Below are 72,089 nucleotides of genomic sequence, written 5' to 3'. Positions count from 1 at the left end.
ATCTTCACACTTACTACTATGTTCCACTTCAACTCTTGAAGGACACAATTCCTCTGCTACCATTAACAATACTCCCCCCCCTCTCTTCATCTTTCTATCCTCTCTGAAAATTCTATATCCTACCATTTCAAGTCCTGACAGCATATCATCCTCAGTCAGCCAAGTTTCACTTATGCCAATTATCTTTGGGCATATTGATTCAATTAATGCTACAAATTCAGCTCCTTTATTTCTGATACTTACTACATTAGCCTACAAGCATAACAATTCTCCACTCCTTGAGGCCATCCCATCAACACAATTGCTCTGTACTCTCTCTCTCTTTCTCTCTTTGTTATAGTACACTTCTCTCTTCATTCTGACCATTCCCATTTCCCTGATCCTGACTGATTTTCATTCATATTCTTATCATCCTCACTGTTTTACACTGCATCACTCTGCTCTGCTATAATCAATTCCTCACCTCTGTATCCATCCTCTTTGTCTTTCGACCACCTGCTTCTCAATCTCTCTCTCTCTTTCTCTTAGTGGTACTATTTCATATAAACCCGGTATACTCTTAGTATACGACAGTTGCTCAAAATGACTAACAAGAAACCCAATCAAATGCATTCCGTCAGCTTTGAATCATTCTAACTTCCCTTTGAATTTATTCTGTATATTCACAAATTGAACATTCTCTGCCAGACACAATTTGGCCATCTTGTCATTCAGTATCATTATTCTCCTTCTCAATTCACTACTGTCATATCTGGGCAACAAACTAACTACTTTTTCAATGATACTATTATTCTTCACCTCCTTCAACAATTCTTTGTCTCGCTATCCAAGTCGTTTGTGCCCACCACTACCACTAATTCTGATGCCTATTCTTTCTTTATATGCAAAGCATCTAGAAAATGTGTCTTATTCACCTTAATTTTTACCATACCTTTAATGATTGAATCACCACATAAAGCACCATATAATACCAAACAATTACAAGATTGTATGCCTGACACACCAACAACCTGAATGATCTATTAATGGTATGAAACCTGTCACTGGCTAAAATACTAGAAGCTGTAACTCATTTAATTGAGCTAAGCTTCAACTCTCATACCAGAATGCCCTAACACAGTGTTTCTCAACCTGTGGTCCATGATGATGGGGCAGGTGGTCTGCAGGCAGACTTAAATTAATTAAATAAATATATATTTTTAATTATCCAAACAAAACAAATTAAAATTGAATAAGTAAGTAAAAATTATTGAAATCAAATGGAGACTTTAAAAAAAAAAAAAATAATGTCAGAATGTCCAAAGGCAGAAGCCATAAAACTATATTGTTGTTCACTTCATCCCTCTTTTATTACTGGCACTACAATAATTTGTAGTGGCAGAATGATGAATAATAAAAGGGGTGAAGTGAACAACAATACAGTTTTATTGCTTCTGCCTTCCCTTGCTGTTCTGTAAGATTTGAAGTGAACATGTCTTATCCACATTTCAACTAAGTGCTTGTTGTTTATTGATTTTTATTACAGAAGGTTTTGTTTTGTTTGAGAGGAAAACAAAGGTTTTGTTTTCCTCCTTCAACCAAGGCTCAGTATATCTTCAGAAGTGCTAAGTGATACTTGGACAAAGTGTATCGTGAGTGAAGCCCAGTATTTATATACTTTTCGGAAACATTTTTTTAATAATGGAAAAATGGCTTAGAACTAGGACTTTGAGAAGAAAAGCAAATGAAACAGGTGATGCTAACCCTAATTGTGATACACGTGTTGTAACGGCGAGTAAATCTGATACTATTAAATTATTATTATTATTATTCCTGATACCTCCAAGGAGTCCGAAGACTCATCGTGTGAGGACATCTACAACTGTCTCTACACCTAACCTCTACTACGAATCATCTCCATCAACGCCATCTACTGCCCAACTCCAACACCACCACAACTAGTAATTTTTGTCTGTAAATTGCGTGTGTTCTGAAGGGCTGATTTGTATGTATGCGGGACGAAAAACCCGAGTTTCCGGGAGAAAAAACCCTGCTACCTCTGTATGAGATCGGCTAACTCACCTTCGATTGAAATTGACCAGATAAAGATTCCTCCCGTCGCGACGAGAATCGAACTTAGGCCTATTCCTAAAGTAGAACAAACAGTTCAAAGAAAAAATACAGTAGGAAATATAACAGTTCATATTTGGAATTCGGGTTTACTTGGTGTTGAGATTAAAGTGAACAGAAACCTCAATGTGTTTTGTGTTATGAAGTGTTGTCGAACGAGTGCATGAAACCTGCAAAACTCTGAGATTTAGAAACTAAACATTGTGATGTGAAAAATAAGCAAATTGGGGAAAAAAGCCAATTTCAGCGACTCTTAGCGACATTAAATCATGGGAAAGATGTAGTTTTGGCCATGGGTTCGATTAATAGCAAGGCACTAGAAGCATCAATCTCTTAATTTTGTGCATAGCAAAAACAGGAAAATCTCATTCTATCGGGGAAAATTTACTACTTCCAGCTATAAAAGATGTGGTAAAAACTATGTTTGGCAACAAGATACTAAAAGATGTTGATTTGACTCCTCTTTCAATGACACTGTCGGTTGCAGAATTAATGATATGACAGATGATGTAGAATCTCAGTTAATCGAAAAATTAAGAGCCCTTATTATTCTTTACAAATAGACGAGACTACTGATGTTACAAATGATGCACAGTTAATATGCTATGTAAGATATGCGCATGATAACAGCATTCATGACGATATTCTGTTTTGTAGAACTTTGTCATCCCGAACAACTGGAGAAGAAATATTTCATACGCTCAATAATTACATAATGCACAAAGTGGAAAAAATGTATGGGCGTATGTTCGGATGGAGCTCATGCCCTTACAGGCTGGCATAGTTGGGGGTTGATTCTATGGTCAAGAAAGTGGCTCCGGATATGAATCGGGTATATTCTTTCATACATAGGGAAAGGTTGGCCTTCAAATGAATGCCACCAGAATTTAAAATTGTGCTATACAACGCTGTGAAGGTAGTTAATTTTATTGAAGCGCGACTGCTAAATAACAGGTTATTTTCAATATTCTGCAATGAAATAGACAGTGAATATATACAACTTTTGCTTCATTCTGAAATTCGCTGGATTTCCAGGGGCAAAGTACTAACAAGCTTATTTTAAATAATGCATGAAGTTTTATTGTTTATAAATGAACGTAATTCTAATTTTGCATCAATTCTTGTTGACAAAGCATGGTTATCTACACTATCCTATCTTTCAGACATTTTGTTTGAAATTAAATGAACTAAATCTCTCCCTTCAGGAAAATTTAACTGTTCTTGATGCCAATGACAAAATAAAGGCATTCGAGGAAAAAAAAAAAAAAAAACTGGTGTTGCGCATTAGTTATGTAAAAGACAGATAATTTGCACCTTTTCCAACATTGGAATCCTTTTTAGTGGAAAATGATTTTTTGTTGATTCTGAGTTTCTGGAAAGGGTTTTGTGACCTCCTCAAAACTCTGAAACAGAATTTTGAAACATATTGTCCGAATAACTTTTATAAGAAATTTCTGTGGGTTTGAGATCTATTTCAGGCTTATAGTCACGAGAACGACCTTTCTTTATCAAAAAAGGAACAGTTAATTGAGCTTTCAAGTGACAGTGGGCTTAAAATGCAATTCCGTGATCTGGTTTGGCTCGATTCTGGATCTCGCCTTCACTGAGAAGGCGATAACATATAAAAACATTTAACATATAAAATATAAAAGTTGCTGTGGATAGATGAATGGGGATTAAAGAAAAACGTCGTTGCAGGCAGATGAATGAAGGTATCATCCGGACGTCGATGACATTCCCCATTCATTTACCCATGGTACGAACGGTGCTAAAAATGTTGTGGAGTGAGCTTAATGAATGTGGGTAGATGAATGGGGATTTCAGCAGGATGGTGCTGAATACCTATTCATTTGCCGACAGCAAATTGGAAACTGATACCTTTATTTGTTTAATAAAAATTAAAACTTTGTTCACTGATGATACACTTTTAATCATTTACGTCCAATTAATTATGTTTCCATATGTATTTGTAAATGTTTATGTATATGTAAAATGTATATGTAAATGTAATATTTAAATATTGTATGTAAATGTTGTATATGCAATATGTAAATGTTGTATGTAAATATGTAAATGTAATATGTATATGTATATGTTATAAATGTATATGTAAATGTTGGTAATCCCCACATACATTTAAAAAAAAAATGACATAACTTTGTGGTCCGTAGAATTGTTTTAGGCATTTTACTGGTCCTTAGGCTTAGAAAGGTTGAGAAACGCTGCCCTAACACATTAAAAACTTTTCTAAAATTTTTTATGAAGCTGTAGTATATTGGTATTGTAGGTGTACAAAGTTTTTTTTTAATATCTTTATTTTGTTGATGTTTTTTATTTATTTATTTTTAAATACTGCAGAAATCTTGCTACATGTATCTTAGATCATGGAACTTTTCAAGCCACTTCAACCTCTAATGAGCAGGTCTCATACCAGACAAAGAAATTAATCTTCCGGCAAAAAGCATTCACCAATAGCCAATGCTTATTGGTGGGATTTGAACTTGTTGGTTGGAGAGGAGCAGATATGCTATCTGCTTGCCTAACTAGGCTAGCAGAAATAAGTGTTAAACACTTATTTCTTCTTTTCTTCTGCACAATAATTAGTCCATGTGTACCCAAACAATATATATCATCAGTAAATATTCCACCTTTTCTTATTATTGTCATCAAGAGACCTTCATGAAGTTCAAGTTGTGATTGGTTTTCATTAACAAACACAGTAATCATTGTGTTTCATTATCAAACACAATAATAATCAAACTGTGCCTTAAACCTGTTCATTGTTTCTGCACTGACCTTACTCAGGCAATGCATGTGCCACTTTCCAAGCAAAACACCTGCTCCCCCCCTGCAATACAGCTTCAGAGATTGCTTCTGTTTCCATCCCTGTCTCCCTCTTCACTATAAAATGCAATGACAGTGAATGCATTTAAGCCATGGTATGATGTGCTGGTTGCATGAGAGTAACTATTGCAATGTCTCTTGACTCAGTACAGGTCAGATGAAAATGATAATAAATCTCTTCCGCATTAAAAACTTTTCCAGCTTGTTTCTCAGTCATATCGCCCTTCCTCCTCTTATCCACCAGGCTCTAATAGATTGAAGGCATTCCTTCTTTCTATCAACATACCTATCATTCTAGGAATTCGTCTCTTCTTCTTATCTCCTTGAAAACTGGGTGACCAAATCTGTGCACATTGATCCAGTTTGATAGTACTCCATATGCAGTTCTAATTATTATCCTTATAGATTGCAGCTATAACTTTTCTACTTCTGTATGTCAATGTCCATCTCATTCTTGTCACAATCCATCATCTTCACAATTTTAACAATGTGGCTCTAAATTTTAGGTTCATGTTTTCTGTCATTCTCCAATCTCATATCGCTTCCAATTCCTTCACTTGGCAGCATTGAATAAGAAGCCCCATTCACTTACCTTACCTAGACAGACAGCAATCAGTCTGTTCAGATCTTCTTCCTGCAGAGCCACAATCAGTTTCACTCCTCTTAATTGTTCCCAACTTTGCAAACAACTGAATATCTCCCATTTAAACCTTTGCCAGTCATTAACATATATGAGTTTAACAAAATTGGTGCTAAAACAGGCTACTATTGCACATTACTAGTAATAAATTTTTCTCTTATGGGTTATTGTTTTTCTCACATACACAACTTTCCAGGAAGTTGTGTATGTGGGAAACATACACATTGCCAAACAACCAGTCTGTTGTCCAACTTGCCAAATCCCACCTGTTGAAATTTAAACACCAACCTGTTATGATGAGTCTGTGAATCTGCAAAATCTAAGTATCTCATTGTATTATGACATTTGTCCTTGTAACATACATCTGTCACTCTATTGTAGTACATAAATTCATTGCTAAAACATTATCTTTCCTTAACACTGATGCTTACTCCAATAGAGAATCATGCTTTTGTAACTCAGTTCTGAATCCTGCTTCACTAACCATTCCAACACTTTAGTCATAATTCAGGTACACAGGCTGATAATTTGAAGCCCTAGTTGGTTATTTCACAAGAAATTATATTCTTGTCTTCATCTATATTTTATCTGGCATAAGCAAACAAAAGTTTGCACATTATTTTCACAGCTAAGATGTTTCTGCAGGAAACAGTTGACATCACATGAAGTTCCCCTTTGTATCCTATATTAATGCAAAACATACCCCCTCCACACAACATGTATGATGCTATACATCATGGAAGAGAATTACTTCCCACAATGGTTTTATCCTTCATTGAGGTCTTTTTGCAAGTTCAAGTCTCCTGTTGTGTAACTGTATATAGAGATGCACCTAGGTCAGCTTAGACAAAGCCGTCATTACTAAAATTGTCACCAGGCTATTCATTTCTGAAACTGCAAAGCCCCCTGCCAAATAAAAAAAAAAACAGGCATATTTCACAACCCAAAAGGAATTAAAATAAATAGAATAAAATATTGTAAGACATTATTTCATAAACGTTAAATGCATATACTCTAAAATAAGGAAAAATAGCAAACTTTGAAAACTGCTGGCTCAGCCTTCAAGGAACTTATAAACATCTTGATGTTGGTCTGCAAATTCTAGGTTTATTCAGGATAGCTTCCTCATACCTTATTGTAAAAACCAAAAGAGGGTTGATAAGCATCAAATAATACATTGAGTATAAATACTCCCTCATGAAAAAGTACTTGAATGAGTTTCTGTAAGAAGAAACTTTTAATATCTCCCTGATGTATTACTCAAACCATGACCATCATCTATTCAGTAATCATTCCTTTCCAAAAAAAAAAAAAAAAAAAGTTCAATTTTTGTACCATGAAAAACCAAATAAATAATTTTAACTCTGTGTGCACTTATAAATGTGGAATTTTAACAAATGTTCTAAAGAACATTAGAGTCTTCTATATTACACTAATTGCAGTGGGCAGTGTTCTTTTCTTAGCTGGAAGTTTCTGTCTTTTTTTTTTTTTTAGCTGGAAATAGTAATTGCTGTAGACAGTGTTATCATAAATGTCAGCATTGGAAATAGAGTATATCACACAGGCTGTTTGATATACTTCCTAACAAAACATTATCTGATTATTATTATTATTAACATCTTACCTCCATAGAGGCAAAGGACTCATTGCAGGAGGTCTATACTCTCTTATGCAAAAAGATCATCGAACCCTGCATTGAACCCATTCACACTTTCTGCACTCACCACCCACACTTTTAGACAATCCATTTCACTCATCAATTACTCTCCATGCAAAGAACTGGCTTCTCACTCTTCCTGCTCTGTCACCCTCTTTATATAGCTTCCAGGGATGGACTCTACCCTTTTGTTTCGACATTGATTGAATAGTTAATAATTGAATTTGTTCGATTAACGCTTTAGATTATGAAACAAATGCATTGCGATCTAACGCAGTGTCGGAATTATCACGTTCGACCAATTGCAGCTAGAATCGCCAATATTCGTTTGCACTTGTCACTGCACGTAACAAGTGAATCCGACACAGTGCCGCTACAGATAAATTGTATGCATGTGCGCATTATTTCTGTGAGATATCAAACTTTTATTATTGGTGTTTGTTCGTGGTGAGGGTGAAATATTTTTAATAAAGCAATTTTTTAATATGTAAATTTATTTATTAATAAATTGGTTACTGATTAGGAGAAAAAGAATTAATATTATTTTTATTTTGTATATGCAGCACCCCCACTTAAAATTTTCACTGGCTGCCACTGGTTGTATTGAAACCCAGTGTAAACTAAAATTTAATTTTATGTTTCTCTGGATTTTCTTGAAGATTGCTCATCATGCTCAAGTTCAGTATGTTGAAAAAGGTGCAGATGGAATCTGCATTTTGTGGACTTCCAAATACAACATGTGCAAACATGCTAGTCTTGTGCCACTTGACATAATAAATATCTTGTGCCACTAGATAATGAAATGCATCTAAAGCCAAGTCATTATATATATTTTTTAAAAAACAGGTGCTAATAACAGGAAAAAAAGGGAAATTTCAACATCCCTTGCACCCTCCCTTAGGTGTAGAAACATGTTGGAATCAGTTTTCACAGAAACAGATGGAGAGGTCTCTGCATAAATGTTCATAATTGTGTATAGATAGCTTTAATGAGGTTTATATATATATATATATATATATATATACATGAGAAATGTATAGATATATATATATATATATAATTTTCCATACATGAGAAATACAAGAACCTATAGCACGTCATTGCTACTGTCTGATGGGAATAATGTAACTGCTCATTTCATATTAATTGCAAGGCATATGGTACTACAGACGAAGAAAAAAAAATGAAGTCTTATCAGAACAGCATAAGGCTGAGAGCTGACAGTAACATTGTTAATGCCCACCATCATTCAAGATCAGTTTTCAAATAAACATGATATAGTCATTAGTAAGTGAAATCATTTTCCTACAGTTCAAGATGTTTAGGTGCCTGCCTTTACTGGGAATGAAAAGTGTATAATTATTAAAAAAAAAAATCTGCTGGGAAACAAGGCAGATGAATGGTTGCACTAATTGCGTCTGTGCACCCAGATATTGTCGGAATAAGTGAGACATGGTTAGATGAGGATGACATCCTGACAGGAATAGAGATGGAAAGGTATGATGTGTTTCGTGAGGATAGAAGGGGTAAAAAGGGAGGGGAGTGCTATTGATGATAGAGAAAGAGTTATGTCCATACAAGGAAGAGATGCAAGAGGGAAATAGGGCCAGTGGTTTTGAGGCAGTATGGTGTGAGATAGAGGTGAATAGAATCAAATACTTGGTGGGATGTTGTTATAGACCTGGTAATGTGGATGGTGGTGATAGTGAAATATATAGTCAAATAAGCCAAGCAAATAAGAAAAGGGTGATCATTATGGGTGATTTTAATTATGGCAATATAGACTGGAATGAAGAGATAGCAACTGGAAGTAAAGAAAATGAGTTTCTTGAGTTTTTGAGGGATAACTACCTCAGACAGTATGTAACAGAGGGCACACGAGGATTAAGGGTCTTGGATTTGGTCATCTCATCGGAGGATGTAATTATCAATGAGGTGTCAAATCATCCACCAATTGGTGAAAGTGACCATGAGGTGATTACCTGGGTGGTTGCCAGCAGTACAAGGACCCCTGTGAAAAAAGGGTATATGTGGAACTACAAGGGGGGGGGGTGATTATGAAGAGCTCAGGAGACAGCTTGCAGGTGTAGCATGGAATGAGGAGTTAGCTGGAAAAGAGATCAATGCAGCTTGGGGGATTTTCAAAAACTATTTAGTAGATGCAATGTCTAAATGTATACCATGGGTGAGAAGGTTAAATAAGGTAGGTGTGAGATGGATGAATAAAGAGATTAAGCATGCAATACAGAGAAAAAGGGCATTGTGGAGGGAGCATAAGAGAAGTGGAAGTAACCAATTTCATGAGGTCTACAAAGACCAGGCAAGAAGGGTGACTTGGTTGGTGAGAGAAGCTAAAGAGAGGTATGAACAGCAGTTAGCTAATGAAGCCAAAAAGAATCCTGGGGAGTTCTTTCGATATGTAGCCAGCAAAAGAAAGAATGATTATGGAAGGATGACATTGATTGGAGGAAATGGTATAAAGACAGCCATTGCAGAATGTGTGGTGGAGATACTTAATGAGTAGTTCATAAAGATCTTTCAATCTTGTGAATGTGACTTCATGGAGAGATTAAGAGCAGTTGATGATGGGGAGGAGAGACTGACTGTAAGTGATCAAGAGGTGTATGGGGAGTTGAGTAAACTAGATGTAAATAAGGCTGTGGGACTTGATAATATATCACCGTGTATTCTGAAGGAATGTGCCAGAGAGTTGACACCTGCCTTGACATATTTTTTTAATACGAGTCTTGCACTTGGTCAAGTTCCTAAGGAGTGGAAGGAGGGCAAGATTGTGCCACTTCATAAAGGAGGTGATCGAACTCAAGCATCACACTATAGGCCTATCTGTGTATCAGGTGTTGTGGTTAAGTTGTTGGAGAATATCCAGGAAAAAGAAAGTCACTAGTGGAGTGCCTCAGGGGTCTGTTTTAGGGCCATTACTATTTAACTTTTATATTAATGATATTGGCGAAGATTTGGATGGAGACATTCAGTTGTTTGCAGATGATGCAAAGTTGGGACGAACCATAAAGAGTAGTGAAGATGTTGTCGCCTTGCAAGAAGACTTGAATAAATTGAGTGATTGGGCAAGCAAATGGGGATGTGAGTTCAATGTTGCAAAATGTAAGGTTTTAAAATTTGGAAAACAAAGATGGGATGCAGAATTTATGCTTGGTGAGAATATATTGTTGGAAGTAGAGGAAATAAGAGATCTGGGGGTGATAGTGGATAAGGATCTAAAATTTAGGGGACACATTGCCAAAATTGTGAAGACAACACAAAGACTTCTGGGAATGATGCGGAGGACACTGACGTGTAGAAGTAGGGAGATTCTTGTTCCATTGTATAAGGCTTTGATTAGGCCACACATGGACTATTGTGCCCAGATTTGGTCACCTGGTTTTCAGAAGGATGAAGAGTTGGAAAGGGTCCAAAGGCGACTGACTAAGGTAGTTTCTGGCCTCTGGAATGCGAGTATGAGGAAAGATTGAAAAGATGTAATTTGCAGAGTCTAGTGGAGAGAAGGAAGAGGGGAGATATGATAGAGACCTACAAGTTGGTAAGGGGTTGTTATAGGATCAGTGGTGGAGAAGTTCTACAGAGAATAGTGTGAGATCAGGGGAGAACCAAAGGTCATCCCTGGAAACTGTATAAAGAGGGTGTGAGTAGGGGAGTGAGAGGCAGGTGTTTTTCGTGCAGAGGAATGCCTTGCCTGAGAGTGTGGTGTCTGCAAGGAGTTTGAATGTGTTTAAGACACGGTATGAGGAGATGTGTGTGAGATAAAAGGACCTCCTAGATGAGTCTTTAACTCCATGAGGTCTTGTTTAATAATAATAATAATAATAATAATAATAAAATCCTGTAGCAAAGAAAGCAATCATTAAAACACGTTTTCCGCAAAGATTGATTAAAGTCAGTTGCAAGCCGTACTGGTTTTCCTTGCCTTAAGTTATTTAATTTTTTAATATTTTCCACACCAGCGAAAGTTTTTCTTTTCTTGTAAACCTATGGTACATTTGTACAGTGGGTGGGCTAAGGTATTTTTCTACTTTATATATATAATTGCTTTAGACACCAAACATGGAACTTTTTCATGTCACTTCAGGCTTCTAATAAGCGGTGATCTTTCATCTAAAGACAGTCACACATATCCTTGCAATTATGGTCTGTGTTTGTGTAATATAAAGGACTAACCAGCAGTCTTAGTTTAAATTTTTCTAAGATTCATAACAGGAGTTTTCTAAGATTCATAAGATCTCGAAACGTAACAAACCAAATTTTCCCTATTTTATTATAGTTTACATCGGTAGATGGCAGCAGTCACTAACGAAGTGAAGTGTTCATACGTGGGATTGCTAAAAAGTTCTGATTTGTTCTAAAAACCTAGAACAAAAATGATATTAAAGCAACTCTTCTTATATATCCTAAAAGAAAAAGAACAAATTATCATATTTTGATGAAACATGGTAGTTAAAGGGTTTTAAGATATGTTCTTTCTTCTGGTTATATCAGTTGCTTTAATATAATTTTCAGTCGAAATCGTAGAGGTGCTGCAACTTTCGAAATATACATACACGCTGTAAGTACAGTGTTTACCTGTTTGTATAAAATATCACAATTATGGTAAAAATTAACAAAAAAAATTAAACATGAATAAATATTGTTTATTATCGATAAAATTATACACTTTGGTATAATTCAAAATTACTTAAATATCAAATATACTCCTCTTGTTTTGTTTCATGAAAAAATATTGTTTATTATCGATAAATTTACACAGTTTAGTATAATCCAAAATTACTTTAAAAAATCCATTATCATTATTATTACGAGCAACTCCAAGGAGTCGACAGACTCATCGAGGGAGGCCCTAACACCATGTCAAGAACAACTATTCGACATTCGTATCTATCATACCTTGCCTTGAACTCATTCACGGTCGTAGCACCCACCACAGACTCTGGCAGCTTATTCCACTCATTCACCACTCTCCAAGTAAAAAACCTAGCTCTAACACCCCTGCTAACCACATTCTTGCCCAGCTTCCATGTATGGCCTCTGATCCTCCCACCACCAGTCCTGTTATCAAAAACATCTTCTGGATGAAACTTATAGAAACCCTTCAGTATTTCAATGTCTCAATCATATCACCCCTTTTCCGCCTATCGACCAGTTTTTGTGCAACCCACAAATCTTCAACCTGTTCTCATAAGGTTCATTCCACAGACCTGCTATCATCTTGGTCACCTGGATCCTTTCCACCTCCTCCCCATCAAGAAGAAACCCTGGCGCCCATATCTGGGTACAGTAGTCTAGATGGGGTCTTATTAAGGCTCGATACAGAGGAACAATAACTTGTTTGCCTGTTCTTGTTAAAGTATTTTTCAGAAGCCAAGTGATTTGATGAGCTGATTTAACCACTTTTGCAATGTGCTCCCTAAACTTCAATTCCCTATCCACCAACACTCCCAAATCCCTGGCCTCATCAATCTCCTGGAGTACTGTTCCACCAATGTGATATACTGCTGCTAATCTTTTCACCCCAAAATGCATAACCTTACACTTTGCCAATTAAATTGACATCCATTTTCCCTAGCCCAGTCCTCCAAACTATCCAAATCATCCTGCAAAATTTTGACATCATGTGCACTCACTATTGCTCTACCCAACTTTGTATCATCAGCAAACAAGTGAACACTTCCTTTCAGATCCTTTCCTTTCCTAAATCACTGATGAACAAATTGAAAAGTAGTGGTCCAAGAACAGAACCCTGCGGCACACCACTAGTCACAAGCCGTCTTTTGGACTCAGCTCCTGAATAAACCACTCTTTGGTATCTCTCCATCAACCAACCATCTCAATCCTCAATCCCAATAATGTTCTAAAATAAAAACTATAACAAATGTTATAGTTTTTATTTTAGATATTTGAAGAGACGGAGTAAACACGATAAGCACTACGAACACTCTACTACTGGGCAAACTGCATATAAACAACAGTAGAACTGCGCGACGGACAGTGCCGCATTACGCTAATAGCTCGCATCTCGCTATGACGTGCATATGCTTGCGCGCGTAGCAATATGACACTCGCCCTCCTAAGTGCTACAAGATGGATTTTTATTATTTTTTATACAAAATAAGAGAATTGTATAGGATTGTTCGATAAAATTAAATATTACAAGCAAATATAAATAAATTAAAATATATATTTATATATCGAGAAAAATTGGGGGTACTGCAGTTCCGCAGTGCCCATGCACGAGCCGCCCCTGATAATTTTTGTTCTAGGTGTTTATCAGACCCTTACAGCCCCCCCCCCCCTCCTTTCGTAAGGTATTGCATTTCTCCGTAATATGCAAGTGCTTCTCAGCTTGCAGAAAAAATTTATTTTTACAGTCACACTGGTAGTTGTTGTTCATTTAACTAATTTATTTTTATTAAAAATAATTATTAAAAAGGATTGAATTCATTATATAATAGTTTGTTTAAAGATTTCGATCGTTTGATATGTTTGGTGCTGTAGATTACCATTAATCACCTAACTTGTGGAATGGAATGCTACGAAGTAATAAACTACGTGACCCCCCCCCCAAGACATTTAACAACAAGCTTGGGTACTGATTGGTTTGCATTTACGAACATTGCAAAGTTAATTTGGGAATCCCAAGTTCATCCGTGATGTAATATTTAAATGAACATTTGTTAAATTACTATGAATTTTAGAAAATAAGAAGCGAATCTCATTGTGCCTGTCCATGTGTAATGTCAGGCTCATAGAGAGAAGTAGAAAATCTTTGATCATCTAAAGAAAAATATCAGTATGCACGCACGGTGAGAGGGATCCAAAATTCTATAGTTATGCTAGAACTTTACACTGAAATAAAAAACGTGTTGTGTTTACTGTACCAAAAAAAATCAACATAAAAATAATTTTTTAAAAAAATTCGTATAATTTGTAATTAAAGCAATTAAAAGTTCGAAGTTGGACAGTAAAAAAAATTTTCTCTAGTCGGCGACTAGAGGAAATTTTTCTAAGCCTTTTTTCTACCGGTTCTTCCCGAGTTAGTCGATCTCTGGCACGGGCAAGCAGGTTTTTCTTCCCGGAAACTCGGGTTTTTCGTCCTGTAAACTCAAGAAAATCGACCGTAGAACCCACATTATTTCAGACATTAAATATATTGTGTTAGGGTTAGGGACCACGAGATGGCGGCACATTTGAGCCGTCTCTCTTCACTGCGTACCGCTTAATTAGTGATAGCTTTGGGCCATCTGTCTCTGATTGGGTACCAGTGGAGATTGAACTGCCCACTCAGTCTCCAAAAGTTAGATAGGGCTAAATGGCCTCGCCTACTCCCGTATACGGGAATAAAAAGGCGTTAGCTGATTTTTTTTTTCTTTTTTAAGTTGGACAGTGAATAGATGAATTAATTGCATGATATGACATATTTGTTGCAGTATTCCTTGCATTCTTATAGTCTAAAACTTAAAAGTGAAATTAAAAATGATAAAGAAGGAGATACTGTGAACATTTTTTTTGTATTGTGTTAAAAAATGTTTGATGTACATAGTATCAAGTGCTTATATTTTAGATATATATTTTATAGCTAGCGTGAACAGAAGACTTTTTACTCTGCCATTAATCTGCAGATCCGATGTACAAAAATCACGTACTTAATATAAAATATAATTATTTAAAATTTAAAAATAATAGTTAATTTTTTATAATGAAAAAAAAAATCAGCTAACGCCTTTTTATTCCCCTATACGGGGAGTAGGCGAGGCCATTTAGCCCTATCTAACTTTTGGAGACTGAGTGGGCAGTTCAATTTTTTATAATATTATATTTAAAAAATACATAATATGTATTTTAAGTAAATTAAAAGATTTTGAAAATATCTACGTATGTCGCCATCTATTGAGAGTTACTTGTACTACGATATAACAAAAAAAAAAAAATCATGTAACGCCATTGATCTTATTTAAGTTAAGTTATTTATTAAGGGATATTGCATCCCATATTGTTTCTTAGCCGAATAAGAGACTCAAAGAGTTTCATGCGGAATATAGAAACTATATAAAGTTTCTATATTCGGCATGAAACTCTTTGAGTCTCTTATTCGGCTAAGAAACAATATGGGATGCATTTAAAAAATACATAAAATTATGTGTTTTAAGTATTAAAACGAGTTGGAAAAATTTACTTTTGCTACCATCTACTGAGAGTGACATTGTACTACGATGATGGTATAACAACGAAATCGTATGATACTATTGATCTTTTCTGTACAACTGTTTGCGGATACCTTCTCTACCCCTTCACACTTTTTAACAAAGGGATCGGAGATCACATGCAGGTTTATCTCACAGCCTTTATGGTTTCGGCTTGGCCTTGAATGGTAACAGATGATTTTATTTATAAAATGCGATATCGTACAGTAAACGAAGTCGTTACTACCCTATATTCGCCCCCCCCGGGTAGTTTTTTTTTATATTTTTTTTTATAAGTGTTACAGTAATGTATATCCTGAGTGAATTTTCCTTTTCTGACATTTATTGTAAGAGCCTGTGTAGCTCAGTGGATGTGGCTGCACTTCGAAAAATTTGGAAAAATCGAATGCATTGAACAAGTCACCAGTAACACCAGGGACAAAGAGTGGACACATGTTCTTTCTAACAAAAGAAAAGTAACCATCATCTTGAACGAAGGCACCAAAACTGAAGAAATACCGTATGTCATAAAAGGTCAAAAAATAACGGAAATAGTAATCATCCCAGGACGCCCCCCTGCATGCTTTCGATGCAGGAAGATTGGTCACTTAAGAAAAGAATGCAATGCTCCAAAATGCGAGCAGTGTAATCGAATAGGCCATAACATGAAAGAATGTACTGGGCAGATACGCATCAATGTTAGCCAAACGAACGGCTGCAGACCAGCCAAGTACACAAAATGAGCTGGAAAAAAGCAGACGATGTTCAAGAGAACAACTTAGAAGACATGCAACTGAAAAAAGTAAACGAAAAAAATACATCCGAAGATATTAGCAACAAAATACTCCCAAATAAGCAGCAAGAAGAGGGAACACCGTGTGTAACCTCTGAAGAAAATATATGTGGAGAGGACATTACAGAAGAAAAAAAAAATGCCGGAAAAGATGAACTGCAAGAAGTGGAAACATCATGCATAACCTCTCAGGAACAAAACTGCAGAGAAGACATTGCAGAAAAAAAAAGAATTTGTCAGGAAGAATGATAAAGAGGAGCTTATTATAAGTCCGGAAAATCTGGGGGGAAATAAAAAAAAGCCCAGGTGCTTTCACCCCAAATAGAAGGAGCAAAATTAAATTTACGCCTAATGTAAAAGCAAAAAGAGAAAAAGATAAAGTAAAAACTCAGAGAGGAAAGATCTGCTGATTTAAAAAATCATGAAGAAACCAATTAATATAGTGAGCATTAATTGCAATGGGCTAAACAGCCAGCAGTCACAGAAATTATTAAGAAACATGATACATCAGAACCACACAGACATTGTAATGCTACAAGACACGAGACTAAACACAGACTCAGAAACAGAAAAAAAAATTTCACAGCAGCCTGCAATGTCATTACTACATCGTTGGCGAGCCTGCACAAGGTAATGGCATTGCAGGATTATCAACACTCATAAGAAAAAAAAGCAACATACAAATGATATCCCACAGCACCATAATAGAACACAGAGCCCTCGAGGTTGAAGTGGTCTGGGGAGATAAAATAGTATCGTTAATCAACATCTACGGCCCTACCAATCACAACAACAAAAAACACTTCTGGAAAACACTTAGAAATAAAATGCTAAACATAAAAAATATCATAGCAGCCGGGGACATGAACTTTACTGAAAACAGCAATATAGACAAGGAAATTAAAAACTCTTCAACAAAGAACAACTTCACACATATAATACAACGATCTAATATAGAGGGCACATTTCGCATACCGTATCCTACATGGAGGGAGTATACATATTTTTTCCTCACCAATGCCTCACGGCTAGACAGAATATACATAAGCCAGCATCTAAAGTCCGCTGTTAAGGAAGTTTGCCATGCACCACTAACTTTTAGTGACCACCACTTGGTCAAGGCTAAACTGTCCCTTGAGACCTTAGACAGCAACACGTATTACTAACAGAAACTACCCGCTATGGAAACTAAATAACAGTATTATTAACACAGATCAATTTACATCGGAAATTAAACAAATACTAGACAATGTTAAAAAAATAGCAAATATATCGGAGGCATGGAACAAATTTAAAATACAAGTAAAAAAAGCCGCCATAAAGATAGGGAAACAAAAAAAAAATACAACACAAACAAAGAAAAAATAAACATAATTAAAGAACTGATGCAGAAATACAACACAGACAGAACACTTCCAGAAAATAAAATAGCCATTAATGCACTCAGAGCAAAACTATAACAAATTGAAATAAAAGAGGCTGAAGGGGCCTGGGTTCGCGCTAAAATAAAAACAATGGAACAAGATGAAGGAAGGACCAAAGCTGCGTGGCTCTTTGAAGAGCAAAAAAAGCAGAAAGCACAATTTCATAAAATAAAACATGAGGGGTTAGAAATCGAGGGAGATGCAAATCTTCTCCGATTCTTCCACTCACAATACACGAATACATTCTCTGAAAACGAAAATGACGAAACAGAAACACAAAACTTCTTGACACAACTACCAAGACTCACAGACAAGGAGGCAGAACACATAGACTCACCAATCACGCCAACAGAATGCAAGAAAATCATAAAATCCCTATCATTACACAAATCCCCAGGACCCGACTGCCTCACTGCGGAGTTTTACAAAGCGTACTACCGCCGAAAGGGATCCCTCTTCAAGGCCCCGCCAGATGTCATTTTTTCCCCCAACCAGAAACACTTTACCACTTAATAATGTACTGTCCTCGCACCTCCCGAATATGGAACACGGTTCAAACATTCATAAATTCATAAAACACAAACAACCCTTTACAGAACACACATTATACTGGTTAAACGAAGGTAACATTAACACAACTAAAGCAATCATTATTATAACAACCATGTACTCGATTTGGACATACAGATGCGACAAAATTTACGGAAGGGAAACAGGACCAGACATACTCAAGAAAATAAACAACATATTAAAAGAAACAATCACAGATACCATAAACAGAAACAAAATAACAAAACACAAATGGCGGCAAATAGGGCTCATCTCAGAATTCGAAGAACAACTGCAAATCATAGAAATAAAGGACCCACCATAAATTAAAAAAAAAGCATAAAACACACATATACATAATAAAATAAATATACCTAAGAGAAAGAAAAGCATACTGTAAACTTTTTCATTAAGCTGTATAACCACTTGTACATTAATTGCTTTATGCTATAATTAGTTGTAGTTCTATGCATAATATTTGTCAATTATAGAGGTTGTAGTTTAGTTTTATGTATCCAAAATGTCAATGATAGTTTATATAGTGGAAGAACTTGATGACATTTTACTGATCCGGTGGGTAACTCAAATCTCTGCCAAAATGTAACCCTCTCCTTCTATGTTAAAACAAATACTACATATGTATATAGACAGCTGCAATCTGAAAGTGATAATAATGAAGCAATAAATCATGTAATGATATGCAAAAAACACGTTTTAGTAATTATATGTTAAGAATATTTATGATATGCATAATGTATAATCCAAACTATATCTGTATAATCCAAACTGTATATGTATAATGTACAATCCAAAATGTTTACAGTCCAAATGTAAAATTGTCAAGTCAAACATAACAAAGGTCTATAAAGAAGTGTCTCCAGAAAGAATAATTATATGTATTATAAGTAAAATAGTATGTGCATAGAACACGTATTACATGTGAAGTAGTAATAGGTATATATGTATATGTGTCAGTGGCGCACCCAGAGGGGGGGGGGGGCAAGGGCCCGGGCACCCCCGAAAGAAAAGGAAAAAACACTAGAAACATTTCCAAAAATCTTTTCCTAATTAAAATTCATTTTTTTAATTTATGTTGTGTGCTACTTATGAATTAGCGATCACTGCAGATGCTCAGTTATAGGTCGTATGCGATGTGTAGTGTGTATTCGCAAAACGTCTACTCAACTCGGCCCCCCCCCCCCCCAAGATTAAATCCTGAGTGCGCCACTGATATGTGTGTATATGTACATGCATGTATAAATATGTACATTTATATATGAATATTGTCAGATTAGCTAATAATATAAAATTCATTGTTATATATTTTAAAACAAACCTTATATAGGTTTAAGGAAATGTGTCCCCTCACAAGAGACAATAATGTAGATCGAACCCTATATGTAATTGGAAATATACCACAAAATTATAGGAATTTCATTATAAAAAGGAAATATGATTTATGGAAATAGAAATGTGACTAGTAACTTAAATTCATAATACAGAATTCCATGGATAGTAAAGTTATGTTACATTAAAAGAAAAATACTGCTCAACTCATATATAAAGGACTAGGAAGAAGCAGACACTGAGCAGATTATGATGTTAAAAATAAGGAAAAATAAATTGTACATAATATATATTATTAAGATATCAAGAAATGTAAATCAAGATGCCAATTAGAATAAGCATTCTATGTACAAATGTATATATATTTATTTGGATTGTACGTAGATGCTTTAGTGTTAATAAAATATACTCAGTGGATGTGGTGTTTGCACACCATGGCGCTTGGCCGCACGAAGGAAGACTTGGTTTCGAGTCTAGTCGGCGACTAGAGGAAATTTTTCTAAGCCTTTTTTCGACCGGTTCCCAAGTTAGTCGATCTCTGGCACGGGCTAGCGGGTTTTTCCTCCCGGAAACTCGGGTTTTTCGTCCCGTAAACTCAAGAAAATCGACCGTAGAACCCACATTATTTCAGACATTAAATATATTGTGTTATGGTTAGGGACCACGAGATGGCGGCACATTTGAGCTGTCTCTCTTCACTGTGTACCGCTTAATTAGTGATAGCCTTGGGCCATCAATCTCTGATTGGTACCAGTGGAGATTGAACTGCCCACTCAGTCTCCAAAAAGTTAGATAGGGCTAAATGGCCTCGCCTACTCCCCATATACGGAATAAAAAGGCGTTAGCTGATTTTTTTGATTTTGACATTTATTGTGCATGTTACACCATAACCTGGGCGGTTCAAGGGTTAAGCAAAAAAGCTTAAAATGATTTTGTTTTAATGTCTGTTCTAGACAAGCTTAGGGTTCCCTCTTCCTCAGTATAGATAACCTGAAATTTACCCAACAGAAGGGGGTGCTCTTAAAAGTTGTAGCGTAGTGGGACCACAACTTTAAATAGGCCCTGCTTGATATTCTATTTGTCTCACTCAGATAGAGTAGAGGAGGGCATCTATCGGGCCCAGATAGATTAATAGACTAGCATGAGCCAAAAGAAGTTTATTAGTTTCTCACTTATTAGAATTTATTTTCTTAAAAAAGAAAAAAAATCTGCTAACTAATGCCCTTTATTTCTCTAAAGGGCCTTTTGAAGACTGAAGGGAAGTCAATCTCTGGCGTTAGCCAGTCAGCGATAGATGGCTTCAACTGTGAATGAGTTTAAAGGATATCCAATGAAGGGAGGATGTTAGGCAAGCAGGGCCGGTGCTACCATTTAGGCAAACTCTGCAACGGCCTAGGGCGCAAGCCATGAAGGGGTGCAAAACTTCAAGCTATGCTTTATTCATACTTAACTAAAATATCAGAATTAAATAGAGATATATGATTTAGGTATCCATTCTTTTTCCTTATCCCTCACGCATCATGCTATTTACATCTTGGTTCTTTTTTGTTCCTCACCTAAATGATTTGAACTTACCGCTGTTTAAAATTCAGTTAAGATAAATATTTTAAAACATTAACATTTTAAAATATTAAATTTCGGTATTTTATAACTTTTTTTGTAAATGAGACAAAGAATTTTCAAATTAATTTTCAATTTAAATTTCCCATAATTTTCAAATTAACAGAGAATTTTCAAATTAATTAAAAAAGAAAATAAAAAGGGCTCTATTAATTTACCTACTAATTTAACCCGAAAGACAATTTTATTTTGTTTAATGCCAATTATTTTGCCTAGGGCACAAAATAACCTGGCACTGACAGTGTAGTCAAGTGCTGCCATTTCGTGGTCATTTACCCCAACACGATATTGTCTGAAATAGTGTAAGTTCCACAGTCTATTTTGTTGAGTTTACAGAATGACAAACTTCAGTTTCTGTGTTAAAAAAAAAAAAAAAACCCGGTTGTCTGTGCTAGACTAACTTGGCAGCTGGTCAAAAAAAAGTTTAGAAAAAGTTCCTCTATTAGCTACTACAATCGAACTTAGAACGGCCTTTCTTCCCGCTGGCTAGCGCTATGGATGCAAACCTATTTCCACAGATATAGGCTTGTTATTTACTTAAATTTAAGACATTTAAAATTACGTGAGGTCAACGATGAACACGCGATAATATCTATAACACCAAGACTTGCAGCGACGATTTTTAAATGAAATTTAAAGTCATGAGTAAAATAAAAATAATTTAAAAAAATGTAAACATTACACACAGATATTCATCGCGTTAGTAAACCGTCTTACCAAAGAGTTCGCAGTAATTATAATGAGAAATACTTAAGATTTCAGGAGGTTTAAAATTTCATTACCAACTGGCATTTGGAGTTAGTAACTTCAAATCCCCAAAAAATATTCCATATTTAAACTTCCATGTTTGTTGTTATTTTATTTTGGTTTAACCAATAAGAATACAATTTTGTCGGCTAAATCCCAAATTGCCAGCCCATCCTCGTTCGTTCAGTATCCAGGGGCAGATGCCCAACAGGGTGCACTACGAGAAAGTGAGGATTGGACATTAGATCAGAAGCCCTGGTCGGTTCTCCGCTTTCCTTTAAAGGCTATGTGGAAGTCTAGGTGGATTGATACGGTACAAAGTGCCTTGATGATAGAAATATAAGATCTGATAATGTTGGAGTCTTGACAAGTAACAGACTGATTTGGAGGAAAATTGTAGATAGGAAGTTAGTAATGATGTAATTTTTTCATGTAGTACTGTCATATCCTGTACACCCCTTGAGGGTACATGGCAGGAATTTGATGATGATGATGATGATGATGATGTTTGTTGTTAATAAATAGATCTTTTGGGTATTAAACTGAAACAGAAGCAAGTAACTTAGACGTGTTAAGTTGTTTCTATTTCTATAGTTGTTACTTGTATCGCTGGTGTACAACTTACGCCAACTTTGCTGAGTTACCTTGGTATTGCACTATTTGAAAGACAAATTCCTAATAAAGAATCTGGTCATTTGGGAAATACAATTTAATTACGATTCAGGTAGTGCAGTGTCAAGGTAGGGTTATTCATTAAGGTGTTTCTTTCCCCCCAAACAATGACGTATTGTACATTTATATGGATTAAGTTGAAAAACTACAAAAATTGAAATACATGTATTCAAAAAGTATGTTTTGATGTACAGTTGTTTTTTCAACAACAAAACAATGCATGGATTCATATGCGTGCTTGAATCAATGCAATGATTCGTTGCTATGGTTTCATTGTTTTGTGATACTGACTTTGCAGTCCCGTAATAGAAATAAGAGAGTTGCTTTGTCTACGATGAGTCCTCGGAAAGGCTTCATCTTCTCCTTTATTTGTTTATTTTTAAATCGCATTTAATCCTTTTAATTTACTTTTAAATAATATATCAAAAGGAATGTGCCTAGGAAAATATTTCCGTATTTTTTCTGCACTTTTTACTTCCGTTAATGGGAATAGAACTGAATTTTATACTTCAATTTTACACAGTTTTAGAGGATTTCTTTGGAAAAATCTATATACTTTATTATTATTAGTTGGATGGTATAGGCTTAGTTAACGGAATCGACAAGAGATGTGCTTCAAATATTTATGCTCTAATTTTTTTTTTGTTAAAATTATAATAATAAAATGAAATCACACTATAAACATGTATTCCTGCGGTGAAAGCATTACAGATGCTTTTTACTATCAATTGAAAAACAGATATTTAAATAAATATATTTTTTAGCAAACCAAAAATATTTATTGAATTTATAAAATTACTGAAAGATAACTTTTCTGCAGTTTATTGTTCTGTCTCTCAGTAGATGGCAACACTTGCTAAGTCAAGGTAATATGCTTGATGTATGCGCCTTGTTGAATAGGTTTGTCTGTTTCTTTTAAAATGGTTTTTTAAAACTAAACTTCTATTTCGGAGAAATTATTTTCTCAATTTATAACTGGATGTAAGAGAGTGTTTTTTTTTTTAACGTAATCAGTATTATACGTGTCCTTTTTTATATTTTTATTGTTAACATGTCTCTTTAGCGACAGTTACTCAGTAGCAGGGGTTGCATTATCCAGACAGACAAACTAAGCAATTATTGCATCATGATGACAATATGTGATCGATCACAAATCTTACTTACGAAATTACACACTTCGAACTATCTGCGGCTGTTTTTGTGTGTGTGTGTGTGTGTGTGTGTGTGTGCGCGTGTGCGTGTGCGTGCGCGCGCGCGCGCGCGCGCACACACACACACACACACACACACACACAAAGCCGCTGAAGAAGCACTTTTTAAGATTAGTATCTTTTCATTCATATTCACGAATTCTTTATTACTGATTGCTGTTGTGAAGATTTCTGGACGGAAATCTGTTTTGATTTCTTAAACAGAAATCTTCACAACAGTTGCTAATGTCTCGAAGCTTTCAGGACATCTGCAGTCAGGCGAGTGTGTTTGTTGCAGCACCTGCAGTTTTAGCATCACACAACAACGGGTATCTTCGTTTACTCTCCCGCCCTAAGTTGATTTCCTCCTGCCTTCACTTGTTCTCATCCACATTCAGTTATGATTGGTTCGTATTATAAGGGGCGCCTTCTCCCCGTTATACACATGCTGGCCACTGAATTAGAAGCCTTTATGCAGATATATTTAAACGTCATTTACGCAGCGTATATGCAAAATACTTGGTCACGTGCGTCACCACGTGTTCTTGAACGCTTGATGGACCTGTGATTTCAGTCAGGATTTCTCCATGACTGCAGGTCGTAAAAAGTCCAGCTATTCCTGTCTTGGGTTTTTCTTCTCCATTTTCTTCCAACTTTCTTAATCATTGGGTCTTCCCACCTTAAGGCTGGTCTTCCAGGTTTCCTTTTGGTATCTCTCCGATACCAGTTTGTAACTCTGACTGCCCATCTGTTGTCTCTCATTTTGGCGAGATGTCCTGTCCATCTTCTTTTGCTGTTGTAGATTGCTTTTATTATGTCCGTGAGTCCACACTTCTTCTTGATTTCTGTGTGTCTTACGTGGTCTATTTTGTTTATATTGCGCATTCTTCTTTCTATTGCACGTTGAGTTGTTATTAAGCTTTGTTCTTCTTTTAAAGTTGTGTTCCATGTTTCACTGCCATAAGTTAATGCTGGTAAGATGTGACTATTGAAAAGATGGGCTCTTATTTCTATATCTAAGTTTTGGTTGGTAATTGTTGATTTTATTTTGTTGTAGGCTATCCAAGCGGCTCCTTTTCTCCTTGCTATTTCATTTGATATATCATTGTTCATTTTTATGGACTGGCCGAGGTAGATGTATTCTTCAACTTTTTCAATGGTGTGAGATTCGAGACCCTTCGATACTTCTGCGCATGTCAACAGAAGGAGAATCCATTCCGATAATAGGGTAATCAATCGGTATTGTGGGATGAGTTGTTTATTATTAGGTCGGAAAATTAACTTCTCTGTTGTGATTATTGTAGTTAACTATGTTGCTTGTATAACGGTTGGAAAATTTTACCTATAAAGCACGTGATTTCGCATGTTGGCGACCATTTCGTACGTCCTTCATTTCTTTCTCCCCTTCAGCATGAATCGACTATTCTTGGCAAGTCTCCAAGCGAAGATCTCTAAAGCGTGGGCATACTTATATAAGAATACTGCTGGTCGGTAATCGTCAGTAGTGTTGATCCCAATGGGAAAAACAAAGAATTCGTCGGAGTTCGATAAAGGGCTTGTTGTGGTTATCCGTCTGGATGTAGCCACGATTTCGAAAACAGCAGAGCTGCCTGGTTTCTCACATGGTGAGATAACCTCCTGGGTGTTTAATCAGTGAAAAAAAAAAAAAAAACTAAAAACAACCTAAATTGCTTGCCTAAGATAGTCCGTCTGGAACGAGATCGCCGTCGTCTGAGAACGCTTGAGCCATTCACCGAAGCATTTAATGAAGGATGTTTTCGATCCATATCTCACCGAAATATGCGTAGGGAATTGAAGAGGATCGGTATTGACAGTCGCATGCCTATACGGAAACTGATTTGTGCGGAGTTTCTGATCGGCATGTGTAACTTCGCTGTTCAAGCATTTTCCTCATTCTGTTTCTCCATGTTACGGGCAGGTCTCCGCACACACGTCACCAACCTCTTGTTAGGGCTCCTGCATTGAATTTCGCTGTGTTTCAAGGCTGGTTTGGTTGGGGAAAAACCGGTAATCCTGGAGAAAAATCTATTAAAAAATAATAAAAAGTTTTGTTCGTTTCAGAGAATTATTTCTCAAGTCCGTCAGGAGATTCGAACCTGTCTTTTCTAAACAAAGGCGTGCGCGTTAGTTCATCCTTCCGACTGCTCAATGTGAACGTCAAGTTTATTATAATGTGAAAGTAAAAGTTCTATTTATCACTCTGTAAATAGAATGGTGGAACTCATAAACATTTTAAATGGCGAAGTGCTCGCATAATTAGTTTGTCAGGTTATTTTTTCTCAGATTAACTATCAGTTTTAATTAAAATATTAAACTGTTTTTGTTAATTTCTGTGTTAAAGTTCCATATTAATTTAATTGAGGAGCAAGAGGGAATTCTTCTCTTGATGTTCATCGAGACAGACAACTCGAGATGAGTTTGAGAATCCCCCCCCCCACTTCTTTGCTTTTGAAAAGCGGTCTCCAACCTTTTGCCTTAAGCAGACCGGTTTATATTGTCTATGGGCTGAAAATCGAAGCATGGTATTATATATTCATAAAAAATATGTCGGCTGTCTATAGACAGCAAGCCCCAGTTCATGGACCACCGTTGGGATAGCACTGCTTTCGATAATGTCCCTCAGGGATCATTTAACAAACAACAACAACACATTAGAAAATCAACATAACATTCTTTTGCACTCTCGCGAACAAATAGCATTTTTTTAATGTTATTTGTTCGCGTGTGTAGAAAATAAGCAGCTGTAGAAAATTCTGATTATGCAGATTTTTTCCACAGTTATTTAAACAGCTGTGTTTAAATAGCTATTGTTAAAACAATTCATTTTTAAATAATAGGAAGTCTGTATGTTTTAATCGAAAGTTTCTGCTTTTATTGAGGTTCGTTGTATATCAGGTTGCCATAGCAGTGATTGTTGAAATATTCATCCAATACGCTACCAGATCGATTGTTTGAAAAAACTGCGTATTATTATAAAATTCTTTCCATGGCATTCGACTTCTTTGAGCATTAGTTTCAAAATGCAGTTGGTTTTCAGAACGTTAATTTTATTTTGCCTGAAAATGTGTTTATTAGCCGTTCTATCTTTTATTTCTTTCATTGGAAAATTAATTTCTTTTAACGTATTATTAAAAAAAAAAAGAATAAATATCCCGTTTGTGAATGCTTGATCGATGCATATATGTTTAAAATAGTTTTAAGTTATGCAAAAGTAAGTCTAAAAGCAATGGAATCAGGTATGGAAAAATAAAGCAACGAGCCTTGACAGAAAGCAGAGAGAACTGGAAACATGCACTCACGAGCGCCCTCTATGGTCGTGAGATATGGGGAACAGTTAAAATTCTGTAATGCGAATACTAGCATTCAAAATAATTTATTTTTTATTTTATTTCTATTTTATTTTATTATTAAAAGGTTTTGTAGTTAAAAATAGGTTATACGTAACCCGTCGCATTTTACTTCTCTTAGAGAATGCGACTTACACAAAGTGGGAAAAATCTGTCGCACGAGATTCCTTGTAAGGTTTTTGCATCTAAAAAAAAATAAATAAATAAATAAAATCAGAAAAGTCAATCTTGGATTTGTCCATAAATTACGTCACACTTTTCGGGAAAGGGAGGTGAATCAATCTTTTGTGACAGTAAGCGGGAGGCCCTTTATATTTTATATGTGGCACTTGTCGGGCTGAGAAATATAAAAATCCGAATAATAGCAATTTATGGACGAAGCCTTCTGGAGAAAAACTAAAACAATCAATCTTCGAGAATGCCTCTGACATCTTGTCCTTACAGGTAACATCCTGAGATTTTTTATGTTATGTTATATTCTTAAACAAAATGTAAACAACAAATTTATTAGTGAACTTGGTTGAACGGAAGGATTCACAAGATAGTTGAATGCTCCTGCGAAAATCACCGCCGTGAAACTTAGAATTTTGTGAATTTATTTTTAAATGATTTCCCTTGCAATAATAGTTGTATTTCGGAATATCTTGTTTGTTGCAGAGTGCGAACTGCCTATGAGGTCTTTAAATATATATTTTATTATTATTGGTTTATTTATTATTATTATTATTATTTATTTATTTATTATTATTTTTTTTTTTGGGTTTAGGTTGGTTTTTATTATAAAAACATACTTAAAAATGGTGAGCCTCCGTAGCTTAGTCGGTATAGACCCGGGTTCGATTCCCTTCCAAGACGTGAGGAACCTTACTCTGGTGCCTTTGTCATCCAGAGGAGAGGTTTTTTACCTGGAAACTCGCGTTTAACCCCAGGACAAAACAACCAATGAAACATTGGTTGTTTTATTCAACAATAGATGGCAGCAGTTACTTACAGCAGTTAGTGGAGTTTAAAATTTGTCAGTAAAATATAAATGAAATGATCCCCAGCGGTTCACGGACAATTCATTGCAGTAAAATTCGCCGTGGAAAAAATTCGCTGAAAACGTTATTCGCTAGAAAATTAAAATGATATTGCATTGATACCGATATGCACCAAATGCAGTACAAGAATAAAATTCACAAAATATAGTTTTTTTATGTATTATTTGTTTAGATTCGAATTAGATTTTCATAATATTTTTATTTTTATACAATGAAAGTAATATATTTATTGATCGGTGAGTTTCCTAATTTCAGTTTCGTTGCAGTTGTTATTCATTTTAACTTGATTCGGAAATCCTGCTCATATTCCAGGACCAAACATGGAAACCACTCAAGCCACTTCAGGCCTCCAATAAGCAGTGATGTAGTCTCACATCAGATGACGAAATTCATCTCTTACCTAAAAACAATTAAACATCCTATCCCATTGCGAGTTTTGAATCTACAGCTCATTGGTGGAAGAGGGTACGCTATCTAGTCGGTTGATTTCTGAGTACAGTTTATTTTTGAACGTTTCACAAGAGAAGTAATTAATTACTTATTTCACTTTGGGAGCATGCATGCATATATATATATATATTTTTTTTTTTTTTCAATAAAGAAGACTAAATATAAAACTTAAAATTTCTTAGTGTCATAAAATACTAGCATTGAAGGAAAAGGTAAAGACTAGTATTGCACCCGCAGATGGCCATTTAGCTTATGCTGCTTTACATAATGATGATAGGATTTACGTAATTTTATTATCATTTTCTTTAACATAATTACTCAAAAGTGCACCTGTGAACTTAAATAGCTCTGTAAACGATAACAGCGTTCAACATGTCTTTCATATGCAGGAAAAAGTGGAGTCAGGCCTGGACGGATGTCTAAATGCGCAGAACATGAAAATAGTGAACGGTTAGATGAATAAATATTCTTGAATATTTTGTTCTCCCTATTAACTATTCTAACTATCAGTGGCGGCCGGTGAAATTTTAATTGGGGGGGGGGGTGCTGCCTATACAAAAAAAAAATCTTTTTTTCCTAATTAGTAACCAATTTATTAATAAATAAATCTGTAGATTCATTTATTAATAAATTGGTTACTAATTAGGAAAAAAAGAATTTTTTTTTAAAATTTTGTATAGGCAGCACTCCCACTTAAAATTTCACCGCCGCTACTGCAACTATAAACAGAATATTTAATAGGAATATGAAATAGTTAACTATAAATATTAGTTGGATATAACTGTTCTCTCTAAATATTCTTAAATATAGTGCTCTTTCTTCCCAACCATCCTATCCCAGTTCTGTAATAACAATCAATATTCCATCTTCAGAGCCTCTAGTAAGAAGGAATATGAATAACTTTATACCGAAAAAAATTTTCAGAAAGCTAAATATAATTGAAATATTACGTAATATATAAATAATTTCTTATTTTTTTTTAATTATTAAATATTTTTAAAAATTTCTTAAAATTTTTTTTTTTTTTAAAAGAAATATTTCTTATTATTTTTTTATTTTCACATACATACATCCGGGACGAATTTTCGTGCGATTAATTTTCCCGCGATGAATTGTCGGGACACAATCCCCAGCATAACTACTAACCAGTATATCTATTAAGCATCTAGCTACTAAACTAATACTTTATAGTCTTAGGTATAATACTAATACTATCAGTTTCTTTAGAAGTTAGGGCTACAGCAGCATTATCTTGGTCGATCCAGTGGTCAATTGTTCGCCTCACAAAATCATTTTAGACTTGAACGAAACATTTCCTGCCTTAAAACATACTTTTGCAGTCTTCAACTGTTTTTGTACGATTTGATGCATCCATCGCATGAAGTGGTCCACTAGACTGTGACCTTGCTATGAGAGGATGCACAGTCACTTTACTGGGTTGTTGGAAATCAAGGAAACCATGACGTTTATTTGTTTACTTATCGTAGCATAATGGGACTTGCGTCGAACATGTACAGCTTGCAGCGGAAACTTTCATTTGTGTTTGTAACATATTATCATAACGCTGGTGATCTGTAGACGATAGCAACAACCTTCGTTTAATGAACCATCCGGTAATTCGTGTGCACACGTGACTAACCATCTTGATCTTCTCTGTAAGCGAACATAATAGTGGGTAGCATCACATAATTTTGTCACAGATGCTTAGAGCCTTTGGTTCTGAGCTGATGCCACAATTGAAGTACTTTGTTTTTTCTTTCATACTTTATGTGCACAGGACTGTACTTACACTTATCCCTAGGTGGGCAGGGTCCGAGGAGCTAGAGTGCTCTGGGCCCCTCCCTCCTTCGTTGTTTTTTTTTGTTTTGTGGGGGCCCTAAAATTGGACCGAATTTTTCTGGTCCACCAGCTAGAGCCTCGTGTACCTGTTCATAATTACGCCCTGTTTGTGCGCCACTATTTCTACGAATATCAGGGATAACAACAAAATTCCATGCACAGAACATTGGTTTTATACAGCTGTAATGACGTTTCAGTAATTACGTAAAGTTGCAGAATGTGATTATGACAATATTCGCGTTCTTTGAAAGCCCAGAAAATATAAGGAAATTTTGTAAAGGACAGAAATGACCTCCTTTGTTCATAAATGTAATATTTACTATTGTTCCCGTCTTTGATGATGTTTCTTTTCTTTGTTTGTGGCACCGAACTCCTTATGTCTTACATATCTCACACTTTCCATTACTGTGTGTCTTGAAGTTATTGTTTCGTCTCTGAATAAAGGGTTGCTAATTACAGGCAAAGGAACTTGGCGCACCCATTACCGACTCCCATAACTTTGGTCCTCTGTTAGTCGGGTAATTAATATCAGGCACCACTAATGCGACATTATGGCCAAACGTCTATCAGTCAGTCAGCCATTGCTCGAATCAGCGCAGTTGTGCTTAATGACACACGCGATTTCATCCCCACACTCTTCCACCCGGTGTCGACACTAGAAGTCATTCGTTCACAATCCGAAGTCATTAGCGAAGAGGACTGTTAAGTGACGTGAAGCACGAGTTTGTTGAACGGCATCTGATGGTCGGGTTTGGGGGAGTCCTCTTCGCAGGTTGTGTAAAAGATCTGTCTGCTGAATTTACCAATGATTTTTGTATGGCTTATTTGTCACTGAACTGTAACGATATTATTAAGTGATCTTTAAACGAATTTTATAATTTTCTGTTCGTTTTTATGTTGCCAATTCTACAAATTTCATTTGCAGGATGACGTCGACAATGTTAGACATTTTTCTTCGTTAAATCTTATATTTCAGTGTTGCGGTTTCTAATATTTTTATACAGTTGCTTGATCGATTAACATCGTTGTATTTCTGGTGTAAAATTCGTTAGATCAACAGGTCTTGCAGCACATGCGTGCTCCTTCAAGTCGACATCATATTCCATCATCTGCATCTGCAAGTTTTATCCTAATCTTCACTTCACTTGTCGTGTTGCCTTCCATCTAGTCGCTGAGAAACCGTTGGAAGGCAGCAGTCAAATATTAACCGACTTTTCATTTTATAAATCTCACCTAGATGGATGAAAATTTACAGAGAAATGATGCTACTCAGCGAATGTTTTCGGAGATATGCATAAGCCGAAGACTGTCCATTCCTCAGGGAGTGTACTTTTGTGGCAATCTCTTGCATACTTCGATGGTTACGCAAGAGCGAGTGGACGCACGATTTTTTTCCGAAGTCTTTTCCAAATCTTTTAGAGCCAGTGATTTAGGATCATGAATCACAAAGGACAGGCTATTATGAGTATCTTTTGATATTCAACATAAACCACTTGCGCGGCCTTTGTTGACGTGTTAGATTCAGTGATCTGTCATGGCCATGAAACTAGCTTCGTATAAATGTAATTAGAATAGAACTGCAGTCAATTCTATTCTCGTAGTTTTCAGTTGCGTGTATTCTCTGGTTCGTGTGCTTGTTTTGTAGTATGAAAAATCAGACTGTCCAAAAGGGAAATTCCTTCCACCTCCCTGTGGGGATTGCCAAACTTACGTACCGCAGAAAGCTCTCAAAAAGGTCGTTGACATCTTAGACTGGATTCAAACCCATATCCTTACACTTCAATGGCTTTATCGTTGTCGACTGAGTTATGGAGACTTTCCCGGGGGTTAAGATATTTTATTTATTTATTTATTTATTTTTGTAGAATTTGATCGGCAACATTCCTGCAACATATTACACCTAATGCAGCCTTTCGGAAGTCGTTCTTTCTTGATATTTGTTCACCTTAGCGTCTCTTTACTTGGTCATTAAGCAGACTAAACATTTTTTTTCCCTACGTATATTATTTTATTATTATGACGTATATTCCAGTTATACAAAATTCTGACCGTTTGTCCAATACATTATCCACGGTGTTGCAGAACATTAAAATATCTTAGAAATGCATCATTAAGCCGTTTTGAAATAAAATATTTCAATCCATTGTGTTTTCTATAGTATCGAGTGATTCTCCTGTTCGCCCCCTTCCTAATTTACGCTTACATGTAGACCGAAAAAGAAGGTTAATCCTTATGTCTGTATGTTGCACGTGTTCTGGTCGGTTTGCCTGTTTTGAGGGACGAAAAACCCCAGTTTCCGAGTGGGATAACTTTATCTCCTCTCTCTTATGGTTAACCTACCTTCATATGAAAAGTCCTCATAACGTTTATTCGCGTCGTAGACGGGAGAAGCCTCCCACAGCCCAGACAGTATCGGAGCTATGGGATGCTTCTCCCATCCTGCCTCGGTTTGCCGGATGAAACGTCACGATTTCCTGCAAACAAACACTCAGCTGTATACGACTTCTTACCATAATCTTTGTTCTATAGAAGCAGTAACCTCTTGCTCGAATAATTCGTCTCCGATCTCCTCTGATTTCGGCGTAGTAACATTAAAAGAGATGAGAAAAGTATTCTATCTTGGGAGATGATGTTTATTTAATCACTAGACGACATCTTGTTATGATCCATTTTGTAAAACAACGTAAATACTACAAGTGACATTTTATTCTTTTTACGGAAAACGTACACGAATAATGACGAGAAATAAGGCTTACAATGTAATTAATACAATAAATAAATAAATAAATTTATTTATATTTATAGAGCCTGCTTAGCTCAATGCTTGACCGCACGACCAAAGACTTGAGTTCGAATCTAGTCGCTGAACTAGAGGAACATTTTTTTAACCCTTTTCTTCTTTTTTTCCTCCCGGAAACTCGGGTTTTTCTTCCTTAAAATCAAGAAAATCGGACGTAGAACTCGCATCATTTTCAGACATTAAACATATTGTGTTAGGGTCAGGGACCACCAGATGGCGGCACTTGCTAGCCGCCTTCTTCACTGCATACCGATTAATTAGTGATAGTCTTGGGCCAGCTATCTCTGATTGGATACCAATGGAGACTGAACTGCTCACTCCAAAATCTAGATAGGGCTAAAACGGCCTCGCTTACTCCGCATACGGGAATAAAAAGGCGTTAGCTGATTTTTTTTAAAAATTTATTTATTTTTCAAACGAAATACTAAGAAAAATTTTTACATAGTACATATACTGGCCACTGAATTAGAAACCTTTATGCAGATGTACGTAAATGCCACTTACTCAGCGTATATGCAAAACACTTCGACCACGTGTTCTGAGCAACTATTTAAGAACGCTTCTGGTAATCGTCAATAGTGTTGATCACAATGAGAAGAACAAAGGATCTTTCGGAGTCCGATAAAGGTAAGATATCCCGTGTGTTTAATCAGTGGAAAAATAACCCAGATTGCTTGTCTAAGAGGTGTAATTGTGGTCCTAACGCAATGTCAAGAATGAGATCGCAGTCGTCTGAGAAGGCCTGTACTGACAAACTGAATTTCCAGAGTGCAACAATTGAACCGAAGCATTTATAATGAAGGCTGTTCCCAATCTATATCTCATCGAACTATGCGCAGGGAATTGAAGTAGATCGATATTGGCAGTCGTATGCCTATACGGAACCACTGATTTCTGCAAAGAACTAGAACATTCGTCTACAGTGGTGTCACGAACAACGTGACTAGATACTGAAAAAAGTCGTGGTCCGATGAGTCACGCTACACCTTTGACTGGAGCTTCATGAAGCAATGAACCCAGTCTGTCTTGTAAACGCATCTCAAGGTTCCGGAAGTGGAATTGGTTCTCTGATATTGCTGGATGGGCGCGTATCCTCCAAGGAATATCTGAACATTGTTGCCGATCAAATCCATCCTGCAATGTTGATTTTTTATCCAGCAGGTGACGGTTGTTTCATGGACGGCAGTGCTACTGTCCATCGCACAAAAATTGTTTAGCAGTGGTTCATGACAGCGACTTCCATCCTCTTTCCTGGCCACCAAAGAACCCGGATCTGAATACCATTAAGGGACATGTTAAAAAAACAGATCCGGGATCAAAGTTCACTTCAGTGAAATCTGTTAAAGACTGTTTGATGAACGTCTAGTAATCTAACACCTTGTGGAATCAATGCCAAACCGCGTATGTGTGGTTTGGCATTGATTCGGGGTAAAAGGGTTCCAAATATTAAATAAAAGTTTCTAATTCAGTGGCCGGTACGTGTGTGTATATCAAGATGTTCCTAATCTGGCCGCAAGGGTGTGTAATATCCATCTTCTGTGTCGAGTGTCCACAACTTGCGTTTTTTTTGTTTTTTTTTCCATAAGTTCTGTTTTAGTGGTTTATTGAGTTCCTTGATTTGAAACTAGTGATGTAAAAGAGGATCACCTCTTTGTTTGAAACTCTGTGAACACTTCAAACATTCTTCACCAGGAAAAGTCCATATTTACACGATCTGGTTGTGTTATCATCACATTTCGTGTCACACAAAGTTGTGTGCGTGTGGAAGTGGATTGACTTCTTGCACAGTTTTCTGTTGTATGCGTAATATTAAACTAAGTAACAATTCTATATTTCAATTTTTACCAGTTCAACAAGTTCACTTCTTCTTGGAAGTCGCCCCTATTTGGAAATGTCGGGTCGGTATTTAGGAAGCTAATTTAATCTGAAAAAAAAAAAAAAGTATTTCGTTTGGATTTTGTTCATTTTATTACTAGACATACTAGATTTAATTTTTCCACAAGCTTCACTTGTGGAAAAAAACTTCTGCTTTCCGACAATGTCATTTAAAAAAAAAAAAAAAAAAAAAATCTTAAATATATCGCAAGTTATACGCGAATTCAACATTTTAGACATTACATTTATTCAATATTTATTAAACAATTGCAGTAGAATTTGAATCATTGCAACAGAAATGTATAGAGAAGAAATGCGCATGATATTTTCAAAGCATTATTGGTCTCCACAATAACACTTCTGGTTTGCGTGCGCGATGCATGCTTCACGTGCTTCACGTGTCTTAATTGTTAGGCTGCTTGGAAATTCCAAAAGCATTATAGAGTTCCATGATGTTTGTAAATTAGTGTTGCAGCTCAATTTAAGTAACTAATGAAATGAAATTTAAATGAAAATTAAAACTAATGATATATCGGTAGAAATTTAGAGGTTGATTTACATACCGTGTGATCCAAAAGTAACAGAAAAAGTAAAAATCCAATAATTCGAAAAGTATAGACAGTAGCACGATGCGGTTTTCACAGAAATGCACAGAAAGACATGGGATTTTTTTTTAATAATGAAAATTTTTATCGCCAGAATAGTTGCATTTGCCACCGACAGGTGGCGCTTCACTCGTGTCAGTAGTTTGTACAGTGGCACAGCACAGTTCGCAACACAGCTAGGATTACAAATGTTCAATGTGACGGGAGTCATTCATGAGGATGGCCGTCAGACGTGGCACGACACTCTGCACAGCATCGAAGAGGGTTTCAGCTATAATTCCCGTCTCATGATGGCGAATAGCTTCTTACATGGCCAATGACGTCGGCCGACCTCTGTACGCCTGTGACTTCAAGTAGCCCCATAACCAAAAGTCACAGGTTGTAAGGTCTGGAGATCTTGGTGGCCATTTGTGCGGGAAAGAGCGACTGAGGTCAAGGACACCAAATGTCGATCGCAGCAGTTGTTGGACAGGACCTGCGATATGCGGAGGTGCTCCATCCTGTATGGATGTTATGCTATGGAGCGCTTGCCTCTCTTGCAAGGAGGGAATGATGCTGTCTCTTGAAAGCGTTGCATAACGCTCCCTTGTGACAGAAACAGTTCGAAATGTACCGCTGTGGACTTCCTCAAAGAAAAAGGGGCCTATAATGGATGATGCAGTGAACCCACACCATGCTGTCACATTTCGCTAATGCAAAGGGGTTTCCACAATCGCGTGTGGGTTCTCTCTCACCCATATGCAGCAGTTGTGTGCATTTACACTTCAATTAAGTGACAAGTGTGCCTCGTCAGTCCACAGGACATTTGACAGGCAGTCCGCATTGTTTTCCATCTGTTGAAAAGCCCGATTTGCAAATTCATGATGTCTCTCGAAATCGGTTGGTTTCAGTTCCTGTACGTGTTGGATTTTGTTAGGATAACTCTTGAGGATGATCCTGAGTGATCGCCACACAGTCCCGTAAGAAATGCCAGTTCGTCTTGAAATTTCACGCGCTGCATTCCACATGTGCGGAAGCTGCCGATTGTGTGTCGGTCTCGTGTTCGACCTCGTGCACAACAACTGCAATAGTTTTTTTTGATCTCCCGCTTCTTGCACGTGCTTCCTAACTGCCAGTGTCCTCAAACCTTTTCATCATAGCTATCACTGAGGAACAAGACATCGGTCCCTTTCCACTTCCAAAACCCCGCATCGAACGATAGGTGCGCAAACCCACACTTGCACATTCGGAGTTCTGAAAATACAGCTGAACTAAAAGTGCTTTATCTCGTAACGATAACAGGCCTCACCTTGGCAGAATGTTTAACTTCAGTATTCACTACATCTGAAATTTACGTACATCACGGTTTAAATAACGACAGGCAGCAGGCTCCGGAACTGCTACAGTGCCACCTGTCGGTGACAAATGTAACTATTCTGGCTATAAAATTTTTCGTTATTAAAATAAATCCCATGTCTCTCTCAGTGCATTTCTGAGAAAACCGCATCGTGCTACTGCCTATACTTTTCGAATTATTGAATTTTTACTCTTTTCTGTTACTTTTGGATCACCCGGTATTTCATAAACGAAACGTAACAGCAACTATTTCATTAAAATTGAATATCCCATTAAGGTCCCCCCCCCCCTTAATCCTGTACGTTCGTTTTCGTTACTGGTAATGTAAATATGTAAATAAATAAATAAATATGTAAATAATGTAAATATGCCTGGATGTTTGTAAAATAATTTCTTTTATGAATATATATATATATATTTATAGTATATAATATATATATAATGCCTTTCTCTGCTTTTTTTTTTCGTTTCTCGGTGGTATATCTATTTTATTTTTATTTATCTATTTATTTTTTACTTTTCTTTTTTGCCTATTGTTTGGTTGATAGAAGATTTATTCAACATCACATGAAATCACGTGAACATAGCGGTGCTTGTTTCTATTTATTAGCGTGCACACGCACAGTCATTTGTCACACACACCAAATGTGCTGTGTTTTTCTGGTGTCTTGTACGTGTCTGTTTGGGTCATTTGTCATGTTTCGTAGCATACAAAACTTGCTTTTATCGAAGATTGGCTTGCTGGAAAAAAAAAAAAAAAAAAAAAAAACGTCATCTACACCTAACAGAAAAAAAACTGCAAGGCAATCTTATCGGAGAGAAACTGTAGGCTTTGAACAAGCTAGACAGACGACATCGCAGATGGGCAGGATGCTCCGATCTTTCTCTCTCTCTGATGCTGCGGCCTGATAAGTCGTTTTCCGCTGTGTGGTTGGAGCTGGTCGATGAGAAAGTGGTGATATGTGGCAGAAAAGGAGCCTGTGGACCATTTGGATACGAGAGAGAAACCCAGGAAGTAGATTCATCTTCAAGAAGAGAAAGAGAGAGAGAGAGAGAGAGAGAGAGAGAGTTGGTTTTTTTCGCCGATAAAAACACAAACTCATATAGTCAGTCAATATTTGTGTAAAAAAAAAAGAATAAATTATGAGGAATGAAAACAATTTCCACATATGTGCAGGATGCTACTGACACTTATTTTGTTTCATTGTAAAAAAAAAAAAAAAAAAAACCGAGTATTTAACGTAAAGCACCAATATACATGCTTACCTTTCATGTATATTGGTGAATTATACATGAAATTTAATACCATTTAAATCGTATTACCTTTCATGTAATACGATTTAAATGGCTTAGGAAAAATACAACTGTGTGTGTGTGTGTGTGTGCATAAGGGAGCAGGATGTTAGCGATTGGAAGGCTATATTGATTATATAATAAATATCAAACATAAATTTTTATATATATCCTATCCTATCCCTCTCGTCCAAGGCCATCTCCTCGAGGATGGGTTGAGTCCTCTCCTAATGAGGGGGTTTATGGCATATTAATGCAGCTGGTTCGCCACTCCTCTGCTGCATCCCCTAAGGGCGATATTCATGACTGGTCCGTGTGTGTTCACGGGGCCATTTGCCTCTTCTGGGGTACGAAAAACCCGAGTTTCCTGGTCATAAAACCCCTTACCTCCCTATGAGACCGGCTAAAACACCTTTAGTCGAAAGAGACCAGATAAAGATTCCTCACGTCAGGGACGGGAATCGAACCCAGGCTTTTCCGACCAAAGGGCTTCGTCTATAGTGACTAAGCTACAGAGGCTATAGTTATATATTTATTATATATAAATATCATATAATTACAGTTTTGAGAAGAAGGACGATGCAGATTTCTCTTAAACATTTTGCGTACGTTTTTATCTGTTAAATTGTGTAAGTAAACTCAACGACATCTTCCGATTATTGAAATCTTTGTTTGTAAAGAATTATCAAAGCCACATTCAGATGTTCTGCCTTAACATGTTTCCGTTTTTTTTTTTTTTTTTTTTTGGTATAAGTATCCTGTGTATTGTCCATTATTCTTATTGCTTTGTTAATAACTGACTTATTCTCAGACCTTATCATAACACGTAGAAGGTTGTGTGTGCTGCATGCTATGATAGTTCTCTACTAACCAGTAATCAATACTTCTCATTGGAGTATCGATTACGCCAATTTCTCTACGAATATAAAATACATCTGCCCCCTGGCAAGAAAAAAATATCTCTGATAAAACTGGAACAGACTTTGGGCGCGTGTAAGATTTTTTATTGCATGCTCATTAAAAACGTGCACCCTTCTAATATTTCTGATAGGCCATTGTAGTATGAAGTGCACAAGACGTATTTATTTTGTTTATTTGCCTCTCGGGAAGAAGAAGAAGAAAAGAAACAACTTACTTCTCCCCGATGTTCAATGCAAGCAGTGAGTACTCAATCATTTTGTTATCGAAAAAATCTCCCAAATCCCTTCTTGTGTTTCGCAGAAACGCAAGAAAGTTTTTAGTAAAACTGAGTGACAGATAGACACACGAACACTTTAAATATGCTCTGTTAGGATGAGTTGGAGCAAGTTTTGTTTTTCCGTCACGCAAGAGTTCACGGTAAATGGAACTTTCAGAGTTACGGTCTTAATCACTCGATGACGTTTCTGAGCTTGCCCGAATGGAACGAAAGATGCAAACAGATGATTTGTCAGTATAATAGTAGGTTAGTGAAACCTTTCTCCATCTTTTTTTTTTTTTTTTAGCTAAAGAAATATATCTTTCTTAAGAAGTTCCGATATACTTACATAGATAAGAAAGTTACCATTTTGAAACTATTTCTGTTCTTCTCTTCGCGGCTAGGTTACAGAGGTCACGGTTGCAAAATATCACGCGAATAACTGCTATAGGATAAACACCACTTCCGGTTCACTGTCAGCCGGAAACTCAATTTGTAATTTGAACGTGTTTTTTGCTCCTTCAGTTGCTTAAATTTATTAAATTAAATCTGAAAAATTATTTTATAATTAACTTATGAGAATACAGTGCCTTCGGCATCGGAGTCGCCTTGGTTTCCACTACTTAAAAGACACGAACTCTGGCCGTAGAAGCCGCCTTTTTCACCGGCCCGACAGCTGCTTCGAACTCATCAGAGACCAGGCAGAACCATTAAAGGGGTAAAGAACGATCTGTTAATTACCATAACAATCCTATGAGTTTTTAAGTAGTGCAGATAAAGGCAATTCTGATGGCGAAAGTTATATTCTCACAAACTTGGAAAATTTTAAGATTTTTTTTTCTATAATTGGATATAAAATATGGATGGATCTATAATATCCTATTTATGCCAAACTGAAACATTTCGGCTATATACTTTAATAGAATACAATAGATTTAACTGTGAGTTACACCTGATGCCATTTTGAAATACGTTTTTAAAAAAGTATTTTTATTCGAATAAGGGTTAAAATGACATTACCACTTTTGATCTTTGCACAATTATTAATGCATGCTATGCGTCAGAACAACAATAGCATTGCTATTAATGAGGTATTTTACAACGCAGTTATATTATATTACATATAACACAATTTAAGAAAGAAAATAAAACCAAACCCCATTAAAAACAAGCAAACTTCCCCTAGAATCTTTCCCTGTTTTTTAATTTCGACGAATATTCATAATTCGAGTATTACTAAGGCAATTAATGTGAAGTCAGTAGCCTCTATACACAAGAAGCCTAGTTATGAAGATAATTCGCATCCATACTTTGTATTTTTTTATTATTTATGAAAGGATTTTATAATATATTTTCTTGGCAAGTTTAATTTAAATTATAGCTAAGAGAAAAAACTTTTTATAACGAGCATTAATCAATAGTATTTTATTAATAAGGTGATACACCCTTTCACTACTTGCATATGGGCAATTTATGATTTCTGCATTCAGCCTTTGGTTTTTATTGTTACTAGTAAACTTTATCTTTTGCATAAATATCGACTGTATTTTGTGTACTATTTCGGTACAGCTGTTGCAGAAAGTTGATCACATTCTTTTCCTTTTATTAAAAATAAAATGGTTTGCTTCATTTTAAAATCTTTTATTTTTAATAAACGTATCTTTTGCTCGGTTCTAAAACTTCGCGTTTATATTTATTTATTATTAAATGTATCGGAAGTTACCTTTCCCTTCAGGCAAACTACTATTTATTCCCAACAATAAAAAAAGGAAACTGCATTTTCCTTTTATTTATTAAAAATTAAAATTCTATTTGTTTTTACCGGTTTGTTTGAGGTTGTAAGAAATGATGCTACTTGCCTTTCATTATATATTACTTCTATAGCGAAAACTGGCGCTCTTTTTTCTTCTGTTTTCTTTGTTTAAAATGTTCAAGTTGCCTATCGGCGCTGTGCGAAACACATTTTTTTTTTTTTTTTTATCGAATTACTTGACCTTGAGTAACAGAAAAGCGGCTAAAAAAGATATCGCTTTAGGAAAATAGAAGACCGATATCTCGTTTATCAAGTGAGCAACATTGCTGCTTGTCATGGCTCAACATGATTGTGACGTTGTGCCATGACAGATGAGTGCTAAAACGCGTCATAATCAGCATTGTATTGGTATCATCATCTGGTATCATTATAGTGATATTTAATGCTCAGGAAAAGGGTTTGGCAGTAAAAATTAAATTAATAAGGAGGTAACTTCAGAAATAGTGTCGAAATTAAGTCTGCAGTTCTGTTACATTTGGTAGAATGTAGCAATTGTCGCAGTTCTGTTACATTTGACAAAATTTTATCGTTTATCTGATGTGACAGACTGCAATTCTGTGGCATTTCCGTTAGCACATTAGGCCTTGATATTTTTAGAATTATACTAAAGAGATAAATAAAATGAAATAAATCCGCTAACGCCTTTTATTATCTATAAAGAGCAGGCGAGGCCGTTTTAACTCTTTCTAACTTGTTGGAGACTGAAAGGAATGTTGAAGGGAACTCTCCACCGGCAGCCAATCAGAGATAGCTGGCCCAAGACTATCATTAATTATACACAGCATTCGATGAAGAGAAGCAGACAGGTGCCGCCATATCGTGGTTCCATATCCTAACGCAGAATATTATTGTTTGAAGTGGTCCGAATTCTACGGTCAATTCTATTGAGTTTTCAGGGGTGGGGGAAACAAGCTGATCCGGGCCCAAGATCGACTAACTCGGAAATCAGTCGAAAAGCGGGTTAGAAAAAGCTTTTCTAGTCGGCGACCACACTCGAATTCAGAAAGGCTTTCTTCTCTTGGCCCTAGCGCAGTGAACGCAAACGTCACTTCCGGAGGACTATATAGGCCTTACTAAATGTATAGTTATGTTAATTTAAAAATATGCTATTACATGGCTTGGCATTCATCTCTTGTTATTCTACAACTGTGTCATTCATACTGGAACTTAGATCAACTCCCAACTCCTCACTTTTTCCTCTGGGGGAACTCGGGATTTTCCCTCAAAAACAAACTGGCTAGTAGAATCAAGATTAGTAGACCTAATTACGATAGCCTTCCTAGCCCCTTTAGTTGCTTCGATTGATTACACCCAATAGTAATACTAAACCGTGACGCGATATCTGTGTATGGAATTACGTTGTGTTTGCTATACACATAGCTAATGCAAGCTAGTCAACAACAGACATGCATTGCTGTTTGTGTGTCTCAATGGTTAGAATAGTTTAGCAGCTTAAAGTGCTCTTTGCAAACTGCGCCTTGTACAAAATTATCGGAAAATTTCGAGGAAATATGCTATTTCAGTATTTCATACGTGACAGATGGGGAAACCATAAGTTTACGGTTTTTGTCCGCTGCCACGACACGACCTTTGATCCGACGAAAAAATATGGGTTCGAATCCGGTGTAGGACACCAGTACTAGGGGCAATTCAATTGAATGGGAGTTAGCTAGTCTAATTCATCCTCAGAATTTTTTTTTTTCTCGAATCCTAAATTTAGCCCTTTCATGAATAATCACCTCCTGTATCAGATATTACATACGTTTGTTTTGGTGTGGTAGGATGAAGGCTTCATTCATTAGCGCAGGATACGTACACAGTGCACCTTCTACATGGCTAGCCATTCGCAAACATTGAGTTAGCCAGTCTCATATGTTTTCTTCTGGAAACGCAGGTCTCTTCTGCGAAACTGGTAGATTGCTGAAGAACATAAGTACATTAGTACATAAGAACAGTAGTAATAATACGTTGCACTTTGTTGCTTCGGTCTAATTCAAAGTATTTTAAGCGTCTGATGGGATGCTATATATCCTGTTCTTTACACAGAGAAGACCTTGTAAATATGGAGAAAAAAACATGAGAACATGGAGTGGGTTGTTGATTTGGATACGGAGTTTCGAACGAATCGATTGCCTTTCGCAGATCTCCGTTTAATTGCGATCTAAGAATTTCTCATTCGTTTTAAGTACTTTTGTTTTCAGCGGCAGAATTTTGGGCAGTAGTTAGCGGAGGGAGGTGATGATGGTCGTACAAATAGAACCGCAGCGGATTCCGATTCCCCCGCAAATGCTATTTTGCGCCATTGTTGTCCCACAAGAGTAATCTCGCAGCGTTCATCCCACGTGTTCGTAATGGCGAAACCATTGTACGTAATCGAATCAACAAACGAGGTGGAATTGTGCGGTAATGAGACCGATTTAAACCAAACCTCGAAGATGTCTTTGGAAGTTCCGCCTAATATCGGACCCCCGTTACAATAATCGCAGCGATAATATATGTGCGCTTTTGCGAGCATAAATCGTCGAGTGGGTGACATTAAGTATCCAGCAGGGTGAGGATGGGTGCAAGTGATAACGGTAGGAGGTAGGGAAACGAGCACGCGATTATGATAACATGGAGCTGTCTAAAACTATGGCAGCAATAAAACCGTGCCATTTGGTAATCGTACACCGATAATTCAACTCGGAGATATAATGCGGACAAATAAATCGCGCTGTAACCACGCGATACGCCCGACGATGCCCAAGGATCGATATCACTCCTATTTTTCTTAAGTCGTGTTTTCTACGGGCAAATTAGATAAAAGAAAAAGGAGGGATTCGCATATAAATTATTAGTTGTCAGGTTTGGTTTCTGTGTGAAAAGTGTTTTGAGTTAAGCCTCTTTTACGAGCTGCATTCTTCCATCCCCTTTCTTTCTTTTTAATTCCATGAACATTGAAATCGTTTTAACCAATGAAGAGATTAGCAGAAAGTAATGGCACATTCGTTGTTTATCCTGCTGAGCTGCGCTATTAATACTTTATTTACCTTTGGCGAATGTTCCACACGAGTTTTTGATAATATATATAGTGAGAAGCCAGTATTTTTAAACTTTTTTTTTACGATTTTTATTTTGTTAATCATGACAATGTAATAATGTTGAAAAAAAGAGAATGTTTTTCTATTGTAACGAAATGCTATTTCACATAAATATTTCTTTTGCTTATTTTCTGCAGTTGTATAAAATTGATAATATAGGTTAATTGTTACTGCTATTCTGAGTGAACTTTCCCTTAGCAACGCAGTACAACCGTCAGAGGTCGCTATCGTGATCATTGCGTTATAGTTGCATTCGATTTCCAATATGACTTGATCAGTAAAGGAAGTGAATCAAGTGCGAAGTGGCAATTAGTATAACAGTGGAGGGGTGCATGGGGAGGGGTAACGCGCTGTTTTGTTTAGTAGTTGAGTTTTTCCCTCCGAAATGCAACACATTTTGTTGATTGAATAGGTGGCTTTGTTCTCTACGAACTATTCGAGGAGGGTCATCCAAAGAAGTTCTTGGATGTTCCATACGTTTATCTCCCCTCCATAAATTTATCATCATGTGGATCAGCGTGATAGATTTAATTAAATTCTCGTTACGCATCAATCGCTGAGTCAAATTTTCCGTATAAAATACACTTTTCTTGTTGCTATTGTAGTAGTGACGTCATCTCGAGATCTACGAATTAGAAGGTAGCAGGCGCGCAGGCGCACTACCTCTCTTTTTATTTATCACAAAGTAATTCGCTCGAATTACCATAAATGTTCCAGAGCAGCAAAAGAAAGAAAAAGGTTCCGTGACATGGTTGCCAACCTCCTTCTAGGGGATGACTTGAAGAAGAAGATTCGTCAGTGATCATTTTTTCCCCCCAGCAGTATACGATCTCGTCAGTTAATTCAAATCTATCCAATTAGTGCTGTGTTTTGAAGAAATTTGAAAAACAATATTTGAGCTTTTCATTTTTCTCAAAGAACACTTTGGATGGCACCTTCAGTGTGCTGACCACCTGATTACCCATCATGCACTGGAACAGAGTGCAGTAACTGGCAGAATATTTCTAACAGTTTATAAAACCAAGACTGAGTTAAGCTGTCTTGGTTGGAGATGGAGGTGTTTTCCTTTCGTAAAAGAGGAAAACCAGCCCAAGAACACGTTTGATCTGAATAGCAGCGATAAGGGGATGTTGAATCATCAGACATTGTGGATTTGACATTTAGTGGGCTAAATGAAATAAAATTTCATAAATGTGTAGAATATATTTATTTGTTTTTATTTAAATTTATTTTATTTATGGTTAATAAGTATGAAGAGTATAGTAGAACAGTTGAAAAGTAATTGTATTACATTATATTATTAATATATATATATGTAGTAATAATAACAGTAATATTAACAACAGTGATAATTTTTGGTTACTAGAGTTAGTTTTCCGGATTATGTAAAAAAAAAAGTGGCTTTGGCGAAAAAACAAAGTTTGTTGTTTGTTTAGTACAAATGACACTTAAGCAATAGGATATTACAGGTGTGGCTTGCCATGCTCCCCCCCCCCCCCCCACTTCCTCCAAAGTCATAAGTATTCTCCAGGCGCGTAATTTTCCACCACTTCCTTCCATCTCGAAGCCTCAATTTTACGGACTTGTAGCTTTTCGACTTCCGCCGTATCATTCACCATATCTGGCCGTAAACATTTTGCACGAACAATTCATACTACAGTGGGACGGCCGCTGGGGTCAACCCGAAATTCTGTGTCGCCAGTCATCGTGACCTTTCCCGTAATTCTGCTGCGTAAAAGGGCACGGGAATCACGGTCTTCGTGGGTAGTCCACGAAACGTGCAGTCATTGCGGACTCCACGAAGCCACGAGGATTTTTTTTCTTCTCTCTCTCCTTCATCCTCCATCTAAACAGCGGCAGTGACTGGGATTACCGATGCCGGAAAGTTTGGCAGTGATATATGAGTTTAGGCTCCGTCATTCCGGCGGATTGCTTGTCGGCTTTGGCAGATGAGAAAATGACAGTTTGCCGTAGGGAGGGCACATGAACGGTTACGGAACTAAAAAAAAAAAACAGTTTTTTTTTCCCCGTCTTGGAAAGACGACAGTTGACAAAGGTCGTAAGAAGATGAGGGGACAGACGTTTAATAAAAACATGAGACGCGCTTGTACAATTTTGTTGCGTTGCAAAGCATCCCTTTCTGCGATGAATGCCGTGGAAAATGTCGCTTAAAACTAAATTAGCGTCTGATAGTATCTTTTCTAATGTCTTCTCTAATTGACATTTGTATTTACTTGGAGATTGCGCACTGCAGCATTGCATTTTTTTTTTTTTTTTTTTTTTTTTTGACCTTGCACTTTTCCCCTCTTCCCTTTTGTGTTTTGGGAAACATGGGACTGGTTCTTACTGTTGAATGTGTGCTGTTATTTTAAAGTTAAAAGATGGGATTATTATTGTTCTTTAGATTTAGTTGTGTTGCGAGTTAGCTGGGCATGGACAGCAGGGTTTTTCTCCCTAGTTTAACTGGGATTTTCCTCCAGCAAGCAGGCAAACCGGCCCCGTGAACACACGCGCGGATTACAGTCAGAAACACTTAAGACACGTCACTCGTCAGCTATGCCGGTCTCGAGCCCCGGATAAAGTTTGGGGGGGGGGGAGATTGAGATGGTGCCGTACTTCCCCGTAAAAGGGGCCTCGCAGCCGTTATATCATCATACGATTAAATAAATAAATACATTGTGTTTCGAATCGGGGAGGAAATTATATTTTTGGGATTACCATCAACATCTGAATATACTTTTCATGAGCACCACAGGCATTCAACTGATGCATCAACAGCAAACACATCAACCAGGCTCAGAAGAACATCAGTTTTTGGAAGTAACAATCGTGTCTCATCTAAACACAGCCAAAGGTGTCCAGATGAGATTTCACCGCAAGCACACGGATTCGTCCACAAAGAATCTTTCCGCATTAAGGAAACAGCAACCAGCCTTTTTGTCATAAGACAGAACCAAAAATGAAAACTTCTTGCATAAAGAGTGCAGGAAATTTTCCTCACCGAAGCCAAAGAGATTTCACATTCCTGTCGGATGAACACAGTGTCATCACTTCGCAAGATATTACGAAAGTCTATAAGACTTCATATATTTATATATCCAATCCGATCCTGTGGCTTCCTCTCTTTGAGAGGGTTGCAGCTGATTACTAGGGAGATAATGACGCAAGGTGGTTTCCCGTTGCCTTCCTTGCCGTATTTCTATGACTGTAGTCTGCGTGTTCACGGGTCCGGTTTGCATGCTTGCGGGATGAAAAACCCCAGATAAACTGGCGGAAAAAACCCTACTGTCCACGCCTAAGACCGGCTAACTTGGCTATGGCTGAGGAAGATCCTTAAGCTCCTCATGTCGGCGACGGGAATAGAACCCAGGACACTTCTCCAGGCATATAGCCTAGTGGCTTTGCGCTTCGCAACCATATGCCTGGGGAAGGAGTGTCCTAGGTTCGATTTCCGTTGGCGACGTGAATCGAACCTAGGACACTAGCCCGGATGTGCGGTCACAAATACGGGCATCCTTTGAACCGATACAGATGGCGTAGGGGTCAAATTCTTAGCATTCCAGTGGTTTTAAACCGCCCAGAGGACGAGGTAGTGCGCTGAGACAATAGCACCTAGAAATAAATTAATGGCTGTGATTGGTTATTGTTTCAATCAATCCAAATGAACGTCGTTATGAGTTGCTGTCTTTGTTTTTTGAGTTTTATCTATTTTGCTTGCGTGGAGTGTGAACTCATATGTTTAGGACATCAATACAGACAAGTTTAATACATAATTTTCTATAAATTATTTTTAACTTTTTTCTCCATATTTACAATGAGAAACAGTGTTGACGATGTACTGAATGTCCCTTTTTCTGCCAGAGTTTTTGCGAATTTATGATTATAGTCAAAGATGGTAAGCCTCGTCCTCTTCCAAATTTACTGCGCAAGCGCAAAGATGCAAAAAGTGGGTACATTAGATACTTCTCTATTTCACAATACGTATTTAACACATTGCCCTCACTTTACGCAGATTTATTTGCAATTAATTGATAAATTCAAGTATTCAAAGTTGTCCTACAATTAATTGCATGGGCCCAGTTAAGATGACGCTGATACGCTCTGCACTCTTAAAACTTTCATACGTCGATAAAAATACATCCATACAGTCAATTGACGTGAATTTTGTAGCGCGGGTTGCATAAGCCACGACAGCACACCCAACCGAAATTGGCACACGATGCCACTGATATAGTCCTTTCTATTATTTTGTGATTTGTCCTGAGGAATCCGGATCCAGATTTGCTGAAACACTCAAATGTAATTTTAGTAATTTTTTTTTTTCATTATCCGACTCTGTCAGAGACTATCTTCACTTAGCTTTAAAAAAAGACCTCCGTAAGACCATATCTAAATTAGAGTTTAATATGTATCCAGTCGTATATACATTATTATTGTACCGTAAATACCGCCGTATATTCGCCACTAGAACAGCCTACTATTGTGTTGAATTTTTTTTACCCATACATTATGACCTTCGTGGGCAATCTTGCCCGCTTCTTTTTCTTTGCTTTCTGTTTTTTTTATTTATTTTATTTATTTTTTTTAATTTCTACCTTTCAGCTGCTTCTATATGACTAACAGGGTATCAGAAGAGGAATGGATTTCAAGGCGATACACTAAAGAGATAAGAAATGTGGGGCAACACTTTAATTGCAGTATCCGTGGCCCATCCCTAAGGGAAGGGGGGGGGGTTACTATCCTGTTCATGAACCTCAGATAACAATCCATCATTTGTAACAGCGCGCTCGTCAACAGTTCACCGTAGGTGTTCTAATCGCATCCCATCATCCGTGATTTTTTTTTTTTGCCAACTCCTCCTTTATCACGAAGGAGAAAGAGCTCACATTCCAATAAACATGTACCCTTCGCAAAGAGACAGACCATCTACGAATTTATTGATAGTTACAAGGAGAATCTCGTGACCATGTTGATACATTATTCGGAGATCGTTGCGATGTAGCTTTGATAGCGTCATTCAAAACACATCCCTTTCCTTACGTGACTCTCGAAACGTCCGATAAACCAGCCTTACGTTGGTGATTATGTCGGTTGTTTCTGAGAAGTCAATAGAACTCTTGCGAAATCTCTGCATTGTACTCTTCTGTTATTCAAGATACTATTAAAGCGAGTATTGTTAATTTATCTACATATTGAATATATAAGGAGCTTTATCCGTTGAAAGCTAGTATTTAGGGAGCGTGCAGAACAAATGAAAGAAAACAAAGCAGTCGTCTGGTCTGTTACAACACTGTTGGTGATTCATAGCGACTTGTATCTGAATTGTAAAGTGCAGCAGCTTCATATGTTTATTAAAATTAACATAACTATCCCGTATCGTGTTCAAAAAGTACTGTGGTTCCTCTACTTATACTGCTTTCGATTTCGGTGAACTTTCTCAAATAGGATTCTTAGAAATATAAAAGTATTAATTGGAATAGATAATTTAATCTACCGTTTTACATTTTTGACTGAAAAGTATACATAATGTGCATATCGTTATCATTAAAGCTGTTTTCCATTGTTGATAATATCTGTTCTTTTCATTTAATACAAAACACGAATCGAGTTCGTGCTAATCTCGTGCTGGTTCGTTTGTTGCATCAGTTTGTTTAGCTGACAGCTGTCAAACTTATTTTATACTGCTCATGTTTCTGGATTTTATTTCTGAACTCACTAGTTCGTAGTAATTAATATTATTAATTACTAAAAAATAGTGAGAAATTAATAAGTGGGAATTACTAAGAAATTAAATTAATAAATAAAACATTGACGTGATAGTATTGAAGAGATAAAGTTAACGATAAATGATTATTATTTAGTGATAATGACCGATGTGCAGAGAATTCATTTGGACAAGCAAAGTACCCTTTTTTTTTGTGATGAGCTGCCTTTTCCGACTGGTTTGGAAACTAAAGGGGAGGTTTAGGTCAGCAATACGTAACTTAGGTTCGCAAATCTTTTCGACAAAAGCTGATAGACTTTCTCATATCATGAATATAGAATTTTGCATATCTCTTCTCAGAACATCTGTTGTAACAGTCATATATTTTAATCTTATGAAAACATACGAAATCTATTTATCTTTGTAGTAACGTTTCTGGTTCCATAATGTGGGCCATTTAAAGTGTTTCTCCGCATTATGATCACAAGATGAGGGCAGTTATCTGCCTTTGTCTCGCCTCGATGCTTTTAAAATCGTAGGTAGATAGATACCTGTGAGCTCGGCTAAGACCAGAGACTGACTCTCCGCCGATTTCCTAAAGTTGGTTAGTCAGGGCTAAAGGAGTTTTGCTTACTTTCCTTGGGCAATAAAAATAAGGGCATTAATGGATTTATTTATGAAAAAAAATCCATAATAATCCATAATGCTAAAGACAACCCACAAGAATTTCTATCGATATGCTGCAAGTAAAAGAAAGAATGAATATGAAAGAATAACTCTTCTAAATCCAGATGGCGTGAGGGTTACAGATGCAGAAGAGGTTGTTCAGTTAATGAGTACCCATTTTGTTAAAAGCTATCAACCTGGTGAACGCAACATTGAACTCACTGTTACCTCTTCACTAGATGTAGAAATGCAGGTGATGAGGCCGAGGTATTAGAGCTTTTGCACAAATTGAATAAGGATTCAGCAATAGGGACTGATGGAATATCAATTCCTATTACTGAATTACTGTCACGTGTGCTAAAAGAGTGTTCAGATGAACTGGCCACTTTTTTGAACAGGATGTTTAATATGAATCTCAGAACAGGGAAGATTCCGCAGGAATGGAAGAAATGTATGGTAATTCCATTGCACAAGGGTGGTGCAAAGACCGATGTATCCAACTATCGATCAATTAGTATCTCAGGAGGGGTGGTGAAGATTTCGGAAAAATTGGTCAGGACCCTCATTCAGAAATGGGTTGACAGTGAATCTCTACTTTGCAATGAACAACATGGGTTTACTAAGGAAAGGTCATGTTTTAGCAACTTGCTCACATTCTATAAAAATATAACCATTGAACTAGACAAGGGGAATGGATACACCATGATACTTTTGGATTTTTGCTAAGGCTTTTGACAGAATAAATACAGCATGGTAGACTGTTGCATAAATTGGAGAAAATGAGTTTGGGTTATAAAATATTAGCATGCATAAGAGGATGGCTGACTGACAGATATCAAAAAGTGATATACGAGGGATTTGAGTCTGCAAGGTTTAAGGTAACAAGTGATGTACCACAAGGATCAGTGCTTGGTCCACTGTTATTCAATCTGTACATTAATGGTATTGGGAAGGATCGACAAGCGACATACAACTATTTGCTGATGATGTATGTCGCTTGTCAAATCCTTCCCAATATCATCAATGTACAGATTAAATAACAGTGGACCAAGCACTGATCCTTGTGGTACACCACTAGGTAGGGTAATCAGGAATGCTGCTGATATGCAGTCTTTGCAGAATGATTTGAATAGGCTGGAATTGTGGGCATGGGAAAACGGGTGTCAGTTCGGTGTCAGTAAATGTAAAGTCATTCACTTCGACATGATTACGTATCCAATGTCTTATTATATTGGTGGGATTAGGCTATAAGAACCTGATGAGGCCTGGGATCTTGGAGTGTTAATAGATAGGAAGTTAAAGTTCAGGGGCCATGTGGCAAAGATTTCAAATACAAAAGATAATTGCAATGCTGAAACGAACGTTCACATGTAAAGATAAGATGTTATTTTTACTTGATACCTCACTTGGACTATTGTGCGGATCATGTCTGGTTTTCGTTGTGATTCTGATATATTGAAGAGAGTACAAAGGAGAGTGTTAAAAATGATATCAGGATTGTGGAATACTGATTATGAAGACAGATTGAGAATTTGTAGTCTACACACACACACTAGCAAATGGAAGAAAGAGGGGTGATATGATAGACTTACAAACTTCTGAAAGGGTCATACAGGGTTTCAATTGATGGAATTTTTCAATTTATGGAGGGTGGGGAAAGGACAAGAGGGCATCCTTGGAAGCTGAGAATGAAGGCCGTCAGGAAGGGTGTGAGGGCTAGATTTTTCTCTCAGAGGGTGGTTAGTGATTGGAATGGATTGCCTTTGGATGATGTGAGTGCAAGCAGTGTGAATGAATTCAAGAATAAGTATGATTGCTGGTGTGTGTAGTATGTGACCTCCCTCGATGAGTCTGACTCCGTGGAGGTCTCTCTTAATAGTAATAGTAATAACAAATACTAACCAGCCACGTACACGTAAAAATTGTGTATTGTTTGCTATAATAGTCTCAGCATTCACACCATTGAAGGACACACTTCAAGAACAAATGGCGAATAGAAAGAAACGTTATATTTATGGAGTGTCTAACTTACAAAAGCAGTTTTAAATTTAAATATTTGTAAAAAAAATAGGATAATGTTTGGAACGGGTTTTTATGAAAATATTAAGTTAAAATTATATTTTCTTGTAATATAACTGAAAAGAAAATCAACAAGAAACGTGTAAACGATGTTTGTCTTTCCCTACTTTCAATATCATGTATGTATTTTAATGGTGCGAATTTTAATATTGAGTTATAATTCACATGGCTTTCCTTTCTCTATTCTACCATGTGGGTAGGGAAGGTTCACGATTAAAATCTTTGTTACGTGACAATGCACGGGGGCCACTAAGCAGGATCGAAGATATTTCTAACTAAATAACAAGGTATGAGCCATCTGTAGATCTCCACCTGTGCAGAACATTGCAGATAATTGCGTGGTGTGTTCCCTTAAACAACGAACGGAGAATAAAAAAGCAGGGATCATTCCCCCCCACCCTGTTTGCGTTACTTGTTCTTACGGAGGTCACAAAAAGGATGCCGACAAATGCCTGTATTTATTTCTATCGGTTTGCGCGTGTGGATCTTTCGATAAGTGGCGTGCACAAGGATGTGCTGCTATCGTCTTCTCTGATTTCAAACGCCAACGAAACTCTTACTTAACCAGCCTTTAATTCGCTGCAGTGACCAGCGATTCCGAGCGAAGATAAGTCCGCGTTCTTTCTAATTGAGTTATATTTGCTTCTGACTATACTTCGGAACGTGATGGAAGAAGCGGCTGTTTCACATCCACGGATATGATTCGTGACCTTCTCCCTGATCTTCCCTCACCCACGACTGGCTAATTACATGGCAGTTGGAGTGTATTCGGTAGAACAATCACGCTTTGGGATAATTGAAGGTTTCGGGACAAGCATTGACTTCTGATTCCCTTTCTTTCTCTCTCTGTTGTGGTCGGTGGTCTTAGCGACAGCCAGTATTTTTTTTTTCCTTTTTTTATATTCAGATTGACATATCCTGCTGTGTTTTACCTGCTCTGTTACCTTGGTTTTTGAACTTGCTTTTCCTGTTTCAGATTTTTTTCCCCTTTCTTTTTTTAGTTATTTTTGCTTTGTGGGATTGCTTAATCAAATGCAGCTGACACCTTTCCGGTTAAACTGTTTGACCATTGCCATAGTAACCGTGTTGACCTGCTGATACAGAAATTCGTGATAATCATATCGTAACTAAGACGCCAGTTTCGGTGCAGCTTTGTCATTGGCGCTGTAAGACAGGTTGTTCGCCTTTCGGATAAAAAGACCGACTCTTTGAGCTCTCTCAAGGACGAATAAATGTTTTTTTTTTCAGTTCTTTATGAAGCGAGACTCAGTTATGCAGTTACAGATCGCAAGTGTGTGTGGGGTTTTCTTCCCTGAAAACAACCTATCGAATCTACATCCATACCCTTATCTCCCATGATTGTTTCTAGGTTCGATAGTTTCTGTATGAACTGCAGAAACTGGAATATACGTTCGCATTTTCTTTCAATTAATGTTTATTTCAGACCAACAAAAGTTGTGACGACTCCATAGCTGTTTTGGACAATGGAGGAAAATATGCTCACGGATATTGGCAACCCTCCCTCTAGTTCTGTCCATGCTGTACTAACGTGCTATACCTTCTTTAAATTGTTTTTGTGTGCTTTGGAATTGATAACTAGACTTATATGTCCTATCCTAATTTACGCTAGCGCGTAGACCTACATATTTTACTGTGTAGGCATTCGAAACCGAAATTCTACAGAATAGGTTGGTTACTCCTTATTCCTGGAGGTGTCGTGTGTGTAGAAGCGTGTGTTCACAGGTCCGAGTTCTGGGGTAACGAAAGCCCGAGTTTCCCAGTGAAAAAACCCCCTACCTCCGTATGAGACCGGCTAACTCACCTTTAGTCGAAAGAGACCGGATAAAGGTTCCTCACGTCACTGACGGGAATCGAACCCAGGTCTTTCCGACCAAAGGGCTTCGTCTATACCGACTGAGCTACGGAGGCTCGACTTATATGTACCTACGTAAAACTAGCTATCAGTATCTTAGTTAGCTACAGTTAAGTTTTTTTTTTTAACGATTTGTTACATCTTTAATTCTTATTACAAGCTTTAATAGGATTTTATAGCTAGAGATCTTGTTTACATAAAGCTGAGAGCTACCGGACTTTTTTTGTTGTTGTTGTTGTTGTTGTTGTACAAATTGCGATGCAATTGATTTGATAACACTCCGTCACGAGCGGCTCTATTGAGAGTAACATTAATTCTTATTTACCAACTGAATTCCCCCCCCCCACAAGTTCTTTACACATTTTAGAGGATCATGATTATGATCACTCAGAGTATTAGTTTTCATTACTCCGAAGATGCGTTTCCATGGTAACCAAATAGTACATCTCACGAAACTGGAAAAATAAACGAAGAGTAGATCTGCTTCCCCCCCCCCCCCCCTACTCCTTCCGTATGTTGTCGAGTGGCGTACGAATGAACAGGTTTTCTTTGAGACGATAACAGTCTTTTGATGCCCGAAGCATCATTACTCCGTAAGAAGTTCTATGGGAGAGTGGGTCATCAACTTAATGAATCTGCGTTCTAATTACCGGAGAGAGCTCTTCACACTCGAGGCGCCATTCAAAGGGATCTCTTAATGAGGAAGGAAATTTGCACAGTTCGATTTTTCATTTCGGGAATATTTCCTGTTTCTTTTGAATCTATTGTCTAAGAATTCTTTGCCGTATTGTGTGACATGTCGTGCGGAATGGCATTAAAATTGTTCTTTTCTTGTGTTTCTGTGGAAACATTGCAACCGTGCAAAGAATTCCTTTGCACGGATTATAATCTCCTTTCGTCATTAATGTTTCTTCTCATCTTCGTCGTGTGTTGGATTGAGTTCAGCAGTATGTGATTTTAAAATCGCAAACAAGCGTTTTACATTTTGCTTTTGTTAGTCCTCAACTTGCTGAAAATTTTTTACAACACAAAGTAAATCACTGACGTATTTTGTTCATTAAATGAATCATTCAACACCTAACGGGCATTAAATTGAATGCATTTCCATGGTCATCACTAAAGGTAAAATATTAATTCATTAATTTTTTTTACCTTTAGTGGTCACCATTTGGACTGCATGTTTTATATTTGATTTATATTACACTGCATTCGGGAATTGTCTTATTGAGTTTGAAAAATGTCAGTATTCAAATACTCTTATAGTTCACGGATTTGCACATCCTACGAAAGCAGATTAAAAACTTACCAGACGAGCAGATGCCTTTTGCTCTCCGCGAATGTCTTTTAGATGGTAGATGATTTACACCGCCTGGTGTGAAACTATCACTATCCTGCTTATTTGTGGCTTGAAGTTGGTTGAAATAGTTTTCCCTGTATTTATGGTAATAAAATCGTGTCTCTGAACATTTCTTTATACTTTGGGAATTGTATGTAAAACATAATCTATGCAACAAACAGTTGCATAAATTATAAATTAGTTAAATTATCGAAAAATGAAATAAATATAACAAGCTCGCTTTGATTGCCTATAATGAAGCATTCGAGTCCATAGCCTAGGCTGCCCTTGTTCTGATGGAACAAGCTATGAAAACTAAATATATCAGATTACTCCAAGCTGTTTACAGCAAAAGTTCAAGCAGCTGTTTGCGCCCAAAGGAGGATTACTTTCCATTTAACGAAGGTGCTGAACAGTACGATCCAAATCTCTTAGACTTTTTTGCAGGTACACTTGAACATGAGTTCAGAAAACTTGACTGGACGACAAAGGTATCTGTATCTTAGAAAAGAAACTAATCTTGGATTTTCTGGTGATATTCTCAGAAACCTAACTGAACTGATGGAGATAATAAACGAACTAAACATTGCAAGCATCCCCTAAGGACTTCTTAAAAGGAATTTTACTAAAACAGAAATCATGACTAACAGCTTAAAAAATCCTAAAATCTTGCTAGAATGAATCAACATTGACTATGTTTGGAAGTGTACTGATCTGGAAAAATAATAGCCTTCAACGGCAGAAAGATCTAGAAATACAGTCCAGATTAATCAAAGTTTGGAATAAATATGGAAGATTGGACCAATGGATGACGGGAATCGCTCTTAAAAGGAAGCTGTTGGATTCCATTATGTAGTCCACACTAACATACGGTGGACAAACTTGCTCTTTGACAAAAAAAAAGTATGCTAATGTACAATGAAGAGAAGTATTTTGGGATTAAGAAAGCAAAATAATAATCGTTGAAGTTATTCAAAAATCGTTGAAGTTATTCAAAAACCAAGCAGTTAAAAGAGGAACTGGACTAGTCACGTAGCAAAGGTAAAAGACGACAGATTTACTGTAGTTTGGATTCCCAGAAATGTCTCTCCCCACGAAAATGTGTAACCCTAGTACATCAGCAGCATGGGTGGGCTAAGGAATTTTTAAAATAATTTTTATAAGCTTTTGTATTTTTATTTATTTCTTCCATAGTCTGGAAACCCAAGAGACCAAACGTGGAACTGTTTGAAGCCATTTCAGACCACCAGTAAAGACAATTACAAATCAATAATAATAATAATAATGTTACGCTACTGACGTTTTCTTTCCAGCAGTCATATTCACAAAACCATAACCCACTCTGAATGAATCGAAAAAAAAAAAAATGACGCGCTTGTATTAACTACTTTCAACACCGCCTTGGAAGTTTGATTCGGGATTATATGAAGGAGAATCGAATGGAATGTGTCGAAATAAAATTTATTTTCGACGCTAACTCATATTTATTTATTCTGATCATCGAAGCTCTGCCAGATTCATCGCTTGAGAAGTCTGAGAAGCATTTCCTACAAATGAAATTTTCTTCAGATGATGGCGTAATATCTCTTGTAGATGGTTGGTTAGGTATCTGAAATAAAACCAGCATGACGAGGAATTAGAGCTGTGTCAAGTGGAATGTGGCGGAAAAGAAATGCGTATTAAAACTCCAAAAATATGGTCGGGGCGTCTTAAAGTACGTCTTTATTAGGTTTAAGAACTTTTCATGCATTCGTCTTATAAATAACGAATGATTAAATGATTATTTTGAATGTACGGCTTCAGTAAACAGAATTTGGTCGCGGCCTTTGAAAACACTGGAGCTAGCGGTTTTGTTCTAAGAAATCGATCAATAATCAAGCATTAGAAGTAGTGGGTACTTAAACGCTCGTAGAATGGCTTTCTCTGCTGTTAACAGTGCCGTGGAGAACAGTTCTTGTTAATCGGCGTCTCAATTAGGAACCTTTGATGTCCGCAGTCAGCGATGCATTTTCGCAGCGCGAGTTACAATTTGCAAAGTTGCTAGGAGAGGTTGGTTCTCATTTCGAGTGCAGTAATGTGTACCTGGTGAGGTGATGCATATCGGCCTTTCTTGCAGTTATAGGTGCAATTAGGATTTCTCGTTTCTTGCTAATGAGAGTTGATTCGGCCAGTTTTCTTAACAGGTGATCGAAAGTGCACGAGTGCGATGTGCTCCGTTTGTTGTCGATTTCGTGTCGTGCATTCTACGATACGTGATGATTAGTTTTGGCAATTGCTGTCCATATGCGATCCTTCAAGTAGTTTAGCGTTGGAGGCATCTCATCTTTCATAAATTCCCACGGAACCCCTCTCCCCCGTTTTCTTTGAACAGTTTCTCGTTGAGTCGCGTTTTACATTAGTGCTGCTCTCTGGTGGCAAAATTAAAAATTATTTCTTACGCATGCGCAGAATAAAACTGAGTTGGTTTTTGCAGTGGTGTAGGTTGACTTTTTTTTTTTTTTTACATATAAGTAACAGCGGCATCGCGTGCCCATTTTGGTTGCGTGTGCTGTCGTGTATCTTGTACAACCCGCGCTACAAAATTCGCATCAATGTGACCGTATGATTGCATTTTTATTGCTGTTTGGAAGTTTTAAGAGCGCATCAGCGCTCATCTTAATTGGTCCAATGCAATTAAATGTAGGATAACTGAATACTTTAATTTAAATTAATATAATTTTAAATATGAAAGCATAACGGTCAAATGAACAATAGCTTTGCTTCACGCTCGACGTTTATGTGAAAAGCACAAAGAGTTTACGTTTCGTTGTGAGATTAGATTATCATTGGCAAATACCAGAGTGCGACACGGAAAATTTGAATGTTGATACAATTTTTAAATACAGTCATTGTCATACAGTCCGTGAAAGCTCTGGCAGAAAACGAGGCATTCGGTAGATAGTCAATGCTGTTTCCCATTGTAAATATAGACAGTTCATAAATTTCTATATTGGTGTTCTAAACACGTCAATGAAACTGAGAAAACAAAAACAACTCATGATAAATGACAACGTTCAATTGGATTGACTGATGCAATAACCAATCACTGCCATTGATTTCTGGGTGCTATTGTCTCAATGCACACCTTACCTCGCCTTCTGGGTGGTTTAAAACCAACTACTGGAACACTAAGAATTTGACCCGCTACACCATCTAATCGTCTATTCAAAGGGCTCAAAGGTGTCCGTATTTGTGACCGCACATCCGGGCTATTAATACGAATCTGATGCAGTGTTTACGCTTCGAAGGTGTCCTCTTCATAAAGCATTAGTATATTGTGTTTATTTTTAGGAATCACGCGAAGCCAGGGAACAATTAGGGGTCTTGTAAAAATATAATATCGATCATATTGCTATTCCGTCGGTGTGCGCTGAGACAATAACACCTAGCACACCCTGAATATTCGCCCCTGATAAATTTGTAATCGCCACATCATTTGTAGTTATCTTCATTTTATTGGTTCTCAAATTCGAAGCATATATTCCTGTTTCGAGAGGGCTCGATAAAGGAATGAATCATGTCACTCGCAAAACAATATTATGGATCACTTCTGATCATCTTAGCAGAGGGAGGGGTAGAAGGAGAAATATGTCAAGATGATAGCTAATTAGCAAACTCAAATTCTTCGACGCAAAGAACTTTATAAGGGCTTTTTCACCTGTTGTTGAGTTTGTTGGTGTCACATGGAAGTAGCAGAATCTTACCTCCCGGAAAATTTATTTTTTTAATCAGGCAAACCAGCCACAATGCATTGACCTCTCAGCTTTAGTTGCTTTAGCTGTAATTCATAAACGTAATTCAAACAACTGACTCATATGAATTGGATATGGATGTTGACCATTCCTTGGAAAAGTTGATTTGGTTTAAATTAAGAGGAGGCAAGTAAGGCTGAGTGGTTGGGTGTATTTATGGACGTTATTTTGCGTGAGTTCTTTCGGGTGGTTTGTCTGTTTTCTGGAAAAAAACTTTCATCCTCCTCATAAGACCGGCTAACTTATTTTCAGCTGAAAGCCCATATAAATGTTCCTCGCGTTCTAGACTGGGTTCGAACCCAGGCCTTTAGAATCAGAATGCAGTGGTTACTAAGTTCATTTAAATAAAAATATAGCATTTAAATAAAAAAATATTCGGAGCCCTCCGCGAGTTAGTGATGTATCCTGAGCACAAACTTGTCTGTTGATAAGATGGTCATGAACAATGCTAATACATGATATTAAACTCTTGGGCATTGTCATTTCTTTCATTCGGCAATGGTATTACACTCAATCCGAGTGTAATCAACCTGAAATGAATTTCTGCCTTTGGTTGCCTCCTTCCACCGCAATCATTCAGAAATCGGATCAAACTCCTCTTCTGTAAAATCATGTTTCCAGTCATATAGCAACTGATTGTATTGCTACGATGATCACTTTTTTTTCCAAAGTATATATAATACGATGAGGTTTTTTTTGTTGTTGTTTTGTGAATTCATTTGGAAGGACTTCAAGGGCATCGCAACAATTTCTATTCGGTTTGAATTTATGAAGGTTTTTCAACTAAATGCGAGTTAGACGGTCTCATATGGAACTCGCGTTTTTCATTCCACAAAACATAGACAGATCGGGATACAGCACGTGCAGGTAATAACGGACATAATATCATGCTCTCAGAGCCCTAATCAATTTCTTAGGCCGTAATTATAGTAATTTAACTAGAGTTTTGGAAATGGCAGCTACATACCTCCATGGATATTCGTAACACCCACGTCAACTTTATCCTATCAGATATATCAAACCATGATATTCCGACGACACCTCCTGCAAGCTGCGATAACATTACACAGCCAGATAGTTCAAACTGGATTTAACCTTAATTAGTGTAGGGCAATGAGTGTATTCATTCTTCTCAATAATTTGGTTTTAGCCAGACTTTTCTATAAGTCAGAATTAGTTTTTTATATTAATATTTTCGAACTCGAATACTGTGATTTTGCATTTGTCACATTAATACATTTCATTACCACAATAACGTGTTAGGAAATATATTTTTGTCAGTCCTGCCGTGTATTCTAGTTCTGTTGAATGGGTTAACGATTACATATTCCAAACTCCTGTCTTCAAACTAAGCATGGAACTTTTTCGAGATACTTTTTCGAGTATCCAGTAAACGTGATCGTACCTCCCTGCTTACTAATAAATTCATCTACTGCCTAAATATATTCATGCATTGGGATTCCAAACCACAGTGTGTTAATGGGAGAGCCGAAGTGTACAAATGTAGTACACGTCTCTTTATACAAGCGCTCATATATTTGTGTGTGCTGCTCATCCAGAGTTGGACATCGTGCGTGAACGTAAACCCCAATCAAGATGCGACAGGAAGAAGATAATATCATTCTTGTAGTGTCATTATCCCTCTGGTAAAGGTATCTTCGACATACAGATACACATCCTACACGATGAAGCTAGACGTTGAGTTATTTTGTAACATTGCAAAGTGAAAGAGGCTCTCGAATTAGAGGATGCGGGCAATGAAAACGAATGGGAGGGTATCATTGTAGTGTCACGTTTGTAGTCTGTATAAATTTCGTAGTTAGGCAGCAGAGAGAGAGAGAGAGAGAGAGAGAGAGAGAGAGAGAGAAAGGGATTACGAAGTAAATAACTTGTCGTGGCTCAAATGCAGATCTACTTTCGAAGAGTATGTCAGTCATTTGTTATATTCTGTGTTGTTATCGCGTACCATTTGTTTTATAATCACAGTGACTGTGTTAGATGCCATCTAATCACGATCTTGAATGTTCCCATGATTCAATTTTAATGAAATTTTGCACGCAATGTTCCTATGACATGGACACGCTATACAGAAATTTTGGTGGAGATCGGATCATTGAGTTACGGAACTTTCAGTGCAAAACTGATGACATAATGAATGAAAATTCAAGGCAACACTAACTGCGCCATTTATTTCTCGCGATGGATGTCGAAATTTGTGTAAAATGATAAATTTAACAAATAGACAAGACAAGTCCATCTGCTTCTAAATTCATAGCAAGACCAACTTTTTTGTAAATATTTCACTGACGTGTTAACGGTTAGATTTGATTGACATCAATGTTGGATGCCAGTGATGATGAGATGCCATCTCAACTCGGAAAAAAATGACACTTGATTTTTAGTTGAGCAATTCCACATTTTGCTTTTTTTAAATTAACCATTCCATTGTTATGGCAACACATTTTCGAGCTTTTGATTGTCTTCAGAGGCCAGGTAGAATTACAAATATCTGCATTTACGCATGTTGAAATTTATTTTGGTCCGTTGCTATGGATCAGATAATAAAATCGGCACCGTTTTTCAAAATCTTAAAAGTATATTAATATTTTTTTTTTTTTTTAAATTTTATCTTTTATTGGTTTATTACAGATGTTAGCGTTCGTAATGTCAATTTTGTTTTCACTGAAATACTTCAAGTTTTTTTTTTTCATTCAAAATACGCATGCTATTTGTGGTTCAAATTAGCTGTTAGCCAATAGATGCCATTCTTGTGGATTTAATGCACAGTAAAAAGACCTTTTTACTCGTGATCATTAGCTTCCAAATAAATGTAGAAAGACAAAGATTTTTCGTTGAAAGCAACGGCAGAATGTTCACTATTTAGATCGGAGTGTTGGAGAGCCAAGTTGTTTAAAAAATGCCGAATTTACTCTTAGTAATTTTAAGTTGCTTCATATCATTAAATCTGAACACTAAGTTTCTGATTAAAAAAAGAACTACACAATAAGAAAGACAGAAAGAAAAAAGAAAGTCTGAACTACCGTTGATAATTAACCCCATACAGTTTCCTCTTTCTTTTGGTAAATTAAATTAGATTTCCCTCTTCTTTTTACATCGTCTTACGGTGTTTTTTGACATAATCTGGTGGTCTGTTTAAGTAACTTGACAAGATTTGCTTAGTTTTGTCTCGGAGGGGAAAAAAGCACTCATTGATCGCTTTTGGTGCTTTCTAAAGCAAACATAATGAACGTTAGAAAAAGAAAGAAGAGGACATTACTCTCGGTTTCACGCTGCAAGATTCTATTGAGAGGTAATTAGTTGTATAGTTTCACAGCCAGTAGCATCCTACGTTGTGTTCTTTTATTGGATCATGCCAATAAAAACGTCAGTTGTGACACTGCAACCGAACGGCTTATAGAATAAATCAATTAATTATACTACCTCGGGGACAAATGAAACAATGACACGTGATAGGGAAGAGAATCGTGATATATATGTGTGTGTGTGCGTGCGCGCGCCTACCCAGTATGGCGGGCATACAAGCATCTTCCTCTACTTCTTCTTCCGCTTCGTCTCCTTCTTCTTATTCTTCGTCTTCATCTCTTTCCTCTTCTTCTTCTTCTTCGGCTTCATCTCCTTCCTCATCTTCGTCTCCTTCTTCCTCTACTTTCCTCTTCTTCTTCCCCCCCTTCTCTCTTCCTCCTCTACTTCGTCTTCTTATCCTTCCTTCCTCCTTCTTTCTCCTATTTCTTCTTCGTCTCCATCTCCCTTCTCTCCTCTTTCCTCTTCTTCTCCTTCGTCTTCCTCCTCCTGTTCTTCTCCTTTCTCTTTTTCTTCTTCGAAAGAAGAGGAAGTATTTTTCTAAATATTCTAAATATTTTGTCTTTTAATTTATTTGCTAACTTGAATTTCCGTTGTATTGCAATCTTATTAATGTAACCAGAAAGCAATTATAGTCTGCTTTCTTTGAAGGGTGCGTTGGAAATAACGGAAACATTAAAATTACATTTTTGACTTCAGTTGACGGAGTTCAAAGTAGACTGACCTAAATTGGATTTCATTTGTTTTCGTTGTTCGACAGCTCCTGTTTGATTGAGTACTTCGTTCGGCGACGACCTTCGAAAAAAGACTAATATTGTTTCAATGCTACCTTAAGCTGCACATTGTCCTATATATATAACAACGTTTTCCACGTCGGCTGATGGCGTTTATTACATTGCTCTATGACAGATGGCCGTGTCATAAAGCAATGTAATAAACCTAACAGTGTCTGGTTGTATGTGTGTGTGGTAGTTACTACCACAAGAAGTGACAGCAAAATTCATTAATACACACCCTGTCATCGACATAGTTTTCGGGACTGTTCCTTATTCCCATGCTTGCAGATGGTACGTACGTATCCAATTTCATTCGTTTTTTTTTTAGCCCTTTCTTTCTTGCACCCCGACCCCAATTTTCTCTTTTATCCATTTCTGCCCTATTTTGTAAGCATTTCATATTTTATTCTTTGTGGTTGTTCTGCTAGGTTGCCATGAAACTTAAGCTAGGAACAACTGTTTTTATCCTTGCCATCCTAATTATGAGATTGCTGCTGTTTTTTTCGACTGATGTAACCTTCTACCAGTCGTGGTAAAAGGGGGGGGGTGAAACTGCGTTTTATTCTCTAGCGAATATCCAGATAATTCTTCCCCTTAGCACATTGTTTCACAACACGTGGCGAAATCTCCTCCAGTCCAACTGCCTTATTCAAATCAAGATTAGTTAAAAACTTAAAAAGACTTCCACGTCATCCACCCTCAAGTAGAGGCGTAGCTGGAGGGGGCAGTCCGCCCTAGGCGGCACTTTGAACCTTTTTGAACTTTTGCAGTTAATTCTGAAATACAGTCTCGAGAACTCATTTCCAAATATTGTAATACTACTGCGAATTTTCCTCACAATTGCAGTAAGTATTGCTAGTTGTCAGAGGAGTTTTTCTATATAAAATTTCATTAAGAATTACCTACATTGCTATGAAATAGACTTCGCCAATGACATCGACGTTTTTGCTAACAGAAAAGCAAGAAAAATAACATTTTAGAATGTTGGAATTAAAGTCTTACTTCAAAATTAAACATACTGTTTTAATTTATTTCCCTATACGTCATTTTGACTTTTTGTAGTATTTTTGATGCGTATTGAGAGGGAGGAAATCTCAGGGACCGCCCCAGGCGGCAAAATCTCTAGCTACACCACTGCCCTCAAGTGACTGAGCTGAAGTATTGATTCCTCAACTTCTTTAGAAAACAATACCTTTTCTGTCTGCATGGAAAACCTTAACAAAATCCACTATTACCAGTGTTTCCCAGTCCTTTTCGAGTCCTTTTATAATAGCCAAGTAACCTGCGACTCCTGCCACATTCGCGTTAAAAGGTACTTTTAACAGGAAAAAGAAAACACATTAAAAATAGATTTTTCGGAATATAATTCTAACTTAATATTTAATTAACTTAACATTTAATGCAATGGTTCTACTTGCATCTGGGCAACCAGCTTCGAAATTCGCGGCTGAGTGTTTGTTAAAGCCAATCTCTGCATCCTGAACATTCAGTCTGTTTCTTGCCTTTGTTTTGATATGAAAAGCGTTGAAAATCCACTCTCGCAGACATATGTAAAGGCAAATGGAAGTAAAACTTCCATCGCCAACATTACTAAATTACATCTGCAAACATGGCGGCGTCAGCAAAACATACTTCAACTGCGTTAAGAGAGCAATTGGCCTTTATTCGACTGTCCGTATCCGACATTCTGTTCAAACATCGACCCACATCAAAAATGAATTTTGCACCATAGTGAGTATTTTTTCCAGCTATTATTTGTAGCATAGAATTTTATTCCAATGATAAACACTGCATTTGTACATTTTATTTTTAGGAAGTGAATCAAGGTCCTCCGCTGTGGAAGTTGAAAAAATAATGAAGGCTCTCGCCATAGCAAATAACTAAAATAAAATGTTTAACATGTATGGACATGGCGGGGCTTTGATGTTTTTTACGTATCCGTCGCGGCGGACCTTAAGTCACTCCGTTTATTTATCAAAAATCAGTATTACAACCACTAGTAGAATATTACATTGTAGCCATATTGGAAACTCACAGATTCTGTGGGTTTTCAATATGGAGAATTATCTTTTCGTAATCACCCTTTCTCTTGCTAATCGCATAACGGAAAAACTCCCTCTGATTCTTCCTAGCCTGTTTCGTTAGGCTCCTGTCATACTCGAACTTTTTTACATTTGACCCTCTTCTAGCGCGCGCTTTATGCATTTCATGTAACTGTTCACTTCTTCCAAGTTTATATTTTCTCTATAATTCTGTAATTAATATCCATGTAGCAGTGAAAGCAGTTCTTTACGTGAAAGAGAACATCATAATTCATACACGTGCAGAGGCGCGCGTGATGTTGGATTGTTGAGCATAATTGACAGAAAAAAAAAAAAACACGCTAAAGAACGAGGTGGTGAAATAACGCGACTTTGACTGCCAGTTTATTTATTACTGAGGGTGATAAAACCACGAGGCGACAATAAGAAGGGAAGATTTCCCAAAGCTAGCCGACTGCTGTCTGAATTCTGCATGAGTGATAAAAGAAAAGCTGCTTCTAATGACTACTCCTTCCTTAAATTTTGCCGACGATAAGTTGATTTACCTTTCAACACTTCCTTAATTGGTTTCTTATTATTTTCTTATGGACTCCTTATACGACAGAGAAGAATTTGCAGAAAATTTTCATTTATATGACGAAATGTCTTCGCTAATGAAGTTTGGCTTTTGTTTTTATAATTCCAATAATATTTGACTGGTTTGGAACTCGAGAGGAATGCGCGCATTACTTAAACGAACTGGGTTATCACGGCGATTAAAGAAACTAGCGATGGGCACGAGAGAATGAAAGAAATAAAATGTCATTTTTTTATTCGCGTGTTATATAATAAAACAGAAAACATTCATTCAAAGTCAACTGGCTCATAAAACGAAATCAAGGGATATTAGATTATGGAATCCACAGTGCAATTAGTGGCAAGAAACAGCGAAATAATGATAATAAAAAAATAAAAATATATATCCTGATCGAGTTGTCTTGAAAGATTTTCCCATTTTTTTTATGTCCTTCAACCTGAATTCCTCAGTAGATTAAATCTGGTGCAGAACCGCAGGGATATTGGTGCTTGCCAATCCAAGAATTCCTGAACCTTCTACGACACGTATCATTGGGAAGCCATTTCCAAAAATTTGGAGACGGTTCTGTAGACATTCTTCATTCATGATCTACACGCATTCTATTGATTTGAAACCTTAGAAATCGAATATATGACGTTATATGCCAATAATTTGTTTGTTTGTTTCTGCTGTCTGAATTGGTGAAGATATTTCTAATACATCAGGATGGTATCGAAGATGTTCTTTAGCTAGGACAGGTTCGAGTCCCGTCTAGGACGTCAGGAATCTTTGTGTTTTTACTTGAAGGCGAATTATCCCGTCTTATACGCAAGTGATGGTTGTTCCCCCCCCCCCAAAAAAAAAGGTTTCTTTTTCCATCCCGCAATGCAAACAGAATGGCCAGAAGAAAACACGCAACTAACAGACAGTAACTGGCCTCACAGCCTTAGTTATTTCGCCCATTACAAATGAGGTAAACATACTTCGACTTAGCTAACTCACGATAAAGTCAAGCTGCCCCCCCCTTAGTTCTTGCTAAGATGCGGCCAAATATTCTTCATGGTAGAAGCATCAATGCTGTTATAGTCTTATGACGAATTTCTGTTTGGGATATGTTTGATCATCCGTCTTTATCCCAGACGGACAGCCAGACAGACAGACAAACAAACGCTCATACAGACATTCATTTTTTCTTTATTCCTGTTATTCCAAATGGGAAATTTATCCAACTTTATCAAATAATTGAATGCAACTGAACGTTCGAAACGAAGTATTTTGATAAATTCTAATGGTCTGTTAGTGATTCTGTAGTAGAGTATCACTAACAGACCTATATATCTGGTTCTTTAACTCTTTTACAATTCAACAAGAGAAAATAATCACTCGAACTGTCGGAATGTGCGACAGATTGTGTTGCTTTTACATATCAATAAACAAATATGTGTAATACGGAGAGAAAATGGTTTGCATACTATATTAAGTGAAAAAAGAGATGCACTTGTCTGTTGTTGAAGTTTGCACATCACAAATCGGAGAATTGAATAAAATGCTGGCATTGTTAGAATAGTCAATGTTGGAAACGCAACAATGCTGGGCTATAATAATAGGCTTGTGTATAGGCTGTTTTTTAATGCATAAATTTTCCTGACGGGCTGTCGTAAAGAATGTTAACAGAGTTCCTGAACAGCGTCGAGTTCTTTTATGATTTAAAACACACATTGTTTATGAGACTGATGTGCTCGGTGGAGACTTTGCTTGGAGTAAACTTTCGTATCCTTTTTACTTAAGCAGTGACACACACACACACACACACACACACATGCAAACACACACCAACTTCTTTTTTTCCCCATGCAATAATACAGTAAATGCATCTTTCTTTTACATATGAATACATGTAAAGTAATAGGATTGCATTAAATTTTCGAAAGAAGAGTCGAAAGGATGGGAGGTTTGCCATTTTATCTGCGATCGTCTGTATATGTATTAGTCCTAAAGAAGAACATGAATACAGTTAAAAGGCAATAAAAACGCCACCGTCTATCAAATCCCAGGGATAAAATATGGCAAATCTTCTCTTGGCAAACAGCTCGGTCATTAGATCCTTGCCGTTGAATCTTTCTTTCTCTCTCTCTCTCTCTCTCTCTCTACTGAGTTATACGGTGAAATGTAGAATATAAAATTGAAATATTTGCATTCACTTTCTTTACATAGAGAAAGTGTTTGTGAATGTAATGTCAGTCACCTCTAACTCCTGATTTAGAAGCAAGTTATCTTGTTGTCTACGTTACGGTGGATTTATGAAGACAATAAAACAGTATTTCATAAAATAATACTTTTTCTTGCATAAGTTAGTTTTATCTTTAACCTTGTTGTTTTGGTCCCGTTTTTTTTTTTTTTTTTGTTTACAATGTTAAAAAATATTTTGGAGATAAATTTCCAGAGAATAGTTTGAAGGTTTCGCGGAAAACTCCGAGAAATTAGATGGTTAAACAGTAGATAAATCTTCATCAGTAAGAGCGAAAGTGAATTTTTTTTTTTTTTTGCTTTTGAATTTAGCTCCTCAAGTACATAAACAGCCAATAAAAGTAGGAGCTAAAGACAGAATTTTTACTTTTTCATTTAGCTCCTAAAGTGCATAAGCAGCCAATAAAATTGGATTGTAGGAGCTAAAGACAAAATTTTTACTTTTTGCCTCTAAAGTGCTTAAACAGCAAATAAATCTGTACGAATATTAGCTAAATTCAAAATTGGAAATTTAAGTGTCATCGCTAGTGTCACTGTTCTCAGCGCGCGACTGAAACATCTATTGTAACAATTTATTATTATCAGTCAATTTTTAATCTAACCGACAGTTTAATCCTCAAATCTTTTACAATGAATATCATACACAGTCCAACATTTCGAAAGAACTGTTGACCCTAATTCCAACCAACCGACTACATTATACTGATTGAATTTTCCGAATCATGGACCATTCATAAGATTAATATTTGATGGATTCTTACAGAAATGCAGCGATTAAACTAATTCTTTATATATCATATTTTGTAGGTTTCTAATAATTTAAATTTTCTTTCTGTTGTTAAAGTTTGTCTTCACATCATGTTTTATATAAAGCCGTCTGTTGTTTTTTGATTCTGTAGTTGCTGCTGCTGTTATGACGACTATCACGTGATTTTTATTTATTTATTTTTAAGTTATGATATATTATTATGTCCAAAACATTAGTTACTTTTCTTTACTTTTCAGATAAGTGCGATTATTTGAAAGTTCCGGTAGATGGCAGGCGAATTGCGTTACGCAGACATAATTTGTAAAGTACGTAATTTTCTTGATATTTATTCGCCGTTTGATTATCCCTCTACTAAGATGTAGTCCGAAAATGGAAGAGAGAAAAGTGCTCTATGAAAGCAAAACGACGAAGGCTTCCGTTATTAATGTGGATCATTACTCGATCCTGAAGAAAAAATTCTTTCATCACCTTCTATACTCCCATAGATCACCCACATCGTTTAATGGAGTCTTAATGCGACTTTCATCCCATTTCTTTCTTTTTCGTGCTAATTTCCGTATCGATTGATAAAATTTCAATACACGGGAACTGATATTAATCATTTTAATAATTTAAAATACTCGTCCCAGATCGCTTTCACTTACACCAGGGTGTAGTAGCGCGCTTTCACAATGAAAAACGACCTCTGTAATTAATGGAAACGCCCTCTTTATGAGCCTCACACTCACTTCTATAATCGATGCAGCTGTACTTGATTGTTGATAGGGTTATAAATATTCGCCGGTACTTATTCGCCACTTGGCAACCGAGCAGGAGGAAAGGAAATCGGTGAAGGCACCGGTGTCTTCTTTTTAAGGTGACAAAGTGAAGGAATGTGAGTGAGGAATGTTCCGTATATTGTCCTTTGTCGATAACAAAAATTCTCAAGTAGTAAAACTTGGATATCCAATAACTTTTAATGGCAGTCTCACTTGAAATTCATTTAACTCGTAGCTTTCACAATTACTGTTCGGATATTAGCAATCCATCACAGTTGTCAGATCGATGTTGAAAAGGTTTTGTTTAATAGCAGGAGAAATAGTTGCTTGAATAGCTTGCATTCATTTATTCTGATGTTCGGATAATGTTAACATCATTACTGTTTGAATTATTGCTTGGTATTTATGTGTTCTGATTGATTACTGTAGCGTAGACAATTTTTCATTGTTCCCTCACGTTATTTCGGCTCGTGAAAATGAATTGGTGGCACATTCCAACTGTTGTTTGGTTTCATGCTAATAACAGCCGCACGAGACATTTATTCATTGTTGTGTGACGATAGTTGGTACAACTTCTGCAGAAGTTAGACAAGATCAACAGAAACTTCTGTGAGAGGTTAAATATGGATAAATAACCAAGTTGTTATTTCAATTCTTCGCTTGTCTGACATTCAGCAGAATAAACCCTATCGCTTCTGGCGCTCATTTCAACTGTGTGCCACGTCGGCGACCTCCGAAACCTCACACAGCTAGCACACGTAACTGTTGTTATTCGGGTGATTAACGGTTAAGACGCAGTCACTGGCAGGCTTAAGGCAGGAAGCTGTCTTCGTTATCAATGGGACTTCAATTCCTTTTTTCGCGTTGATCATCGCAGATGAAGGTTAGAGGAAGTGCTTCCTGGATTGACGTTAGGAGTTGCTGACCGTCTGCTATCAGCTCTGAATGGAACTGCTGATGATATGGAGACAGTTGGCTCCGACACTTAATGAAAGGAACAGCATCGTCTTGACCTCTAACAAACTCTGTTTTCCGAACGGGTACTGCGGAAGTGGACGTGGTTATCTTTATAGAAGTGTCTGCAGGCACTAAGAGGTGTTGAGAAGATGACTTCGGTGATAGAGGCGATAGTGAGAGCGTACATCGGAAAGTCCTTCCCTCTCCTAACTTCGGCAGGGGGGATGAGAGGACTTTCTTGGATTCAGCAGTTAATGCTTTTGAAGTTTACATTTATACCAAAAATCTTAATTTGAAAACAAACGGGAAAAATTCAATGCGAAAATGGATGAAAAAAAAAGTGCCGATATTCTGAAGAACCCAAAATTGCTTCGTGCTCTTCTCAGCAATGCAATCTTAGTGACTGATTTTCATTCCTGTTTTGCCTGCCTTTTAATCTTCGTGTAAACGTTTTAATTTCTAACAGTTTTAAAATTTATTAAAGAAAGTTTTATGTACACCTCTAACAACATTCTGACGGTTTTCCAGAAGTAAAAATCCCTGTTAAAAACGGCGTTTTCTCTGCATAACACCTAAACACTAGAAGAAAATGGACGGTGTTGCGCTCCGAGTTGTCAAGAGAAGAGTTAACCTTATCGGTGTGTTTGGAGAAAGAGCTAAGTAAAATGAGATCGCCAGTGCTCGGAGAATGATGGAGATTATCTGGAATTCAAGTATGTGTAACAGTTTGTGTTAGA

This window comes from Typopeltis vanoorti, chromosome 18 (assembly GCF_054136105.1).
Source record: "Typopeltis vanoorti isolate ZY-2024b chromosome 18, IOZ_Tvanoo_1.0, whole genome shotgun sequence".
Classification (NCBI taxonomy): domain Eukaryota; kingdom Metazoa; phylum Arthropoda; class Arachnida; order Uropygi; family Thelyphonidae; genus Typopeltis; species Typopeltis vanoorti.
Note: the sequence above shows the minus strand (reverse complement) of the source record.